The sequence below is a fragment of the Tiliqua scincoides genome, chromosome 3 (assembly GCF_035046505.1).
Source record: "Tiliqua scincoides isolate rTilSci1 chromosome 3, rTilSci1.hap2, whole genome shotgun sequence".
Lineage (NCBI taxonomy): Eukaryota > Metazoa > Chordata > Lepidosauria > Squamata > Scincidae > Tiliqua > Tiliqua scincoides.
This window is the reverse complement of record NC_089823.1, coordinates 93553023-93608287: the sequence shown is the minus strand read 5'-3', so window position 1 is coordinate 93608287 and position 55265 is coordinate 93553023. Positions and strand designations below refer to the sequence as shown.

At 43.1% G+C, this 55265-nt stretch overlaps 1 protein-coding gene and 1 pseudogene across 1 annotated transcript; both read right to left on the bottom strand.

The window, feature by feature from the left end:
- Positions 1-9613: 9613 nt before the first annotated feature.
- LOC136646727 (5S ribosomal RNA) lies at positions 9614-9733 on the bottom strand (annotated as a pseudogene).
- A 6853-nt stretch (positions 9734-16586) lies between these two features.
- On the bottom strand, positions 16587-52935 carry LOC136645086 (pinopsin-like). The gene is made up of 5 exons (XM_066621337.1): positions 52919-52935; positions 50891-51216; positions 41514-41839; positions 17654-17899; positions 16587-16646 (listed from the first exon to the last, which is right to left on the bottom strand). The coding sequence occupies exons 1-5, from the start codon at positions 52933-52935 to the stop codon at positions 16587-16589; spliced, it is 975 nt and encodes a 324-aa protein (XP_066477434.1).
- Between the last annotated feature and the right edge of the window lie 2330 nt (positions 52936-55265).

The window sequence follows — 55265 nt, the reverse complement described above, 5'->3', positions numbered from 1 at the left end:
AAAGGTGCTTCCTGGACTAGGGCCCCAAGTCTCACACCTACAAGACAAGCAACAATACCCTTACTGAATATCCTATGAAGGCCGTTTATTCTGACAAGCAGTGATTCTCCAAGGTCCCACAGCGACACCCTGGGACATGAACTTACCACTGAGCTGCAGATCCAACATATAAAAGCTCCTTGACAGTCAATACTTTCTAGGTCTGTGCAGTCACATTAAGCTATTCACCTGATTTCAAATGGAAGGTCAAGGAAATAGACACCCAAAGCTCTATACTGTACAAGCATGTTTCTTATTGTACATTCCTCAAGGGACCATTATTTTAGAGAAGAGGTTCCCAATCTTCTTGCACCACCTTTTCCTCCATGGTGGGTCATGATGTGGCAATGACTTATCAGAATGGTAAGAAAGTTCTTCTGGGTCATGCTGGATCAGCAACTCATTCTGCTGGCCTCAGAATAGCCCACAGAAGTCTTGGAAAGTCACTTCTGGTTTATGGAAACAAACTCACTCTCCTGGTGAGTAATTTGGCTTCCAGAATGGCTCCAATTTGGAGCCAAACTGGAGCAAGGGGGTGGGAGGGCCCAGGTTGTGACGCACAGTTTCGTAAACCCTGCATTAGAGCTATTCAAGGGGCAGCACCTTCAAAATCAGCAAAATTGTTCTGCTCTTAAGTCATTTCTGCCCAAAGTATATGTACAACAGGGATCAAATTTGTGCACCTATGGGATGGGCAGAAATGAGTTTTAATCAAAGCTTTCCCTCCAGGAAAGAGGCACCAATGCCAGCGTTTTCCTTCCCACGAGCATTGATTAGATAGGCTCATTTTACTCTGATGAATGGTCCCTGTTGCCGTGAAGAATATCTGCAACACTGTAATAAAGAATCTCAGGAGATCGCTTACATTTTAGCATCATTTCAAATATGGCGCTCTTAAGCACTATAAGGACAACAAAGTTTAAGAAGTATGATCATATTATTCACAATGCATTACATGTTTTAATATACACACATTTAACACTAATCTTAAAATCAGGTTTTTCTGACATAATTTTAATGTGCTCCCAGTCAGGGTTATTAAGATGAAGGTCTTGGCTTCTTTTCATGTTCTGATAAATGCCAATGTCTACATTTCGCTTTCAGAGTACATGTAACTGCCTAATTTTGCTACAATATTCTTTTCAGTAAGTACTGTAATACAAAGGTTAATTTGCTTTTGCAGTAGTACTCAAAGTTTTTAAAATGCCACTGATATCACTAATCAGTTTTTGAGACCAGTAGGTTTCTATGAAAGGTCTTCTGTCTAATCTATTCCTTTACCATTAGGCTTATAACTATGCCACAGCTGAAACAAACATTCAAACTTAACTTTATGAATATAGAATGCACTGTTCATTCAACTTTGACCTTCAAGGTATGCAGATGTGCACAGGGAATTCACCAATGAATTTGAGCTTAGTCACCTAATGATTTGATGAAGTTGTGATTCTTTATTCATAAGTTCTAAACTAGTCATTCATGATTGTACAATTTTAAGTCAATGTCAATGCTTAAACAAGAATCAGTGTTAAGGTGTGTTATTTTTTGGCTTTGCATGCTTCCTTCTGAATTCTATTCAGATCTAGATGTAGGCCCCAATCCCATCCAGTTTTCCACTGCTGGTGCAGCTGTGCCATAAGAACATAAGGGGAGCCCCGCTGGATCAGGCCAAAGGCCCATCTAGTCCAGCTTCCTGTATCTCATGGAGCACACAAGACAACAAGACACAACCTGCGTCGTGGTGCCCTCCCCTGTATCTGGCAATCTGAGGTAGCCTACCTCTAAAACCAGGAGCCTGCACATACCTACTATGACTTGTAGCACGTACGTACCAAAGTATGTGCTCTGGGGGCTGGGGATCCCCAGTATCCCCTGGGGGCTGGGGATAAGAATAGGCCCTCAGTTTGGCTGTACTTGTCGTAAGAGGCGACTAAACAGCCACTGGGTAGATGGGACTCGTCAGCCTGGGAAGACAGCTCATCTGAGAGAAGGAAAACTCTGATCCCAAACCTCCACTGCCTTGTGGCTACATCCAGTTATGGAAAAGGCTTCAGGAGTCAACTCGAGGCAAAATCCGGAGCCGGAGTCCCTGAGGCAGTTCATGGCTGAACACAGTCACGTTCTGGCAACTCCTGCGACGCCGCTGGAACCAACCGTATTGGCCTCTGCCTTTCCATTGGACCATTTCAGCGACGTGGAGAGGGGGGATTTGCTGCATGGGTAACAGCCTATCCTCCATACCTACTTTACCCAGGCTTCGCGCACTGGAGAGGACACTGTTCCAGAACCACCATTCAGAGCGTGACACCATAGTCTTCCGAGACTGAAGGATGCCAACAGAACCAAAGTACCAATGTGATATGCCCTGAATCCTTGGTGGTGGGGAGGCAGTCACAGAGGCCTCTTCAAGGTATGGGAACATTTGTCTCCTTATCTCTGGGCCGCATTGCAGCTGCACTGGTGCTGAAAAGTTGGATAGGATTGGGCCCTTAATCTTTATTTAAAACCACACTGGCCTGGCCTTATATGCTTTATCAACTATCTGTCCAGATAGTTGCAAAGTCAGAAGTTTGTTTATTTATTGGATTTTTATCCTACATTTAAGTTGCTATAATTCTGCATCAAGCATTCAACCAACACAGGAATGTAGCAGATCACTGATTGTGCTAGAATAATACAACTACATCATAGATAGCTACGGGTTCGGCACAGTGTAGGTCACACAAGTCAGTTGTGCATCAAGCATTGAAAGTTATCCAGTCCTGTCAATTTGGGGTGGTGCTGACCAGCTCTCTCAAATCAAGTGCAGAAATGTACATGGAAAAAATGTTCCAGTGAAATAAGGATGAAAATGCAGTTTGTCATCAACAACTTGAATAGCAATCTCTTTCCTCCGGTTGGCTGCCAGAAATGGCACAAGATTTAATCAGACAGCACTGATGCTTCATAGTGTAATAACTATTTAAAACTCAAGTTATTCCACTTCTCAGTCCGTGCTAACTATTTTCCAGTGTGAAGATGGAGCAAGGAAAAGCTGTTGGTTTGAAACTGACTTAGGCAAATCAAGTCATTTCACAATTTAGTTTATACAAATTCAAATCCATCATTGTCTTTTCCTATTAAGATCTGAGCATTTGGGGTATTTCATTTTTCTTTGCTTTTTAGTTCCTGGTTGTTCCTGTTTATGATTATACGTGTTTTTTAAAGTTTGTTCTGTGCAGATCTCAACATTTTATGATTATGGCACAATCCTATCCTCAATTTGCACCAGTGGAGCATATGCTCTGTCCATGCTACTTGTCACAAAGATGCATAAAGCACTTTGTGATGGCGTTACAGTTGGGCACATTGGCGGGAGAACTAGAGTCTTCTTGCAAGTGCCATCCAGGAGGATGTCTTCTGGAGCAGGTAAATTCTATGCTGGACAGTCCAGGAATGAGGGGAGGGAGGGCAGCTACGAAGGTGGGCAGATCGCGCCCAAGAGGGGGCAGAATAGGTGTGTGCTGGCACATGCACTATCCTATCCTTCTTTCCCCAGTCTGATTCACCAACATGGGTCAACACGAACTTGCACCAGTGAAATTCAGGACATTCAGTGAAGTACTGAATAAACACAGACAGTAGGCCTTGAAGCCATGTTGACTACCTATGCTGAATAGCCAATACACTAGCTTCCAATACTGTATATGAAGTTAAGGGGAAAGGATTTCTAGGTCCTAAGGTATGAGTTACAGACAGACATTTGCCCCAACACCGGGTTCAACCTATTCTTGAGTCTAATTCTTGATACTAAACTGTAATCAAGAGCCTTCTGAGGCAAGTTTACCTCCCATTTGGAAAGAAGGGAATGCCAGCTGTCTGAAGGAGTGTTTTATTGCAACCAACATTTCCATATAATCAAATCTAACTGCAAAAATGTGCAATAACACAAATGTTTGTATATGCAACAGATGTTACTTCAAACTGATGTTGAAACAAACTGCACATGAATCAAAAGCGTAGTCACTGGCAATGGAAGACCATCCCACCTAAAGTAAAAGTTGCCAGAAAATGCCCAAGACAAATTGTTGGCAGTTTCAAGGACTTCTAAAGGTTGGAATTATATAAATCTTGAAAGTGAACTCTTCACTTACCTTTATTTTCAGCATCGGTAAGTCAGACTCTCTTGGTCAAGTGAAATGAGATTGATTGATAGATATACAGACTGACATACCCATGGGCCAATCTCCAAGTCATCATTTCAACATCTGACTTCAAATGATGACTCATTTGCTAACATTTGATGAACAATTTCAGAATATTGTATTAGCTCTGGTGCTTGAAGGAAAAAATAAGGTTTAAATCTAAAAATCTTTTGTTCTCTCCTTCAGTAGCTGCTGATACTCTCCAAAATGGAATGTTAGAGACTTCAGGGGTCTCCAAACTTTTTGGTCAGAGGGCTGCATCAAATACCTGTCATGATGTAGAGGGCCAGAAAAAAATTTAAATATAAAATTTGTATAAATAAATTAGCAATAGAACTTAGATGAGTGAATAAAAGAATGAATGGGCTCATTCATTCAATCTCTCTGGCCCTTAGAACACCCTCCAGATGCAACCAGAGCACAGCTGCAATCATGTTTGGTCAAGTGGGCCAGAGTCTTTGAGGGGACAAGAGGCTGGCTGCGGGCCAGATAGAGGCTCACTGCGGGCTGCATCTGGCCCCCGGGCTGGGGTTTAGAGACCCCTGGACTAGATGATAATAGGCAAGGACTTCAATCAAGAAGTTTCTTTAAAAAGGAGGGAGAGCTCAGCCCTGCCAACACCTCTCTCTGTTCGGAGTGACAACGGACTGATAATGCCTAACAGCATTTCCACATGTGCTTCTTAGGATCTGATCTGATAGGAGAAGCAGAGATGTATAACCAGTTCAGCCATACCTTATGTGCAGTTGCATAACTATTACCCATAACTGTGTCTTTTATGGCAATTGCAGCACTTCCAGAAAGAGTTCAACATGGGGGATGAATAAAATCACGGGTGCGTGAGAAAAGAGCCATAAAGACTTTAGGCTGTGAAAGCACTTAATTGGGTTATTAAAAGAGTGACTATGGCACAGACAGAGGCACAATACACAAAAGAGGGGGGAAAAACCACATGAAATGCACAACTAAATTACAATGGAAGTTGTCAATGGGAATAGCACTGTATAAACATGAAATGTCAGACTTTTTGTTTGGTCATAATTGTACAGACTATTATAATAATTAATATAATTACACAAACTAAATGTGAAAAATATTAAAACCATCAAATTTACATCCTTAGTAGACATGATTAGACTATTAGAACATTCTGTTACATCCCATTACAAATCATCAGTCATCTCTGTCTAGGCTACATCCAGTGTCGTAAAATACCAAACACATGAACTTTCTGAAAATCAACACAGGGTTCCCTCCCCAGGAGCAAACTGGATTTCTACATTGATTTTTCAGAAAACATCTTGGAAGTAAACACATGTCTTTACTCAGCGCGTGGTCGGTCTGTGGAACTCCTTGCCACAGGATGTGGTGCTGGCGTCTAGCCTAGACGCCTTTAAAAGGGGATTGGACGAGTTTCTGGAGGAAAAATCCATTATGGGGTACAAGCCATGATGTGTATGCGCAACCTCCTGATTTTAGGAATGGGTTAAGTCAGAATGCCAGATGTAGGGGAGAGCACCAGGATGAGGTCTCTTGTTATCTGGTGTGCTCCCTGGGGCATTTGGTGGGCCGCTGTGAGATACAGGAAGCTGGACTAGATGGGCCTATGGCCTGATCCAGTGGGGCTGTTCTTATGTTCTTATGTTCTTAAGGAGCAGAAGATTCACACATTAGTCAATGAACCCATTGCTAGCTTTGGTTCACAGATCTTTCTCTGTAAAAACCTTTTGCGTTTTGGTTCCAATATAAACATGCCCATATATGGTATAGGCAGGAGGTCTGGAGGGCCGAGCAGCCGTTAAGCCCCAAGATTTAACATCTGCAGGATGTTCAGATTTAACATCTGAAGGTCTCCAGTTCAAGATCACTGGAAGCCTCCATGAGTGGTGGGACCTTGAGAGCTGACAAGCCAAGCAGAGCCCTTTTGGGTGGGAGCAGTTGCGTCACTAGGATTCAAGTCACCTGGTGCAGGAGGCTGTGCGTCAGCCCATGCAGTGGGCGGGGCAATGCCCCAGGTGGCCGTGGTGATGTACCATTGCCCCGCCCCCACTGGTTTTTTGGCTGTACCTTTTGTTATAACACAGATATTTCAATGTGGTTTGTTTCATTGCATTCTGCAAGAAATTACACATTGATTGATATATAACATGATGGTATTATTCCTCCAAACTCTGATTTTAGTGATTTTGAAAACTTGTAGAGTCTCACACACACACCCGTGTCAACTTACTAACACCCTATTGCAGCAGTTCTCAAACTTTTAGCACTGGGACCCACTTTTTAAAATGACAATCTGTCCAGGACCCACTGGAAGTGATGTCATGGCCAGAAGTGACATCATCAAGCAAATTAAAATAAATAATTATAAATAATTAAATTAAAATAAAATAATTACATAAGGGGGAGCCAGTCCTGTTCCACCAAGTGAATCTACTCTGCAGTAAGTCCTATTGTGATCAATGGGGCTTACTCTCAGGAAAGTGTGGGTAGAATTGCAGCCTGTGAGCCCAATCCTATGCATGTCTACTCAGAAGTAAGTCCCATAGTGGTCAATGGAGCTTACTCTATAGTCTGCCGGCAATAACCCCCCCCCCCCCAAAAAAAAGAATCAGTGAGATTTCCAGCCCTCCCCAGTACCCAGTTTAAAGTCCTTCTGTTTCAAGCATATCAAGATAAAGACCCACCTGGCTTTGCAAGTGCAAAATCGAAAACCTCCCCTTACCAGTTCAAGCCACTTTTTTGTCCTTTTTGGGAGGGGGGGGGCTGCCTTCTGGAGCATTTGTTGTGCTCCAGCTCCATGGATCGGGACCATTCCAGTGTCCTCACATTCCCCTTTGCCTGGCCTGATCACCAGCCAAGGCACCTCTGCCTACTTGTGAGTAAACGCGACATGAGGCTGCTTCACTTTCCATAGACCTCCATAGACTTGCAGCAGGGAGAGGGGGCCTCCTTGTCCGTGTTTTTGGGGGCTACATTCATTGGATTGGGACCATTATGGTGTCATTGGATTCCTCTCAGCCTGCCCTTTCTGATGGACTATGGCAAGTACACCTACTCATGAGTAAATGCGCACTACGGTTCACTTTCACTTTCCATAGGGCTCCATGCATCTTTTCCTTCTGGTTTTTTGGCCATAACGTTTGAACGAAAGGAGAAGTTTCAATTCTGTTTTTTGCACTGCACTCCACTGGCCATTCCGCATCCAACGTATGGCATGACACGGTAGCTCCTAACACCGCGAAGTTAGCGCATCCTCCCCCAGGGTGCGTCACCCCCCTGGGGTGTCACTTGGTGCAGCCCGCACCCCCTGCACCCCGTTAGCGGCGCCAGTGAGTGGGAGCCAAAAGAAGCTGGCCTGGCTTTAGCACTTTCCATGAAAGGGAAAGTAGCCATCTATTAGCATGGGAGACAGCGTGCGGCCAGAACATTTCACCAGACTATGACTGGACTTTAGTTCACCTGGACTTTAGATTGTTCTTAAAAGGTAGAACTTATTTGTGATTGCAAAAACCCTCTTGGGGGTTCAGAGAAAGCCTGTCTGTGTAAACCGCCTTGAATAAAGCCAAAGGAGTAATCCAATGGCCAGAAAGGCAGTATATAAATATCAGTTGTTGTTGTTGTTGATGTTGTTGTTGTTATTATATTTTCCTTCACTAGAACCATTCCGAAAGCGTCCCAAGAAAAACAGTTGCTAAATCAGAACTGGCCATGAAATGTACCATTGAACAAGTTCCAAACTATTTGGTTATGAACAGAGGTGACCAAGAGAACATTAAAGATCATGGATGTTTAACAACATACAAGGACAGATTGTTTTGAATTTAAAAACACTTGTAACACAATCAGAGCAACTTATACTAATTTAGGTGCAATCCTATCTAGTCCTTACATGGCTGTCACTCTTGCTCTGTCAGTACTAAGGCCTGGGCTGTGCCCAAACCTCCAGAGCCCCCACCAGAGCAAGTAAGTCAGCAGAGGAAGCATTACACAGAGGATCACGGTGGGGATCAGGACTGGCCAAGGGTTTGTTGAGGGTGGGCTGGGGTGGCAGCAGAAGCAGCACTGATATCCTGTGCCCCCAGTCCAGGCTTGACAGACCCCCTTGGACCTGAGTTGGTCCAAGGTGGTTGGGCATAAATCTATGCCAGCCAAAGAGCTGGTGCAGAGCTGAGCAGACCCACTGGGAATAAGGGAGTGGCAGAGTAGGTAAGTGAAAAACCTTTTACTTATCTCTCCACTGCTGCCTGGTCCCTGGCCAGCCCTTAACATGCAGTGGAGGCTGTACCAGAACTGCTGCACTCTAGGCAGTCCCAGGATAGGATTGGGCTGTTAGATTTGTCCCAAGGATGGTTCTGAAACTATCATATTGTACTGAATAATAGTGCTGATGTTTGAAAACACTGGCTTGCAATGCAACTTTCCCAGCTCAATGGTTTTTGAAGTGAGGTCCTTTGCTTCTGAAAATTGTCTTCTGCTTGAAGTTGATCATGAGCTTATCTGTCTGGCATCTATCTGTGTGATTTATACTTCTCTGATTAGGCCGGGAAATTGCTAGTTTCTATATTGGCACGTGGTTGTTGAAACTGACTCAAATCTTGAAAAATCTATCATTTACAAAGCAATAACCAGCTCTTGAGTCTCTCACTTAGATAAGCCAAATTGGTCAGAAATGTCCAAGTTAGAAGCATTCATATATGCTAAAGGGCATGGCATGTAACTGTACCCTTTACCATGGCAACTGTAAATTCTGCTGTTGGAGGCAAGAAACACCTCCAAGTCTGACCATTGGGGAACAAAACTTTGCCTTGTAAATCATGTTTACATGTTAAAATCAGATCATCTCAAATAAATTCATTTATGTAAATTTATTCAAATTTTAAATGTAAATTAATTATTTCCCTCCCCCCAGCCCCCGACACAGTGTCAGAGAGACAATGTGGCCCTCCTGCCAAAATGTTTGGACACCCCTGTTCTAGCTCAGCACTCTTCCCCACTCCACATTTGCTTTTCTTTCCCTCTTGCTTTTCCAGTCCAAGGAGAGGAAAGAAAAAGAGGAATAGCCGCGCAAGCAGACAGAGAGATTGTTGGAATTTGCTGCCTGAGGTTGCTGCCTGGGTTGGCCTTGTGGATAGGTCAGCCCTCTTTATACGCCTGAATCAATTTTTAAAATATAAAACTTGGAAGTCTTGCTTTGCATCAACGTGCCTGGCTGGACAGCCCCTTGGCTGTGAAATAGCAATTCTTCAAATGCTGAATAGGGATTCTTTTTTTTAAAAAAGAAGAAAAAATGGAATGAAAAAATATTTGTACAAAATGTTTGAAGGAAGAACTGAAATTGTGTGTAATTTTTCCCTGGTTGGCAACCTTCAGTCTCGAAAGACTATAGTATAAGCCTACAGCACCCAGTATTCCAAGGCGGTCTCCCATCCAAGTACTAACCAGGCCTGACCCTGCTTAGCTTCCAAGATCAGACGAGATTGGGCATGTGCAGGGTAACAGTTGCTTTTTACCTATGTAAAATTTTCCCTATTTTTTGTAAATTTTTCCCTATGCAGGTAATTTCATTCTTTTCCCCATCGTAACTAATGGGGAAAAGCTTTTTTAATGTTCCCCTTACATATGCCATCCATAGCTTTGATGGCTTGGGTACAGCTCTTAGCAAGTTTCTACCTTTCTATTTTCCTTGCCACACCAAACCAAAAGAAATTCAGGTCAACTAGTACAAGTATGCATGTGGACCATCTGCAAGTACTGTATCTTTAAATAAGCTATTTGGTAACCTTAATGTGTTCTTATAAAAATGCCCTCAACTGCAAATGGTTCTGTCCTTGAGGACACTGCCTAGATCAGCCATTTTCAATCACTGTGCCGTGGCACACTGGTGTGCCACAAGTGGTCCACAGGTGTGCCACAGGAATTTGGGGGAAGGTCATTTATTAACAGGGCCAATGGGAGATGTAAGCCCCCACTGGCAGCATGGTGTGCCTTGTCAATTGTCAAAAACCTGGTGGTGTGCCTTGACAATTTTAGTCCCTTATCAGTGTGCCATGAGATGAAAAATCACTGGCCTAGATGGTCATCTTAAGTGACATGCTGTAGCCTCTCTCATCCTTTCTTCCTGAAGGCACAAAAGATTAATCTGATTGTCTTTGTTTGTAGTCTGCCCACCCATACTCTTGTCTGCATCAGTTGTTCCAGTAGGAATGTCCTTTTTAAACACCAGGTGGCAGTGAGAGCTTTCTTGCTTGCATTCCTTCCAATTACAAGCTGATTTTACAGGGTAATTAGACAGTCTCATCCCAGTAGGTTCTTGTTTCACTGTATGTAAGCAAAACCTTTCAAATCTCTTTACTACACATTTATAGAAACTTACAGTGTTACAGCATCATCAGTCCATCTCAGTCGTGTGCTGCATCCCTCCTACTTTACTTATCTACAGGATTGTTAACCCATCTGCTATCAATCTGGAGTCAGAACAGGACACAATATCAGTAGAGTCATACGCAAGAATGCATGCATAGTTCAATGCTGTGATGGGGACATTCGTTCTGGTATGCATGGAAATGGACACCCATACTAATAGACACAAACAGAAGTTCTGACAGCTGTTTCACATCCATACATGCAACCATTCTCTCTCTCTCTCTCTCTCTCTCTCTCTCTGGAAAGATGATACCCATGATATGAACATATGCCTCTAGGCCAGCGGTTGCCAAACTCGCGACCACTGTGCACTGAAAAAGCAGTCCCTGCACAGACCAGCACTTACCATTCTGGTGCAACACACACAAGATGCCTGCCCATCTACTGCAGCCCAATGCTCTGGGCAGTTGTGTCTGTAGACCACTGCCCCAGCGGGCTTTGCGCCTGGATTTCTGGGCAGACCTGACTGCACAGAGTGTTGCACTGCCACCATCATGTGGGCTTCTTGAGAGTGTCACACCAGACCGGTAAGTGTTGCTCACAATGAGGAGGGCTTCAGCATTGTGCCAGAAGTGGCCCGCGGGACAAAGTTTGGCAAATGCCGCTCTAGGAAAATGCCTCAGTTTGCTTTCTGGTGAGCCAAATGTGTCTTCTCTGCTAAGGTTGTTTTGAAAAAAAATGTTTTGTGGGCAGCCCCTGAACTCTCCTGCAGATCAGATGAGGTGACTACTACTGCTTTAAGAGAAGTGCCAGAGCTCAGCTTGCTCTAGTCCCTCAATTACACCCCTGCATTCATAGCTATATGGAAATATATATTGCTTAGTTCTATATCAGAGGGGGGAAAGAGATGAATTTTGCAACCTGCTGTTATGTTCTTCACTCTACCTTTTCCCTACTAGCTTAACCAGCCTTTTCATTGTCTTCCTTTTGTCTCTGTTGGTGGTAGAAAGTTCTCTCACCTTATTACTGAAAACAATTATGCACACAGGGAAACATGTACCCATTAAATAATAATTAAAATGAGATGAGATCGCAGTAGACATTGTTTTAAATAATACAAGTGTAGAGTAATACACTGCAGTCCTTTATTTTCTGACTCACACCACACAATTTATGCGCAGATTGCAATTCTATTCCCAGCACAGCCTGAAACTCTAGAACAGCAATTTCCAACCTTTTTCATCTCGCAGCACACTGACAAGGCACTAAAATTTTCAGGGCACACCATCTGTTTTTTTGACAATTTGACAAACCACACTGCACTGTTGGTGGGGGGGCTCACATCGCCCAATGTCCCTACTCATCCTCCCACAAACTCTTATGGCTCACCTGTGGACCATTTGCAACACACCAGCTGAAAATTGCTGCTCTACATTCTAGTTTGGAAACGCATTTGTAAGCTACAAAGAAAAAAGAGCAAGCTCTTCATCTCTTTTCATCTAGATTTAGATGACCTGCATTTTAAAAAATCAATGAACGCAGGAAGCTGCCTTATACCAAGTCAGGCCATTCATTCATCTAAATCAATAACGTCTACTCTGACTGGCAGCAACTATCAAGGATTTCAGATAGAGGTCTTTCAGAAAACCTCCCACCATATAATTAATAACCTAGCTCTTTCTCTGCATCTTGTCACTGAATAAGGGCCCAATCCTGAGCTCGACGCGCCGGCTTACCGCCGGCATGCACTGTCGCAAACGTGCAATAAGGCACATTTGTGAGCTCTAACGCTGGGCAAGCGCCCATGCTAGCCGGCACTGGGCTAGCGCTGGGCAGGTGCCCGGCCTGTGCCACTTGCACCCACCGCCCAGCAGCAGAGAGGAAAACAGGGGCGGGGGGGGGAGACGGGGAAGAGGTGTCCAGGGATGGGGGAGGTGTGCCAGGGGAGGCATGCTGGGGGAGGGAGCGGGGAGGGAGGGAGATAGGATTGGTGGAGCTCCCATGGAATACTGTGGTGGGATACTGAACCTCCATGTCAGGCTCAGAGCCGCTGACACAAAGGCTCTTACCTCACTGCCAATCTTCTAGTCAGCGGTGTATCGACTAGCCCCATTAACATAAGAACATAAGAACAGCCCCACTGGATCAGGCCATAGGCCCATCTAGTCCAGCTTCCTGTATCTCACAGCGGCCCACCAAATGCCCCAGGGAGCACACCAGATAACAAGAGACCTCATCCTGGTGCTCTCCCCTACATCTGGCATTCTGACTTAACCCATTCCTAAAATCAGGAGGTTGCGCATACACATCATGGCTTGTACCCCATAATGGATTTTTCCTCCAGAAACTCATCCAATCCACTTTTAAAGGCGTCTAGGCTAGACGCCAGCACCACATCCTGTGGCAAGGAGTTCCACAGACTGACCACGCGCTGAGTAAAGAAATATTTTCTTTTGTCTGTCCTAACCCGCCCAACACTCAATTTTAGTGGATGTCCCCTGGTTCTGGTATTATGTGAGAGTGTAAAGAGCATCTCCCTATCCACTCTGTCCATCCCCTGCATAATTTTGTATGTCTCAATCATGTCCCCCCTCAAGCGTCTCTTTTCTAGGCTGAAGAGGCCCAAACGCCGTAGCCTTTCCTCATAAGGAAGGTGCCCCAGCCCCGTAATCAGCTTAGTCGCTCTCTTTTGCACCTTCTCCATTTCCACTATGTCTTTTTTGAGATGCGGCGACCAGAACTGGACACAATACTCCAGGTGTGGCCTTACCATCGATTTGTACAACGGCATTATAATATTAGCCGTTTTGTTCTCAATACCCTTCCTAATGATCCCAAGCATAGAATTGGCCTTCTTCACTGCCGCCGCACATTGGGTCGACACTTTCATCGACCTGTCCACCACCACCCCAAGATCTCTCTCCTGATCTGTCACAGACAGCTCAGAACCCATCAGCCTATATCTAAAGTTTTGATTTTTTGCCCCAATGTGCATGACTTTACACTTACTGACATTGAAGCGCATCTGCCATTTTGCTGCCCATTCTGCCAGTCTGGAGAGATCCTTCTGGAGCTCCTCACAATCACTTCTGGTCTTTACCACTCGGAAAAGTTTGGTGTCGTCTGCAAACTTAGCCACTTCACTGCTCAACCCTGTCTCCAGGTCATTTATGAAGAGGTTGAAAAGCACTGGTCCCAGGACAGATCCTTGGGGCACACCGCTTTTCACCTCTCTCCATTGTGAAAATTGCCCATTGACACCCACTCTCTGCTTCCTGGCCTCCAACCAGTTCTCAATCCACGAGAGGACCTGTCCTCTAATTCCCTGACTGTGGAGTTTTTTCAGTAGCCTTTGGTGAGGGACCGTGTCAAACGCCTTCTGAAAGTCCAGATATATAATGTCCACGGGTTCTCCCGCATCCACATGCCTGTTGACCTTTTCAAAGAATTCTATAAGGTTTGTGAGGCAAGACTTACCCTTACAGAAGCCATGCTGACTCTCCCTCAGCAAGGCCTGTTCGTCTATGTGTTTTGAGATCCTATCTTTGATGAGGCATTCCACCATCTTACCCGGTATGGATGTTAGGCTGACCGGCCTATAGTTTCCCGGGTCCCCCCTCTTTCCCTTTTTAAAAATAGGCGTGACATTTGCTATCCTCCAATCTTCTGGTACCGTGGCCGTTTTGAGGGACAAGTTGCATACCTTAGTCAAGAGATCTGCAACTTCATTCTTCAATTCCTTAATAACCCTTGGGTGTATGCCATCAGGGCCCGGTGACTTATTGATCTTTAATTTATCAATGAGGTCTGAAACATCTTCTCTTTTAACCTCTATCTGACTTAACTCCTCGGTCAGGAGGGGCCGTTCGGGCAGCGGTATCTGCCCGAGGTCTTCTGCCGTGAAGACAGATGCAAAGAACTCATTTAATTTCTCTGCCATCTCTAAGTCTCCTTTTATCTCCCCTTTCCCTCCCTCACCATCCAGAGGGCCAACCGCTTCTCTGGCGGGTTTCCTGCTTCTAACATATTTGAAGAAGCTTTTATTATTCCCCTTAATGTTGCTGGCCATGCGTTCCTCATAGTCTCGCTTGGCCTCCCCTATCACCTTCTTGGCCTCCCCTATCACCTTATCACCCATTGAGGGGCTACGCCCTTTACCCGAAGGAAGGGGACAAAAGTCCCCTTCTCCCAAGGTGCCGCCTGCAGCTGCCGTGGGTGTGCAGGATGCGGCGGTAGCCATTTTCGGTGCTGCTGCAGCCGCACACCCCGGGAGCTCAGGATTGGGCTCTAAGACTGTAGTGGATATTGCTCCATTATCTTGTTTGTATTAATAATACAACACATGTTGGCTTTGAACATCCTACCAAATCAGGATAGGTAGGAGAAAATTTCTTCTCTAGCTCTCATGAAAATCCAGATCAGAGAAGAATTTGGAACTTATAATATTTGCCTCCTACATCAGAAAGTATGAGCAATGAGAGTTAGCAACTGGAGAATTCAGCAGGGTCTGTTAACAAATAATAGTATTTGTTAACAGACCCTGCTGGATTCTCCAGTTGCTAACTATCTTTAACTGTATCACAGCCACTGACTTTGAACTTGAGCCTCTTCCAGGCTGTTCTCTATGCTATTCTACTTAAATACAAATATTATTCCTTGAAGGAATATAGAAAGCTGTCTTGCAGTAAGTCCATCTAGCTCCGTATTGCCCACTATTACTATCAGTGGTTCTCCAGGGTTTCAAAACAGGTCTTATCTCATGATTCAAACCCCTATGCCAGGGGCTTAACCTGGGATCTACTACATGCAAAATAGCTGCTCTAGCACAGTCATGAGCTGTCAGTCAAATGCCTATGTAGGTTTCCACCACTTGTCCCTTTAAAACACATTCACTTAGAAGCAGGGAAAGGATAGGTCCCTGGTCATATGCATTAGTGGCAAGCAGCAAAACAAAACAAATATGTGTACAGACCTCACATTAGTCCATGTCATGTGTAACTTGGATCTAGGTATCTTAACAAAAAAAAAAAATCCTTAGTGCAGAACAAGTCAGAGTGAGATGGACTTTATACCAGAATACGGCTTCATCAAGAGACTGATGTTTTAAAATTTACCATCAATTAATTCAGTGGTTCACAAACGTTTTAGCACTGGGACCCACTTTTTAGAATGACAATCTGTTGGGTCCCACCGGAAGTATGTTATTAACCTGGAAGTAATGTCACGGCTAGAAGTAACATCATCAGTTTAGGCTTCAAATATAAGCCGCATTCAGCAAAGGTCCCGTTATATAGTGTGCTCGTGCTATTATTTGGCATAGCTCAGAATTCAAACATTCCAGCTCGGTGGTCAAAGCAGAACACAGGCTTGGATCCTTCTCCAACGACACAGCCCTCCCCCCTTTCCAACATCCCATCTTCCCACCTATTCAGGGTAAAGCATCATGCCTCTCTTCCACTGGGAGCACACCCTGCCCAGCAGCTCTGTACCCTGTATTTTCAGCTCTGTATTTTCAATGGTGGCTGAGCTAAGTGCTACATGACCCACCTGAAATTGGCTGTCCTGACTCACAGTTCAAGAAACGCCAAATTAACTGAACAGCTTCCTGTTAATTACCACTAAAACTTATTTACCAACTCAATCTGTGAGGTTATTAATGAATTCTAACCAAAATGTTATAGATTCAGGGCGCAATCCTATCCAATTTTCCAGTGCTGGTGCAGTTGTGCCAGTTTTATGTGCCTTCATACAGTTTTTCTTACATTTTAAATTATTTTGATTTTCACATGACCTTGATTTTGTTTTAATCCTCTTTTGTACAAGGGTGAGCAATGTTAAAAAAAGAAAAAAAGAAAATTGAGCGATGCACAAGTGACCTGAGAAACTATTGACCCAGAGGACTGGATTCTTGTGCTTGGTTTACAATTGTTGCAATGAAGAGTGAAGTCTAGAGGAAGATAATTCCTGCGAATGCATCTGAGGAAAGCAGTGGTAGCTCTGTCAAAGCTTCCCTCGTTTCTCCAGTTCTTTGAGGCTATGATTTTCATGCAGTCTTACAGACTGAAGGAAAGCCAGAGCACGACACAGAAAATGTACATCCACCTCAGTCCTTCCCAAATGCGCTGGGCACTTAACCAACTTCAGGGGCAGCTCAACAAGAAAGTAGAAAATGTTCTTACAGCTGAAGTTTCACATAGCTGCTTTTCATCAAAAGCACTGGATCCAGTACACAGATTCAAGGCCCAATCATGTCCAACTTTCCAGGACTGATGCATCCTACAGTGGAGGGGGGGGCGGTCACAGAGGCCTCCTCAAGGAAAGGGAACATTTGTTCCCTTTGTGGCACTAGCAGTGACCAGCATGAGCCCAGTTTCTGCCTTGCAAGTGTACCCACTTCCGACAGGCCCCTGTGGTTTTGCAAACACCATGGCAGACAACAAACCAACTGGCACCAGTTACTTGGCTGTTTGTTGGATAACTTGCAATGGCACAACAGCTCTGCTCAGACAAAATACTTGGTGGTCCCACCTGTGTGCCCCAGTTTGAAAAGCCCTGGGTTAGGGATTGGCAATTGCTTTCTATCTCATGACTCCTCAGGTATGGTAGTCATATCACTTCCCCATAATCTTCCTCCTCCTTTTCATTGGGGAGGGGGGGTTCTAATACACAAAAGTGGTGTTTATATACCATTTTCAACAAAAGTGGTATATAAATATAAATATAAGTGGTATATAAGTATACAGTTTTTCACAAAGCGGTTCCTAGAGCTGCCAAGACACAAGGCCGAACTAAGAGTGAGTGAACATTAAGCAGCCATTTTTACCTTCCTTTCTCTGTGCTGAACTTGTGCCTATCAAAGTAGGAAAATAATCAAAGGTATACTCTATAATCTCTCTTTAAATAAAACTGTCAAATTTTCAGTTCCAAAGACAACAATGTAGGACCAGACCCAACATTAGGTCGAGTTTGTGAATGCCATTAGGCTTGTGAATACCATTAGGAGGCTGTGGCAGCATAAAAGTCATTTTCAATGTACACAAAACAGTAAGGAATAATTCAACTCTAACTGTAGTTCTCACCTGCTTATTCATAAGGATGTAGATGATTGGATTGCAAACAGTACTGCTCTTTGCCAGGATGGATGGTATGACACTTGCTACCGGAGACACCGAGCCTGGCCTACCAAAGGTTGCAAGCAGTGCTACAACTCCATAGGGCAGCCAACAAATCAGGTAACAGATGACTGTTGTGATCACCATGAACAGTACGTGGAATTCTCGTTTACGGGCAGTCGTTTTCCGCATTTTCCCAACCTGGTAAAAGTTACATAACATCTTAGAATTAATAGGTTACTTGTATGTACTGTTTAAATGGTTTAAATTTAATACAGATTAAATGGTCAAGTAGGTATTACAAGAGAAAAAGCTAAAGGCACAAGATGTAGTTAAGGTGCCTGAAGTTGAAATGAAGTGAAGCTGACCTTGCAAACTGCTTGAATGGAAGAATGACCAGACATGAACTGCTTTTGGTCATGCACAGAAAGTAGCATTCTTCTGGCATTTGTCAATACCCCACAATACGGGATAGCAGCTTAAAGCATAGCTTACTTAAATATATCCTACTGCCTTTTGCTCCAGGACTGGTGGTCTTTTTCTGTGTTATCTGAGACAGTACACCTCCAAACTCAACCAGGCAGCTCTGTCTCATTAATAGATTGTTCATATCAAACCCTAGCTGTTCTTTAAGCTGAATGTTCTGCTAAAAGACACCCAAGCAGGGACAGGATATTCACAAATTTGGAGTGAAGCACATTTGAATAGTTTCTAAATGTAGGCCATATGAGAATTTATGACTGTGAGATAAGATAATTCATCCCTTGTAGCAATCCCCATAATATCTCATCCTCTTGAAAGGTCACCCTGAAAACCAGAACTAAATATGTTCCAAATACCACTTTCATTTCATTTTATTGAACAGCTTTTGCTGATCAGAAGCTATAACTCAAACATAAATGACCTCGGCCACCCTTCACACAAACACCCTGATTTTCTTGACAAGTTTATTCAGTCATAATCTCAAATACAGCCCCCAGCACTTTCACTTTTCTTTTTTCATTCACTTCACACCCTTTCCAGATCATCTGAAATGTCACAAATGCCACGTGAAGAACTACACTAGCCTATTTGTACAGTACCTACAGTATCAATGCCAGTAACAAGTTTTGCTCAGGCTGAAAAAGACAAGTGCGATTTCTGGTGCTGTGGGATGTTTTTGTTTTGCCACTGCTGTTTTTTTTTTGTTTTTTTTTTAAATCTGTCTTTATATGTTGCTGGTTTAACTTTGTATTTTTAACTTTATACTTTTTTCTAAATTACATGCGTTCCTTGATATCAGCAGGGGTTCCATTCCTGAAACAGGGAAACAGGGAAACAGAAACAGGGCTCTTCTGAGTCCTGCAAAGGCCATGTGTGTCCTCCCGTGGCCTCTGCAGCTTTCAGAATGGCCGTTTAGGCTGAAAAAACTGAGGGCTTCCTAAGCCCTCATAATGCCTTTTAAAGGCATAAAAAAAGTCAGTTTTACAAAAAAAACAAAAAACAAAACTGGACGTAGCAGTTTTTCAGCTACTGGAAGTTTTCAGTTTTTCATGTGTAAGTTCTGCTGCTGTAAAATGGCTGACGATGGAGTATGGAGTGCTCCATCGGTGGTCATTTTGTGCACACTGCTACAGGAGACATCATCGTTGGCATCCTTCAGTCTCGGAAGACTCTGGTATCGTGCTCTGAAAAGTGGTTCTGGAACAGCGTCTAGTGTGGCTGAAAAGGCCAATTTGGGAGTGAGAATCCCTTCCACATTGGGAGCAAATGTGGTCTGTCCCTGGACTGTCTCCCTGGCTACGGGCCTTCCTTCTTTGCCTCTTTGCCTCAGTCTGATGGCCAAATGTCTCTTCAAACTGGGAGAGGCCATGCTGCACAGCCCGCCTCCAAGCAGGACGCTCAGTGGTCAAGGTTTCCCACCTGTTGAGGTCCATTCCTAAGGCCTTCAGATCCCTCTTGCAGACATCTTTGTATTGCAGCTGTGGTCTACCTGTAGGGTGCTTTCCCTGCATGAGTTCTCCATAGAGGAGATCCTTTGGGACCCGGCCATCGCCCATGATAGGAGACAGCAGCACCACAATCCCACCACCGGTCCCTACCATGCCTGCTGGAACAGGTAAGGCAGCCAAGGGGGTAGATGGGGAGGAGGCAAAACTGAATGGGGAGGAAGGAGGAATGGGGGTAGGAGCCAGTGGCAATGGTATGCACCGGATCCTATCCCCTCCTTTTTGAGGTTGCCTATCCCTTTCTTCTCCTCGGTCCTGTGCCAGTTCATTCATGGTTGCTCATCACTCACCCATTGGAGGGATAATTTCCATGCCTCCCAATGTGCCCCCCTCCATTGGATATAGTGCATGCTCCCTGGACCACTTCTCAGTCATGGACAGGTGGATGGACTTGATTCGCACAGTGCTGGTGCTTTCTTTCTGGCCCTTTTATCTGTAAGGGCCAGGCATTGCCCACAGTGGCAGCGGCAGTACACACCCTCGGTTAAGCTTTTTGAGTTGATGCACATGATACAAGTCATGAGAGTGTTTGTGTTCTATAATTGCTAAGTCTTCAAAATTCGGTTATAGCAGCTTTATTGCAAAGCCCGATTATTGTGCCACATAGTATTTTTCTGGCTCCAAGGCCAGTGGCTGAAGATTATAGTGACCCCCAAATGTAGAAGTTGGTCATCATTGATTTGAGTCATAGTTAAAAGTAAAAAATAAAAAGGAAAAACAAGGGTCCAATTCATATGTTCATAATGTGCCATGTGACCCTAAGACTGCTCATGACTTTGGCTAGTTCCTGAAGCTGCACTATCCTGAAGTGATAACAGCCTCTAGATGAGAAGAATTCCTAGTTTCACTCTCTGTTCAATCAAGATTCATAAATATGAAACAAAAAGCAATGAGTTTATTTCAAGCTGGATTCATTGAGTTTTGCACTGACTGAAAACAAAACTCTGTATGGGGGATGTCAATAATCCCAATTTACTTACCCCTCCTTCCAGAATTCACATCCAACCAAGTGATTACCTGCAATATTGCCAGTACTGCAGAACAGTTGAGCTTATAAGATATTCATTTTCCCTCTAAGAGCACTGCATTTTCTAATGCAAAAATGCCGAACAGAGAAGTATCCACACTTCTTGGTTGCACTAGGGAGCACAATACTGAAAAAATAGAAGGCTAGCAAAGTTGCTGGTGGTGCTTTTGGTTTCTGAATTGATCTATGATGGACAAAAGCGGTTGCCCCTCCCTTTTGTTCATGTTGGTGAACCCAGGAGGAACCACTATGTGACTCAGCATTGGTCACAACCTCACTATCAGGTATGAATAGATTCTAGCAGAAGCACCACAGGAGACAGAGAGGAAAACAGTCTCCACAACAGGCTTCAGTTCAGCTGCTGAACCATTTGCCAACTTTCAATTGTTAGCAGCAGTCAGGTTAAATCCAGTATCGCTGGTCCCCTTAGATGCACAACTGGTGAGAGAGTTCATTGCTCAGACACAATTCCCTTTAGAACCACCCAGAATGTTTAATTTGCCTTGAAGAACAATAAAAATCCACTTATTTCACAAATAAACTAGATGCAGACGTGCCTGCAGAGAAACGTGTGATGTCCCAATGCTGAGGATTCTGTCAGAACACATTCGTCCGACCATCCTCAAGAACCACTGAAGTTCCTTACAAGTGTCTCTTTCCAGCAAGGATTAATTGCCAAGTGAGATTAGACAAGGCACTTCACATACAAGCACATGCAATTCTTTGGCACTTCTTTGTCTACAAGGAAGCAGTGTTTTCCTCTAAGGTAAGCAAAGACTTTTGCAGATGTACCCAACATATGCTCGGAGTAAGGCAACCCTAGATTCTTTTTGACATATGAAAATATTACAATGAGTGTCAAAGGACTATAAATTGAGCAACATAGAGAGGAGTTCTAAGTCATCAAGGTCCTGTTCAGATAGCTTGAAAAACCTGCAATGGAAGGTACTACTATTATAAAAGTTTCAGACAATGTGAATGAAATTTTTTCAGGCATGATGGCCAACATGAACTGTTAGCTATCAGCTTTGCCTATCTCAAGTAGCATAACTGTCAAGTCACACAAAGAAACTGTGTCCATGTAAAGCAAATATTTTGAATGTTAACCAGCAATTAATATGTTCAAGAACAGGAGTATCAAACTCCTTTTCCACAGCTGACTGAATTGCATTCATGGCACATGCTAAGGGCCAGAAGTGAAGTCATTAAGCAGGAACTGACATTATTAAGCAGATGATGACATTATTAAGCATAAGAACATAAGAACATAAGAACAGCCCCACTGGATCAGGCCATAGGCCCATCTAGTCCAGCTTCCTGTATCTCACAGCGGCCCACCAAATGCCCCAGGGAGCACACCAGATAACAAGAGACCTCATCCTGGTGCTCTCCCCTACATCTGGCATTCTGACTTAACCCATTCCTAAAACCAGGAGGTTGCGCATACACATCATGGCTTGTACCCCATAATGGATTTTTCCTCCAGAAACTCGTCCAATCCCCTTTTAAAGGCGTCTAGGCTAGACGCCAGCACCACATCCTGTGGCAAGGAGTTCCACAGACCGACCACGCGCTGAGTAAAGAAATATTTTCTTTTGTCTGTCCTAACCCGCCCAACACTCAATTTTAGTGGATGTCCCCTGGTTCTGGTATTATGTGAGAGTGTAAAGAGCATCTCCCTATCCACTCTGTCCATCCCCTGCATAATTTTGTATGTCTCAATCATGTCCCCCCTCAAGCGTCTCTTTTCTAGGCTGAAGAGGCCCAAACGCCGTAGCCTTTCCTCATAAGGAAGGTGCCCCAGCCCCGTAATCATCTTAGTCGCTCTCTTTTGCACCTTTTCCATTTCCACTATGTCTTTTTTGAGATGCGGCGACCAGAACTGGACACAATACTCCAGGTGTGGCCTTACCATAGATTTGTACGGCATTATAATACTAACCGTTTTGTTCTCAATACCCTTCCTAATGATCCCAAGCATAGAATTGGCCTTCTTCACTGCCGCCGCACATTGGGTCGACACTTTCATCGACCTGTCCACCACCACCCCAAGATCTCTCTCCTGATCTGTCACAGACAGCTCAGAACCCATCAGCCTATATCTAAAGTTTTGATTTTTTGCCCCAATGTGCATGACTTTACACTTACCGACATTGAAGCGCATCTGCCATTTTGCTGCCCATTCTGCTAGTCTGGAGAGATCCTTCTGGAGCTCCTCACAATCACTTCTGGTCTTTACCACTCAGAAAAGTTTGGTGTCATCTGCAAACTTAGCCACTTCACTGCTCAACCCTGTCTCCAGGTCATTTATGAAGAGGTTGAAAAGCACCGGTCCCAGGACAGATCCTTGGGGCACACCGCTTTTCACCTCTCTCCATTGTGAAAATTGCCCATTGACACCCACTCTCTGCTTCCTGGCCTCCAACCAGTTCTCAATCCACGAGAGGACCTGTCCTCTAATTCCCTGACTGTGGAGTTTTTTCAGTAGCCTTTGGTGAGGGACCGTGTCAAACGCCTTCTGAAAGTCCAGATATATAATGTCCACGGGTTCTCCCGCATCCACATGCCTGTTGACCTTTTCAAAGAATTCTATAAGGTTTGTGAGGCAAGACTTACCCTTACAGAAGCCATGCTGACTCTCCCTCAGCAAGGCCTGTTCGTCTATGTGTTTTGAGATCCTATCTTTGATGAGGCATTCCACCATCTTACCCGGTATAGATGTTAGGCTGACCGGCCTATAGTTTCCCGGGTCCCCCCCAAGCAGATGATGACCAGAAATAAGCACTTGATTCTCACTTAGGAAGGGCCCAATCCTAAAGAGGACATCCACTAAAATTGAGTGTTGGGCGGGTTAGGACAGACAAAAGAAAATATTTCTTTACTCAGCGCGTGGTCAGTCTGTGGAACTCCTTGCCACAGGATGTGGTGCTGGCGTCTAGCCTAGACGCCTTTAAAAGGGGATTGGACAAGTTTCTGGAGGAAAAATCCATTATGGGGTACAAGCCATGATGTGTATGCGCAACCTCCTGATTTTAGGAATGGGTTAAGTCAGAATGCCAGATGTAGGGGAGAGCACCAGGATGAGGTCTCTTGTTATCTGGTGTGCTCCCTGGGGCATTTGGTGGGCCGCTGTGAGATACAGGAAGCTGGACTAGATGGGCCTATGGCCTGATCCAGTGGGGCTGTTCTTATGTTCTTATGCTGGCTTACCACTGGCACACATTGTCGCAAACATGCCATAAGGCACATTTGCAGGCCCTAGCGCCGGTGGAGCACCAGTGCTAGCCCAGCACTGGGCTAGGGAGTTCTGCCGTTCAGCTGTCGTGCAGACTGCTGGACAGCAGAGAGGTCGGTGGGAGCGTGGCGAAGGCAGGGAGGAGGCATTCTGGGGCGGGGGACAGAGGGAGGGCGGGGAGGAAATATGCCAGGGGAGAGAACAGGGCAGGAGGGAGGCAGGACTGCCCAATATGGAGGCTCTAAATTTTACGCCAAGCCTTGGGTCATCGTAGAATCAAGTAGCCCCATTGAGGAGTTACACGCTTTACCTGGGGGAAGGGGACAAAAGTCCCCTTCTCCCGAGGAGGTGGTGGCGGCTGCCTGGGGTGTGCTGGATGCAGCAGCAGCCATTTTGGTGCCACTGGGCTGGAACTCATTAACTGCAAATGACAGAAAATATGCAAAAGTTGATAATCTTTTAAAGATATAGGAAAGTCCAATTATTATGCAGACCACCCTTTCAGCAGTACTACCTGCTGGGAAACTAACAGCATAACCCAATAACTGCTTATTCAGTAAGTCCTGTTGTGTTCAAGGGGACGAACAGCCCAATCCTAAGCCCCAGGGCCACTTTAAAGAACAGCAGCACCAAAATGGCCACTGCTGTATCCTTTTTAAAAATTTATTTATTTATTTATTTTATTTAACACACACACAAACATACAACATACATTTAGGAATGCTAAATACCATTACTAATTAATCATACTATATCTCCTAATCTACTTACTCATCTATTTCTACCTCTTATTGATTTATCCATTTATTTATATATTATACAATAAATTTTCCCTAATGCCCTATACCAGGCATGTCCAACTTCAAACAGGTCATGATCTACTTTTTCCGGCCAAAAGTGCCGGTGATCTACCACCATGAAAATTAAGTTTCAAATTAAATTTTAATCCAATAAAGTTGGAGGATCCCCCCCCATTTTTAATGAACCCTCTGTCATTTACTTGGATGTGATCAGCTGTTAAGCAAATTAAGCAAAAACAAAACAGGGAGACGAAGATCCAGTAAGAACTGCGAGGGGAAATGGAAAGTACATTTTTTCTTAAAGTTTTATTGAGTAATAACTTTTTTTAACTGTCTTAATAACTTCCTTTAACTTTTATTGAGTAATTTGTGTTAAATTTAGGTCGAGTATTGATCCAGGCTGATCTTGCACAATCTTTAATATTTTGCTCTTGCTCTGAGGCGTCTGAGCCTGCATTTCATCCACCAGCTTTTTGAAGTTGGGTGAATATTGCGCGAGGGCCAGTCTCAGGGAATCCTGGAGATGTTCCTCTGCCACGTTGGAACGTTGTGTACTCTTTGTCATTTTCAGATGGGAAAACGCAGATTCACACAAATAAGTTGAACCGAAACAGGAGTGTACAGCTTAACTGCATCTTCTCAAGTTGGGAAATTTGTCTCTAGGCACTAGGTTCCAAAACAATTCTTGCTCAGCACGGGTCTTGAGAAAAATGTCATTTTTAAGGGTTAATATTTCGTTTTCAAGAGATGGCTTGTTCAATGGGTAATTTTTACTGATAGCAGCTACCGTTTCTTTAATGTCCGCATCTACTCTGAATGGGTATGACAAGTACTCCACAACTGTTCCAATTTTTTGGAAGTCACAGAATCTATTTTCGAATTCCTGGATAACAGAACAGATTTCTGTCACATACTTCTTGTTCTGAAAAACAAAATTTGGATATTGTCCCAGATGGTCCTGTGTATTAGGAAAATGATCAAAAGTGTTGTTTGCAAGGTCAGGCATAATTAGCTCAAATTTGTTCTTGCAGAATGAAACTGTACTCATCATCTTGCCAATGCATTTGTTTTTACCTTGTAGTTCAAGGTTCATATCACTTAGTTCGCCTGTAAAGTCAGCGAGAAATGCCAGATCACATAACCACTCCTCATCTTCCAACTGTGCTTGGTCATCTCCCCTTTCCTTCAAAAAACTTCTTATTTCATTCAGCAAATCATGAAATCTTTGCAGAAATTTGTGCCTACTTAGCCACCTTACATCTGTGTGCAAAATGATTTCCGCTGCCCCTTCATCAAGAGTAAGATTGAAAAGCCGTCTTTGAAGTGATCTTCCACAAACTGAATTTACAATTTTGAAAGTGATGTCCATGACAGTCTTTGCATTCAGTCTCTTGCTTGCCAAAGCATGCTGGTGAATGATGCAGTGGTAAGGAAGGAAATCTGGGAAGTCGTCATGCTGTCTACAGAGGGCTATGAAACCGTTAACCTCACCTGTCATTGCTCTTGCTCCATCAGTAGTGATGGAAACAAGTCTATGCAATGGAAGATTACACTTTGTCACAAAAGAATGGAAAGAACTGAATATTTCCAGACCCTTTTAGTTCTCCCTTTTAAAGCAATCATTTCAAGTAGTTCTTCTTTAACACTGAAGTCTTCGAAAACCATCCGGATAAAGACTAGTAACTGGGCTATGTCTCTTATGTCTGCAGACTCATCCAGTTGGAGTGAGAAAGCAACACAATTTGAAACATCCTCCAACAATTGTTCAGTTGTGTCTCCACACATCTTTTCTATTCCCTGCACGATGGTGTTTCTTGACAATTGTACATCTTGAATAGCAGCTATGATCTCTTTCTTATTTTTAAATCCTTCAAAAAGATTGTCAGCTGCTTCCAGAAAACAATCTTTTACAAATTCCCCTTCAGTGAAAGGTTTGCATTTGTTTGTGATCAGGTTGCTGACCTTGAAGGATGCTATGGTTGCATTGACTGCATTATTGCTATGCAGAGCCTTACAATGACATTCCAGATTACCCTTTTTGGGCAAGGATACTGGGGCGTTAGACAACAACACTTGTCTTTCACCATGATGAAGAATGTAGTAAATATACATGCACAGGCACTAAAAGTTTAAGATGTCTTAGCATATTTGGCATCAAGGACAGTCAGGCACGCCTGCGCTGTTGAGCACACTCAACCAACCTTGAAAATATGTTGGGTCACTGAACTCTGTGCCTGTGAGCAGAAGAGGTTGTGAAGGAGAAGTCATATCTAGGAATGTGTTTGCGGTTACGCTAGAACTAGCTAGTAGGCAGCCGGTATGAAAGGTAGCATCCTGGTGGAAATTTCCCAACTACGTAACCTTATATCATGTGTTTTGAGACTGAATAAAAAGCTGGGTCAGGAGCCGGGAGACAGCACTTCAATTCTCCCTTGATTTTCATTCCTGCTCCTGCTTCCAGCACTTTCAACCTCTCTGAAACCTGTGTCTGTTGCCTAATTCTTGCTATGGCTTCTCTGCCACACCAACGCAGCATCTCAGGCTGCTCCTCAAGTAGCACCAAAATGCTACATCTGGCGCCTCGAACAGGGACCTCTAATCCTGGGACAGGGACCTCTAATCCTAGGACAGAGACTCTCTGCAACAATCAGGTGCAGTAGACAGGCTGTCTTGTTTAAGTAACATACAGCAGATTCAAACAGCTTGTCCGCTGGCTACCTCCCACCTATTGCTTTGACTTTCTATTGCTCTAGCCTCACTCTTACAGCCTTGTGTGTTTTCTAAGCGGCCTTGCGTCGCGACCTTTGGATTTCTTTTGTCTCTCTGACTTCTCACTGCATTTGCTTTTACAGGCATCCTGACTTTGAGGTCTATTTGCTTCTCAGCAACTTTGTGGCTATGCTAGGTGCCCAGACGTGGGCCAGCCAAGTATGGCAGACAAACTGCTTTGCTCTCTGCTATATTCAGCAACCTGTTATAGGCTGCTCCCATTCATTGTTTCATCTGAACCTGGGAACAACAGGGACCCTCTGCAACTTCTAGCCCTGGCACAGGAACCCTTGCTTTTTCTTATTTCTAACAGCCTGACTTTCTTTGTTGTTCCCCATTCGCTGCTACATCTAGCACAGCAAATGGGGACCCTTTCTTGCTCTGGCTTCTGCACCACATCAAGCAGTCCTTGACTTCCGGGGTCTCGGGCTGCTTCCCAGGTAGCATTACTGCTACATCTAGCGCAGCAGGCAGAGACTTTCTGCAATGAGCAAGTACAGTAGAGCCAGGTGGCCTTGATCACGCGGCCTGTCCTCTGCCTCCGAACTCATTGCCTTGACTTGCTCCAGTTCTAACTTTTAAACTCTCAGAGTGCTTCTGCCTTAGCACTCTCCCTCAGGCAACAAGGTACAGTCTTGTGTGTCTCCCATCAAGCACCAAGGCCTCAAAAGCCTTGGGTGCTTCCCAGAGCAGCATCTTGTGCTGCTGCATCAGGCGCGCAGCCCGTGGGGCCAAGAAAATTGCTTACTACGCCCGGCAAGGGTTAAAGAGCTCATTCATCTTTCGAGATCCCAATGGTAAGCATAAGTACTCAGGTAAGTATAAAAATAGTACAAGCCTTCAGCTACACACTTTATATAAAGTTGAGCACCTTGTTTCCTTCTAAGAGGTCACAGGTTTAATTTACCATCCAAACTTTCACTCTGCAGGCAGAGTGATTACAGCAGTTAGAGGAAATACAGTAATACATCTGTCCTCTTATCAGAAACTGTGCTTCTTAGCCCAAGCAACAGAGCAAGAGATTTAAAAGCACTCATCTGTGTTCCTCCAGGTGCTCTTTAAAAAACCCTTTTTGTTAGCTTGTATTTTCCCCCCCTCTGTACCAACTTAGTAAGAAAAGAACTCCACAGTAGGCAAGCGTGAGTAACACACAGCAAAGCCAAAACTAGACCTCCACAAGAACAACAAAAACAATGCCCTCGGTATTCCGAGAGAAGCACCTTTAAACGTGGTGCTTTGCAAACAGAACAAAAGAAACTCTTAAGTTATCCACAATTTTGTGTATTCATCTTATCAGAATAAAAACTATAATTTGCCATGTGGCACAACTCCACAGGCAATGTCCTGCCACTTACCTGGCTACCAGGTAGCCCAGATTAGGTGAAGCAATAGCCTCTGTCTAAAGAAAAATTGGAGGCATTGCAACCATTAATTTAAGAACAATTATAAGTCAAACATATTGTTCTTTTCATCAGTCCATAGAATATACCAATATTTGTCATAAGAAAAGAAATTTAGAAAATGGAGACTCTTATGATCTCCATGAAGTAAACAAATGAATCCAACCCATGGAACCACGTTAATTTGGCCTCCCAAATCCAAATTTAAATTTTATGATGTAAAATAACCCCATCTTGTGTTAATACTAGGTAAATCAAGCCTTGCAGCCATTTAATTATGAAGCAAGCCCTCAATTTTAAATCAAATAGCACAAACAAATATTCCCAAAAATTATAAGCTTGTCCTAATAATATAGGCAAGTCTTTAAAAAATAGCAAACTCCTTTTCATTCTGTGCCACAAAAAAGTATAGAAAGCACTTAAACATTCTGGCATCATTAATAGATGCCAAAAATTCACAAAGTATAGTAAATAAGCAGCCACCCTGCCAAAAAAGTCAAATGTAGTATACCAATGCTCCTAACTTTGCTAGGACAGACATCACTCCAATAGTTCAAACAGCAAGAACAACCCCCCACCATAAACAGCTTTTTTATATGCTGTTAGGTGAAGAAACATTTAACACAGCAAAACCACAAGCTTATTATCCTAACCATCAAACATACGTTTTATTTAAAACGTGATGCCACATTTTTAGCAGTCAGAAGCTCCTAAAGCGCATAGTTTTAACTACTGCACAAAATGCAGTATGGCTCCATAAGCATCAACCACCTTAAAGGAAGGACCAAAAGAATTATTAGCAAGGTTTTTTTTTTAAAATAAGTCTTAACAGCCCAACTTTGTTTTAGCCTCCTCTTTTTTGTGTACTAGGTCATCAGAACAAAAAACCATGATTTGCCCTGTGGTACAATGCCACAGGCAAGTCCTCAAAAAAAAAATCAATTCCCCTTGATTCTGTGCCTTTTAGAGGTACAGATTGCATTTAAAGTTTTTGGCATCACTAGTATATGCCAAAGACTTGTAAAATATAGTAAACCAGCTATCACCTTAAGAAAAATCTTATAATAAGAAGCCCTTAAGGCTAACCCCTAAGTTTTAATTCCTGCACCAAATGCAGGAGAGCCCTGTGAGTGCCAGTCACTTTAAGACCCCCAAAAAGCTGCAACAATAGCAACAGCACTGGCCTTTTAGTTTTGTCCAGTGCCTTTAAAAAACAGTCCCATTTTCCCATTAAAAATGTGAAAAGCACCAACAACCAATGATGAGCTATAAAACATGTTAAACAAACCATAGTCATTGTTTTTCAGGTTTTTTTTTATTCCACACCCTTTAAGACAGCAACCACCAGCCATTTTAAGTTTAGTAAGTTTCCATAAAAAAATTTCCCAAACTTTTTTCCCCATAAGTTGAAGCTACTATGATAGTTTTTAAACTTTCATAGTATCTCTCATTCCACATTTTTTAAAATTGTAGTTATTAACCATTTTATTTATTAGTAGCAGTCATTATAGCATTTAAAGTCATAAGTTATTAAGTTTTATGTTTTTAAATATTAAAAGCAAACCGAAAGTCACCAGCAGTTTGTTTAATTTAGCTGTAAACCAGTGTTCCCAAACATAGATAAGAAATTGTAAACAACCGTGAAAGTCTTGTTGTGTTTACAATCACAGAAGAAAAGAAAAAAAAATGCTCTGACAGTTTAAATTTTTCGGTTTGCAAACCTGTTAAGAATACATCTAAAGAAAACCATATCAGATCCCCCAGATCTGGTATAGAAAGATACCAGTCAATTTAGTTTTTTTATAGTTTAATGTATATGTATAAATAATTAGCAAATAGTAATATTTTAAGTTAATTGTAGTGGTTTAATTATATCAAAAAGTTCAAAGTTTAAGATTTCACCAAGAAAGCAAAAGCATGTAAGTTTTAGCAATAGTTATGTTGCCTGTTAAAGGTCAAAAGTAGGTTGTGTGATGGTTGTGAGAAATGAAGTCATGTGAGCAAAAGTGAAAGTGTAATTTCACTGTTGAAAGTATGTGATGTATAAAATTAAACAGAATTGTTTCCAATGAGAAATATATGTATTTCAAAGATAGCACCCCATATAAGAAAAATTAGTTTTTTTTTCCCCACTAAGACATACAAAGTGTATCTTTCAATTTTTTTTAAAAAGAATTAAAATGAGGGATATGACAATGATGTGTTTGTTTGTTTAATATTAGATGCAGAAAAGAAAAGCACCCCCCACAAAAAGGCACAGTATTGCCTTTTAGCCAAAAAATTAAGTAACTAACCCATATGTTTAGACAATTGTGAGACCCAAAAAAGGGACAAGCCCAAACCCCCATTAAGAATTTAGGGTAGGCTGTGTTGTTATTGTGTTTAATTCCACAGAAATGTTTTAGAGCCAACACAGTGTGTTCCATCAGCCAGGAGAACCAAGGCCTGAAAAGGAAAGAATCCAATTTCCAATTTCCAAATTTCCAGCTATAAAAACAAAACTCAAAACCAAACAACCCAGCAACAAGGCCTCAAGCCTTGATTACCTCCCATAACAGCAAGAGACAAGGGGGAGGCCTAAGCAAAGGGCCCATCCCACTTTGAGCATCATGGAAAGATTTAAAAAACATTGACATTTAAAAGTTTAAAAGCAATTGCTTGTTTTGATGACAAAAAGAACAAAAAATCTCTTCCAGACGTACAACCCGTGTGTTTTGCAAAAACATTTTTCCTGCATAACCAAATGGACAAAAACACCTTGGTACAGTCACATTTTCCAGCAGCAAAAGCCATAACAACTCTGTATACCCATGAAAACCAGTTTAATAATGTGTTATTATTTTCTGAAAAGTTTTGATATGTAAAAGTGAAACCTCCAATTGTATTTTAGCCAATTTAAGCAATGAAGCAAAATGTTGTGTTAGTTAACATGTAATGATGTTCCCCATTTAACCAACTGATTGAGTTTTAATGTATTCCTTTGTTGTGTCAAGTCATGCAATTTGTAATCCCATAGCGCAATTTAGAAAGAAAAAAAGGGTGAGATGTAGTAAATATACATGCACAGGCACTAAAGGTTTAAGATGTCTTAGCATATTTGGCATCAAGGACAGTCAGGCACGCCTGCGCAGTTGAGCACACTCAACCAACCTTGAAAATATGTTGGGTCATTGAACTCTGTGCCTGTGAGCAGAAGATGTTGTGAAGGAGAAGTCATATCTAGGAATGTGTTTGCGGTTACGCTAGAACTAGCTAGTAGGCAGTCGGTATGAAAGGTAGCATCCTGGTGGAAATTTCCCAACTACGTAACCTTATATCATGTGTTTTGAGACTGAATAAAAAGCTGGGTCAGGAGCCGGGAGACAGCACTTCACTTCTCCCTTGATTTTCATTCCTGCTCCTGCTTCCAGCCTCTCTCAACCTGTGTCTGTTGTCTAATTCTTGCTATGGCTTCTCTGCCACACCAATGCAGCATCTCAGGCTGCTCCTCAAGTAGCACCAAAATGCTACAAAGAAGTAGTCCATTTCCCATTCATCATGAAAGTGGTAGGTTTTGCTCTTCTTTGGAACACTCATCTTCGTTATACTGGGGTGGCTGGATGTAAGAAGGCCAAATCTGCTAAGTTAGTATAACACTGGCTGAATCTGGTCCAAAACTGTCACTGTCCCAAAGTATTAAAGATCAACAGGAACTGAAGACCTCTGGATGATGTGCAATACAAGGACTGGAGATGCCAAAACCACACATACAGTTCTAAAAGTAAAAATAAGAATTCATCATACTGGCACCAATATTCAAATACCACCAAACAATCATCAAAAAAACTCAAACACCTATCCAGCAAACCAGATAAAATCAAATACTGCCAAACAAGTTCAAATACCACCACACGCGATTTAATAAATTCTGCACACAGTGTAGAATCAACTCAAAGGCAAGGCAAAATAAAATTGCAGTGTAGACTCAAAGCAAAGGCTAGGCAAAATAAAATGGTTTGAACCAATTCGAAGGCAAGGCATAGGCAAGTTAGAACAAAATTGGAAAAGCCTGCCAAAATCACCAAATTCTTGACACTTTGTTGTGTCTGCCCGAAAACGTTTAATGAAAGCAAACTATAAAGCGACCAACGACCAGCACACGACACAACTAATACAGTAAGTGTATTCAGTTAAAGCCCAGGCAAATGGATATCGCCCAATATATAACACACTTCTAAGGGGTGTTGGGGCGGGGGCAGGAATGGGTGATTCTGAGAGGCAGGAGACCAGGTATGATGCCAGGCCTGTGGTGTCTTGTCGTGGGGCGTGGGCAGCGGCCCCCTGGATTACCCACAAACTATTGGCATGAAATCAACAAGCACCCCCAATACACCTGCAGGCAAGATTCCTGCAGGCAGGGAAAAAAGACAGGCAAAGGATCAGCAGCAGCGGCAAGCCCTCGGCAGACGACCTGCTGGCATGAGCTCTCTCCTAGCGATGGGGCAAGCTGCTGGAGAGATGGAGCCAAGTGGGGCTGGCAATCTACCTCTGACCCCTCCACGATCTACAGGTAGATCGCGATCTACCTGTTGGACGTGCCTACCCTATACTATATTTTCTAAATATTCACTTTTTACCAAGCGTAAACTAACTTCAATTGCTCATTAATATTAAAACAAAATAATCTAATTACCAAAATTATCCCTCAGCTATTTCAACTCCAATCTAATTCTCCAATCTAATTACACATTTTTCTTTGACATAATAACCACATATAAAACAATTCTTCCACACATTTACATTTCCAGCTATATATTTTTTAATACATTCTAATTCATAGTTATCAATTTCATACGTATTTTTTTTTCTTCAAATAAATTTGGGGTAAAGAAAATCCTCCAATTTTCTTTACCCCTCAGATTACGCCTCAGGGTTCTTTTTCTTTCTTACTTTCCATTTTTAACTCCTGTAATATCTGTAATAATTTATCTCTATAACAGAATCTGATAAATCCACACTTTCTTATATAGGGTGTGTTCATTCTTCCAGTTAACTGGGATATATTTTCTCCTTCTTGTTCCAACAAATTTTGTGATTTGTGCACTCCTGTTACTCTGTCCATCTTAATCTCCATGAGTGCCTCTTCTTTGTCCTGTTGATCATCCTGTTGATTTTCCTCCTTGTTTATCTTCTGCTTGTTTCTTCACATCTTCCAATTGTTTCTTACAGACATCTATCTGTTGGGAAAGAGTCTCCAGGCTGGCTTGAATCTGCAAGGACCAATTCAGCTGTTGTCGTTCGATAACAAACAATCTCTCTGTATTAATCAAGATTTTCTGTATCCACATTTCTGGAACAGAGTCCATTTTTCAATTTCTCTCTAGTCCACTAGATATCCACAACATATTATTCTCCTCACTTCCACCACGTCATTACTACTCTGCCATCTGCATTCCTTACATACCTCTTGCATATAACAGTCCATTGCGGTTAACGGAGAGAAAAACAAAATGAAAGAAAATAGTCTCACCGTCTTTGGTGCAGAGAAAACAAAGCTCTTTCAAATCTAATGAGAATTATATTTATATCCAATTATGCCCAAGAATAATTCTGGATTTTAGTTCACATCCAAGTTATAGTTGTAATTATAATCCACCACCAATTTATTCCACGACAGAGAAAAAGAGCACTTTCAACCTTCTTAAAAAGTCTCTCATTAATTCCTCCAATATATCCAGAGCTTTTAGCCAAATCAGTCAATCAGAGCCGGAGACAATATTAACACTTGCTTACCTTAAATTTCCAGCTTAAACTTTACACTTCATGCTTTTTTTCTCTCCTCCATACGGCATCTCAGCACGAAGTCAGCAGCTTAATTACAGATCACTGCACCTCCCCTAATACTGTCACAAACGGTTAGATTCCTCTGAGAAGAAAGTCCCCCTCCCCCCAGTCCCAGTTCAGTTTCAGTTTCCCAGATGCCTGCACCGATGAAGAACTTGTCTCTCCTAACAAAGATCTTCAGGTCCTCTTCAGACCTGCAGTATTTGGGGGAAAACAAACTGTCTCCCAGGAGCTCCTGGGGACATGTCTGTTTATCCACTGTTGGCTCCTCCTCCTCCCACCACTGCTGTAGCCTATGGGACTAGGGAAGCCCCAGAAGCCTCTTCAGGATAAAGGAACGAAGAGGCATTTAGTCTTTTCTAAAATGTAGTCTTTATGATTGCAAGTGGTAATCATCAGCTCTGAATTCTTTCTCATATAAAAGATGCCACATGATTCTGCTGAACTTATAGATCCATTACCTATCAATAAATGCAAAGTGTAAGCAATGATAGAATATATTTCAAGCTAGCAAAAGCATCTAAACCATACATTCTAATATTGCTACCACTGAGAATAAAGTCCAAGCAAATGTGCTTCCTTGTTCTTCTTTGGGTAGTTTCCTTTAACAGCATCTTTCTATTCCCTAAAATTCAGCAACCTTTATTAGCTCCCCAAGCAAACATTGTCTGCAACTGTATTGGAACCGTGGAAGATCTGGCAAGGAGGTAGAATGTGGTGTCTGCAGTGGCCCCTTTAAGAGTTAAGGCCTGGCCTTTCAGCAAAGGGTGTGCTGCACAGCTGCAGCCACTAGAGGCAATGAGATCCCTAATGATATAAGCAGCACCTGAGGCAGGAAGGGTTTGTGGGTTGTAGAAGGAGTGCAGGTTGGAGAGGAGGCTGACTTGGCTTATTGATGTTGGACTTGGATACTCTGACTGATTTACCTGGAATCTGACCTTGGCTTATTGACTTTGGCCTGGATACTCTGACTGACTTTGTGGCTAATGCCTTGTGTCAGCTCTGCCTTGTGGACTGACCTTCTGGTTAATTGATTATCTGGCTCACTAACGGACTACTTGAACAGGCTGTGGGGAGCTGAGGTGTGCTGCTATACCTGGAAGGACTGCTGCCTTAGGAACTGGGTCCCTGCAGTTTAAACAGGCAAGCTACCCTGGTGGTGGAGTCTAGCAGTACTGCTGTAGAGAACTGGGGCAACTGTTGGGGAACGAAAGGGGAGCTAATTAGCTCAGAGTGGGCATAAGTCCCCTACGTGAGGTTTAGATTGGGAATCTGGCAGAACAGCAACAGATCACTAGCAGCATTTCATTTGAGTCAGTGCAACATTTTGCACAGAAAGAAAACTAAGTCACAGGAGAAATATTATTTTGGCATTTCATAATACATCAAACACTAATGAAATATTGTCCATCTGTGGTAAAGACTGGAACCAGATAACTATTTCTGGTTACTATACTAGCCGATAATCCCCGAAGAAAACAACTTCTTCTTGTATGTATCAAGATACAGAATAAGAAATGAGATTTTGGAGCACTGTTGTACATTCCTGGTCTGGATGAATTTTTTAAGGCCATAGTTTTGATGAATTCTACATGAGCCATTTAATAAAAGTATAACAAATCAATTCTATAGAGGACTGTACTTTTTTTAATGGCAGAATATTAAATGCTTGATCTCAAAAACTCTTGGGATGCTGTTTGTAAGATGCTACATAACTAGGTGTGGATACAAGTACAAAATACATGTATCAACTGCAAGAGGCACACACATTTCAGCTGCAACTTTAAACAGCTGCTGTAAACAGCCTTCCAAAAGCATGCTGAGTCACATACTTCTGGAATGTCACTGCAGAGGGCAGAGTGTCCCTGCATGCATTAGTGGAAAACAGAGTGCACAGTGACAAAGGTAGGTTGGCAGGGAGGGTGGAACAGGGTGGGGCAGGCAGAAAGGTGGAGGACTAAGGACATGATGGAGGTGGCAGGGGGTGGCACCAAGCACAGGCGACTTGTGCTAGATACTATTCCCTGTGGCAGCAGCTGGCATATCCCCTTTCTTTCCTCAGACTTCTGCCAGCTAAATAGTTGGTGCATGTGGGTCTCAGAAGACCCATTTGTGGCTTATGTGCAAATAAGGGAAAATATTTTCCCTTACTTCTCCCAAACTGCCCCCTCAACATAGCATGCAGTACAACCTCTTTTGGTGCGGTTGCATGTTATGGTGGGGGAAAGGATAGGATTGAGCTGTTAAGTAAAATTATTCTGATAAAATGTAGTAGTGGTTCTCTGTTGTTGCAAAATATATTGCACATTACAATCACTATCCCATTAAGTTTAATGGTTATGGAGGGATGCAACCCACTACTTTGACATTATGAAATCTTGCAAATCATATCTCAGGTCCTGCAGACACTTATGACATAGATAAAGTGAGACACATGTTGGAATACTCAGGGTTATTTGTCTTTCATAGGATGTTTTAATTTGGTTCAAAGTTTTGCTATCAGCTTGAATATAATAGATGTTACACATGTTATCAGTGGAGAAACCTAGACTTTTTTCACCCATTATCTTCAATTTTCGAAAGCTGATTTAACTAGATAATGCTAAAAGCTTTTCTGAATTGGACTGAATTATTTGGCCCTTCATTCTCTTGACCTGTTCTGTCTTATGTCATTTTCCTGTATCATATAAATAGGTGGTCCTATTTTCCCAGGTACCAAGTAGAAAAAACTAATGTGCTTTTTTTTCTATAATACCCAAGACAACAGTGACCAACCTGAATCTATTACTAATTGAACTAAATGGTAAATGCCATTTCCAAAAGCAAGCCCCAGTTACAGTGGGGACTTTGCCATAAACACCCAAAAAGCATACTGGCACAATGTCAGATTTTGAAAAAGACTGGTAGAAGTCAGGTTTCTATCCTACAAATTTACATCCAGAAGAAAGACTAGATGGTATAAAACATTTTACTAACTTATTTTATACCAGTACTTCTCTGGGGCTTACATTTTAAAAATGACAATCTATCATGACCCACTAGACAAAAAAGTGTTCTAGAAAGAAATATTTATTAATCATAATTAATAAATTATTAAGTAATAAAAATTGGGGTCCTGTGCTTCTGAGGCTGTTAGAGATCTTATATATAGTATGTGTGTGTAGGCATTTGCTTGACTCTCCCTAGAAATTGAGTTCAAGCACAGTTCCCCCAAATCTTTCCAGTCATTCCAGGTAACCCAGAAGGCTGAACTTGAGAGTAAGGTGTACAGTTAGGGACTTCCAGGCCAGACAAAAGACTGAAACTGGGTTCACATGTGATCTACAGCATGCCAATTACTAGAGAAAATTGGAAAATGTGACATTTTAATTTGAAGGTATGAGGATTACCTCATACCAGCTAATGATTTTCTTCTGCAAAGTGAGCAAGGGTGTTTGCAAAGTTCTTTTTTTTCTTTTTCTTTTAATGTTTCAAAAACTGCAAGCACCCACCAAAAATTGGCTCATGACTCACTGGTAGGTCCCGATCCACAGTTTGGGCAACACTGTTTTATACTCTTCAGACAGCCTCAAGACTAATAGGCACAATCCTGGATACATACTCAAATATGAGCTGAGCCTAGGACCACAGGAAAGCTGCCATGTTATTTTACACCATCCATCCAAAGCCTGATTTATTTTTAATTGCAGAGACTAATAAGGCAGCCAGTATGCTTGCCAGATCTGGGTGTTGAACTTAGACCATAAGACCTGGCTTCAAATCCGTGCTTAGCTATGAAGTTTGCTGTAGCTGGTCACTATCTCTGGGCCTAACTACCCCCACAGGGGTGATGAGAGGAGTCCCATGCTGCTTAGAGGAAGGGTAGTGTATAAATGTGAGAAATAGTTTCAGTGGTTTCTTCCACCACTGGTGTCACTCTTCTGCTGGCCACCACTTTTATTTATCAGAAGTTCCCTAGGAACATCACTATCAAGCCAAAAATAAGGTCCCCATAATGTGCTCCAGATTAATGTCTCACCCCTTTAAAATAGTCAAAATGCTCTAGCCAGCTGATACAAATGCAATGGCAAAATTCAGAGTTATTTTAGAGTTACAAGTCAAGGCTTTTTCAGTTGTAAAAGGAAGGATAAAAAAGCACAGGTTTTTTTTTTTCTTCACTCAGGTTCCCCCTTGCCAGCAAAAAAGCTCCAGCCTTACTTTTGTGAAGGCACATTTGCTCAATTTTGGTGAATTCCTTTCTCTCCCTGCAGCCCCCACAGGCCATGTCACATGCTATCCTATTTCACATGCCTATTTCACATTTCCTATTTCAACTTGCAGAAGTGCAGGGAGTGCAAACAGCTGCAGATAAGAAAGGCATGATAAAATCCCCTTCCACAAGCTTCCTTTTGCTTGTTTGTCCCTAATTCCAAGCCACACCTGTGGATTTGCAGGTTGCTTCACAGATAGAAACAAAACTGCAGGGAATACAGAGCTGCTCCATTTACCCTAGCACAGATGTTCCCAAACTCTCTTGTGGAGTTTGGGTCGCTGTAAGTGTGTGCAGGGGAGGGGTGATGATTGTGCTGGCGCTGGGGACAAAAGGGGTTTTTAGACTCACCTGGTGGGCACTATGGCTCTCCTAAGGTCCGGGAAGCATGTGCCCTGCTCTGAAGGGCTCCCCATGCCTCAGAACTGCAAAAAAATGTGATCATGATCCACTTTTGTTTTTGTAATCACATTTTTTAGCAGTTCTGAGGTGCAGGGAGCCCTGCAGAGGGGGCCACGGGCTTCCCAGACGCTCCAGAGAGCCATAGTGAACCCCAGGTGAGTCTTTTAAGACCCTTTTGTCTCTGGTGGTGATGTGGTCATGGCAATTGCATTGCCACCATAGTTCCACCCCTTAAGGGAGCAGTGACAGGGCTTCCCTGGCTGAGGTGTCACAATACCCCAGTTTGGGAACCTCTGCCCTACCTAGCACATCAACTCAGATTTTCACTGAGTATGGTTGCAAGAGGATTGGCAAATGGTACTCTACCTCTTGCCTAATGAACACACAGAAAAAGCAGATTAGGAAGGCTCAATTTTTAAAAATTGGATATTTCCTTCTTATTAACTGCCCAAATCTTAAGGCTACAATCTTATATGCACTTACTTGAGAATAAATACCATTTAATAACTTACTTGAGTAGACATGCATAAGATTGTTCTGTGAATCTACATCTATAGATATTGATACTACCTAGTATACTTACTTGAAACCAGTATACTTACAGACATTTAAGATAATCAGTTTCCTTGAAACAAATTGATAAATCTCTCCTATGAGGAATCTGAACACCATTTGAGCACAGAAGCTATAATCTCCTAGAACCATTTAGATAAATGCTTTTGGCTTTGTGGATTTTTTTTTTAAATCTAAAAGGACATCTGCAAGAAGCAAGCTACGTGAACACAAGAACTTCATGTCCTGCAGTCTCATCTTGGAAAGGTTATGTTTTATGAATGTTTTATGAATAATTCAAGTCCCTTCTGGGCAAGTGTTTAATCCTTGAAGACATTCAGATAATAGCTTTTGCTCCAAAAGGAATCCCCCAGGGTTAGTTCTTGGAGCCTATATCATCTTCTGGCATTTAACATTCTCATTCAGGGCCAATCCTATCTGGTCAAACACCTTGCTCAGATTGGGCTCTTAGGCTTTAGCTGACAAAAAGCATTAACCTGGGAATTTCTGACTCATTGAAATGTACATAAAAATTGAAAGCTTATCTAGTCAATCAATGAATCAATGTCCCAGTCACATTTTATCATTTGTGCCATAGTCCCCAGATTCCAGTTCAAAAACACCAACATACAATATCCAGTTCAGTCCAGTCCAGTTGCATTCTAGCACTGTAGACTTAGAGCCGCCATTTTGGTACAGCATAAGTGCCTTCTGTTTAATCCTTGCCTTCTGCTGTCATTAGAGGCTATGTGACACCCAATCCTGCATACAATTTGGCAGCACAAGTGATAATGGTCTTTTCAACTGAGCATGATGTTAATGTAAGATGTAAGCATAGAGAATGGTTTGGAGGACACGATGTAGTTCTGTTGCTAGAGCCAAGTAGATCTGGCCTGTGAATTGTCTGGATAAGAGACTACCAAGGAACCACATGGAATCAGCCTTGGTTTCTTTAGGTCAGGTAGGATATAAAAAAAATAAACTTAAAGGACACTTGTATAGTTTAAAGAACTATATAAGTGGTACAGCATATCCATTTATGTAATCCAGATATGCTGACACAGTTCAGAACCAACTGCTAACCATTTTCGTATGCAGTAGAAATGCCCCCAAACTCAGTCTTTTTAGAAGAAAGTTCTAAGATTCTTCAGTGATAGAATCCAGGATCAATCCTTTACCATTGACTTCACTGAGGCCCTTTTTGGTCTACTCAGAAGATCTGATGTGTCTAAATCAACATAAATTGTTAATTGCTTGTGGCAGCCAGCATAGAAACTCTCAGCAAATGAAGAAAAGCAGAATATCTACTCTTACAGGACTAGTTGAAAAGGACATGGACCAGCTGGTAATTGGCAAAATTGATTATTTATGTCAATGAAAACTCAGGGCAGCTTACAAAAATGTTTAAAAATACACCTTGAAATCAACAACAGAGGCAAAACAGAGACTTGTTGAGAGAGCAAATTATAGAAAACCTGGGAAAACTGATGAAAAAGCCAAGCCACTAAAAAAGCCTTTTCATAAGTGTCTCTCTCTCAGGCAGAATACAATTGGCCTATGACACACTTACCTGCTTGACAGCATAAAAGAGGCGGGCGTAGCAGTATATCATGACCATTACCGGGATAGCTAAGCAGAATACAAACAGACAGATGATGTAGGACATTGACTGTGGTGTTGCAGAGGTCCATCTGACTGAACAGCTTGTGCCTGCCCCTTCAATTCCATAACTGCTCCAGCCAAGGAGAGGTGGTACAGTCCAAATCAGAGAATAGACCCATGAGCTACCAACTCCGAGCAGGGCCTTCTGGTAGTCAGAGCCACGTTTGTTTGCGAGGGTGAGTGTGCTGTAACGTTCATAAGACAGGATGGCCAGAGATACCAGGGATACAATGCCTGCAACAAGCAAAACAAAAACAAACACAGGATAAATAAGCAGAGACTATCTGTGTTCTTTCACACAGAGCAGGGGTGCCCAAACCCCAGCCCAGGAGCCACTTGAGGCCCTCAGGGACTCCCAATCCAGCCCACAGGGAGCCCCTAGTCTCCAATGAGACTCTAGCCCTCTGGAGATTTATGTTGGGCCAACGCAGACTATAGTAACTACTCTCAGCATGAGGGCGACTATTCATGCATGAGGGCATGAGCTATGGGACAAGGGCTATTTGCTTGCTGTTTCACATCTGTGATGCAGCAGTGGCAGTGAAGGAAAGGCTGGTCTTGCTTTGTGCAAGGCCTTTTATAGGCCTTGAGCTACTACAAGACCATCATTCATTCATATAAGTTCCATCTCCAATATATTCATTTATGTAAATTTATTCAAATTTGAAATGTAAATTAATGCTTTTTTCTTCCAACACAGTGTCAGAGAGATGATGTGGACCACTTGCCAAAAAGTTTGGACACCCCTGACATAGAGTAAAACTTAAAGCATTGATGAGTCCCATCTTGCTTGCAGAATCCTGCAAGCAAGAGAAAGCAAGACATCGTTTTGCACATGACAAGGCCATCAAACAAAACTGAGCCAGCCAGGCTGCGGAATCTCAAACACTTCAAAGTAATTTGTTTTGTATTGACACTGTAGGAACCAAAGGTGAACGATTTTCTCATGCAGTCCCACATGGCTGGGCAGGAGAGCACATGTACTGGTCTTGAATCCACAGAATTTAACATACATAACATGCAGACCAAGCATAGTAACTCTTGTCAAAGAAAGCTCTCAAAATTGCACAGAGGCTGAATGCAAAAGAGCAAATGGTGACCAATATATGTTCCATGACAACTGCGAATTCTTTCATTAAGATGAATTTCTTAAAATTTTCAACATGCTAATAAAAATTTATTTTTCACATTTTCATATTGCCCTTCCTCCGGGAGATATACACAGGGAGCTCAGGGAGGTATACACAATTCCTTCCTTCCTTTTGTCCTCACAACAACCCTGTGAGGTGGGCAAGGCTGAAAGATAGTGGCTGGCCCAAAGTCACCCAAGAAGCTTCATGACTGAATGGGGATTTAAACCTGCCAAGCCTAGCTTACAATGTTTTCATATGACATTTATATTACTTTTGAGCCTCACTTGGGTCATGTGTGTCATTTACGCTCTCATCGTCCCCTGTTCAAGTAGAAAGTAGTTTCATTCACAGATGGGAAGTTTTTCTTGGCCAATTCTCCTAAGAGTAGTCCAGTGAACCTTAATGGATGCCATTTCAGAAATCTCCCTTAGAGCAAGAAGAAGGCTCTGCGGGCTATGTGTCCGGATCCTAGTTCATGACGGCCATTTCAAGAATCATGTAGGAAAATGCTCACCGAATTGCTTTGAAAAAATTATAGTATGTTTTAAGTGTTTAGTTGGAATAAGGCAGGACATATGGCTAGCTGAAATGTAAGACTAAATATGCTGTAGCATTAATGAACCAGATTTATTAAGGAAACTGCCATCACTTGAACACTTATAAGTATAGTACCCCATCACTTCTCTGGCTAAATGCTCAGTTTAGAACACAAGGGATAGTGCTTTTATTTTGAATGTAAGAAATAATCGTGTTTTCAACGGTAGATAAATGTTTACCATTAGTTACTCAAAAAGCAGGGCCGAGACAGAGTATTTAGTAGAACATGAAATAGCACAAAAGAAATAGGTGAAGCAAGTCAAAGATATGTAAAGTTCACCGATATGGCTTGTTATGAATTCCTGAGCAAGATACATGACCAGATCTGGCAATCTCTTTGGAAAAATCAGAGCAAAAGCCTGGTTCTACTCAAACAGATGCACTGTTGTTCAAGAAGCTGTTCCTGAAATTAGCTAGAATTCTTCTAGCTAATTCTACTTTCAGCATGAAGCTGCTAAGTTAGCCTGATTTTGCAATTTCTTGGCTAAACTTTGGTTGACTAGTCTCTTGCTTAAAATCCTATGTTCTTTGGAAAAAATAGCATATGGCTACAAGTATTTGCTCCACAAGGTTAGTTACCAGAGGTGGTCAAATAATCACTCCATGTTTCTCCACTAGCAAATGCCATCTAAAACAAAAGTATGAATTCATGCACGAATTTAGCTATAAACCACCAATGAATCAAATAATTTGAGAGCCTTTCATTCATTCTTATCCACCATCAAATCACTTTGATTCATCCTCCGAATATGCATATAAATTTGGTAAATCTGATTTAATATGAAGTCTGTGGAGGGTGCCAATAATGCTCACTCAGTGCTATGAATATTCAGGGGATGAATCAAACTTCTCTGCCCTGACACTGGATACAAAGAGTTTAAGGGGAATTTTTCCCATGCATCCACCTTCCTTTGTCATTTTGGCATATCCTTATTTCCATAAAATTGCCCACAGAGCAACCCTACCACAGCCAAGGAGTCAATCCAGGGCTACGCCAGCTGTGCAACAGACAGTTTAATGGTTGCAGCTTTCATTTTATTATTGCTAAACAATCACGTTCTTTATATTTATATAGAAAGGAGAAGTAAAAATATCAGAAACAAACTATGCTTTATACCTAGCTTACAGCCCAATCCTGAGCTGTCCGGGGTGCGTGGCTGCAGCAGCACCGAAAATGGCTGCCACCACATCCTGCGCATCCAAGGCACCCGCCTGCGGCACTTTGGGAGAAGGGGACTTTTGTCCCCTTCCCCATGGTAAGCGCAGTAGCCCCGCAATAGGGCTACTCAATTCACAGCCAACCCAAAGGTGGGCAGTGAATCAAGAACCTCCGTGTAAGGTGGTGAGCCCTACACGGAGGCTTTGGATCCGGTGGAGCAAAGTCCTGCCTCCCTCCCTCCCCCCGGAACACCTCCACTGCCCTCTCCCCTCTTCCCTGACACGCCTCATCCCCCCCTCCACCCACCCTCCACTCACCTCCCCCCTTTCCAGAACGCTTCCTCCCTGACTCCTCCCACACCCCTGCTTACCTCTCTGCTGCTCAGCGGTCCACGTGACCGCCTAGTGGCAGAGGTCGGGTGCCTACCTGGCGCCAGCCAGCACTGGGCTACCACCGGCACTCACCCAGCGGTAAGACCCGCAAATGTGCCTTACAACACATTTGTGACAATGCGCGCCAGTGGTGAGCCAGCGTGCCAAGTCCAGAATTAGGCTCTTCGCTGGGCTAGTTGCATGCCACCATGGCCTTTGATTGTGTTTTAAAACTGGAGCAACCAAATGATATGTCCCACATGTAATGAATGGCTTTCTAAAGGAGGAAAAATGATTTGTTCACTTTCAAGCAATTATTTGTAGACATGCCACTTTCATGATAATTTAAACTCTTTATAGCATAATTTCTGTTAAAGGACAGTTATCCAACAATATAAGTCAGCTCATATTGTGTATTGTGCACATGTGAGTAGACTCAAACCACTCCCAGACTTTTTACACTAAGAAATTTTTTACACCTTTTACACTAAGAAACAAAATGCATAAGCAAGGAGATTACAACAATGGCCAGGACTGCTTCAATACCCCCCCCCCCAAAAAAATTCATTGGAACCATCCTCATGTTCTTAAAGATGGCCCAAATCACAACCTAATGGTAAAAGTTCAATAGACTGCATTCTTTTGTATTGTATAGTACTTCATAGTAAAACAGAATCCAACTAATGAAGCTAGTGGGATACATCTATAGTTTTGTCACAGGCAGGGTCAAGCGTGCCATGGCAGCAATTTGAAACAGTTGCATGGAGTGACACTATCACAACACCAATATGACCCCACTCATTTGTCCTACAGGGAAGTACCAAAATCCTGCCAGACCAACTGAGGGGCCAGTCATGGGTTGGCTTCAAAAGACCCAAACCAGCTAACAGCCCCATCTTAACCAACTTTCCACTGCCAATGTAACCACAATGCAGCCCCAAAGTAAGGGAACAAATGTTCCCTTTCCAGCATCGTCCAGGAGCCTCCTGGCATGCAGGCCCGGGCAACGCAAACACATCACTCCCTTGCATCACCATGTGCTTCTGGAATGGCTACATTTTAGAGCCAAACGAATTCTAGGTTGGACAGGTGGGTGGGCCCAACTTTGCAGCACTTGCCACTTTCAGCAACAAAACTGCAGCCCCTGCAGAGAGCCTGGGAAACACCTGGAGAGTTGCGGATGGGGGGGCACACAGCCCCAGTTGCCCCCATGTGCCACTGCTCTCTTGGACATCCCCCTGCAGCCTGCCATCCAGGCCCTCGCCAGCCACCTGCTTCATCCACCACTGTCCCTTACCTTGAGGAGTCCTCTGTGATTGCCTTCCCACCACAGAACACAGTGCATGCCGCAAAGGCACTTCTGCACCAGTATTGGAAACTTGGTTAGGACTGGGTTGTAAGTTAGCCCAAAGGTAGTCTGCCACCACCAACTAGTTACTGCTAATCCTTAAACCCAGAGAAGTTAAAAGGCCTTTAGGCATCCCAGCTATTTAGAGGAACAGAAGCACTCAAGTGTCAGAACTCCTCCTCCTCCTGAGCCCTGGCGACAAGATTTAGTAGAGCAGCATTGGGATCAGTACCAGATTTAATAAACCAGGATTCCCCCACCAAAAATCACATACAGGTCGTGCCTCGTTATCCACAGGGATTCCATTCCGGAACACCCAGTGAATAAAAAAAAAATCAGTGGATACCAAATGAGTGGAAAAATAGTTTTAAAGACCCACTTCCAGGTTTCTTGCCCCTTTATTGCCACCACAGAATCCATAGACACTGTACCACATTCAGCCACTAGATGGGGTGAATAACAAAATCAAAGGGAATGAGATTAACAGCGCAAAGGTAGGAAATTGGATTTCGATGCTTTTTTTCCCTTGTTACATTTAAAGATGGACCTTGGTAGTCCAATCAGTGGTGAGTCAAATCAGTGGGCACCAAGGTCCCACCTGTACTACTGTAAAGATTAAGAATTTGTTAAAATAAGACATAAAACATTAAGACTCTCATAATCCTGATATGGGAATTATACAGAAACAGAACAGACAACAATAAAGCTAAACTCCTAACACAGGTTAACCTCACCATAGCTCCTGAGCATGTGAAGAAAGCTTAACTACTAACCCACCCCCAGCATGGCTGGCTGCTCCGCTGCATTCAATAATGGAAGACAACTAAGCACACTACAGAAATGGTCTTTTATACCTGTGAAGTGCCTTTGGAGAAAACCTAACCAATTAAAAAAGGTAGGATCATGTAATATCTCCAGGCAGATTGCATCAGATACATGTCAAGAGGCTTTAACCAGCCTTAGACCACAGAACATTCTAGATCAGTGTTTCTCAAACTGTGGGTCGGGGCCCACTAGGTGGGTCGCGAGCCAATTTCAGGTGGGTCCCCATTCATTTCAATATTTTGTTTTAATATATTAGACTTGATGCTACCATGGTAGGTGACTGCATCTGGGGAAATGTTACAGCTCTGTACTTTTAACAGGCTAATACGTATATGCTTTTAACAATTATAGTAAATGGGACTTACTCCTGGGTAAGTGTGGGTAGGATTGCAGCCTAGATTGTTAAAAATTTTCCTGCTTGATGATGTCACTTCCAGTCGTAAGATCACTTCCGGTGGTTCCTGACAGATTTTCATTCTAAAAAAGTGGGTCCCGGTACTAAACATCTGGGAACCACTGTTCTAGATGACTGTGTCAAAAGGACTATTCAGTAGTGATTTGCCTGCTCCATTCCTGAAACAAGGTTGCCAGTTTGTAATTAGCAGTCCCAGCTACTTGGCCTTGGGAGTCTCACAGCCTAGATAACACAGGTATCTCTTCTTGAGAATCTTTCCAATTTCTTCTTTGCATCTAAAAGTATATAGTTGAAAATGGACAGAAATCATGACAATAATAAAACAAATGCTGTTGTGCCTTACACACAACTATTAGACAGCAGGTTCCTTGGTGTTTCTATTTCAACTTTTGTAGCCACAGTTTATACATTTGGGTACAATGACTTTTAGTTCTTACGTGACAGACTGAGTTGTGTATAAGCAGGACTGGTTTAGAAACTGAACAAATAGGGCATATCTATGTGCAGCAAACTGAAGGCAGCAGTGATATAGTTAAAGAGTAGTCCTAACAGGGGCTCATCATTACTAACAGGACTCTTTTCTTCTCTCCAGAAAAAGATACTGTACTCAGAAAGAAAAGAGTCAAAATGATATAGTTCAGGGGTTCCAAATGGAGCCCCCAGAAGCCATTTATCCAGCCTCTGTAATAACCGAGTCTTCCAGCTTGAAAATTGGTCTCTCTCATATCATATCTTCTGTCATTTGTAGTGAATCATTTTTTTAGATTGGGAGCCCTTTTGGGACAGGGGGCCATTAATTGTTTGATTCTCTTTGTAAACCGCTTTGTGAACTTTTCATTGAAAAGTGGTATATAAATAATGGAAAAATCCATTACGGGTTACAAGCCATGATGTGTATGTGCAACCTCCTTATTTTAGAAATGGGCTATGTCAGATGCAAGGAAGGGCAGCTCAGGCCAGGGTGAACAGGTCTCTTGTTATCTGGTGTGCTCCCTGGGGCATTTGGTGGGCCACTGTGAGATACAGGAAGCTGGACTAGATGGGCCTATGGCCTGATCCAGCAGGGCTGTTCTTATGTAAATACTGTTAATAATTATTAACCAGTTTCTATGCAAGAACAAAATGCTTATTTCCAGCTGTCATCTGCGTAATGATGTCACTTTCTGCCTAATGATATCATGTGTTACCCTTAAGAGGCACTGACATCTGTATGAAACGAGTTTGACATCCCTGATATAGGGCCCGATCCTGATGGGCTTGCGCCAGCCCACTGCCAGCACACATTGTCACAAACATGCTGTAAGGTACGCCTGTGACAGTTAGCGCCAGTCCAGCACAGGAGCTGGCTCAGTGCAAGCCTGCGCTGGGCCAGCCAGACACTGCCCAGCACCTTGGGCCAGCACCAGGTGGTGGAACGGTAAGTCAGGACAGGGAAGGGGGTGTTCCAGGGTGGGGAGAGGATGGGGAAGGTGTGGCTGGGGAGGGAGCTGGGTGGAGATGGCTGCAGGCCCTGCTGCCATATCCTATCCCTCCTCCTGGCCCAACTTACCCAAAACAGGTCTCTTCAAACCTGTGCCTATTGAGCGGGCACAGATCCAAGGAGATCCAACAGGGCTGCCTGGTCACTACATGGCATAAGGGAGCATAAACTCTCTTATGCTGACTAACCCTGGTTGTGCTTCCCAGTCCCTTGGGATGCAGTAGCCATTTTGGTGCCACTGCACTCCAGGCGGTGGAAAGCTTAGGATTGGGCTGATAGTTAGTTGCCATGATATAGTTAGTTCAGGTAGAAAAATATACACAGTACCACTTAATTTGGAAAAACATGCAGTTGAGATTTTTTCAAATTATATGCCCACACTTGAAATAAAATTGAGGTGCGTGCGTGCGTGCGTGTGAGAGAGAAAGAACCCTATTTATTTTGATAGAGAAAGGAAGAAGTATTGCAAAGCTTTTCCTATTTTCTCCTTGCTGAGTGGAAGTGGGTAAACAAAATACTGGCATTTTTATGAAGTGCATAAACAAAATACTAGCTGGCATTTTTAGTTAGCAAACACAAATTAATATCAAGCTGATCTATGCAAATCTTTCTCCTTGATGGATGTGGATTGTCACAAAGTACAAGGACTGCTGAAGTTGTAGAGAAGTCATCAGTTGGCTTCACTGTATCACTGAACAATCACTATTCAGCCCAAAACAAGTTGAAAAGTTCACCTTGGGTGATGGGCTGGGAGAGTTGGCAAGCGCTCAGAGGAGGCCCCATACTCCACCAGCTCCCCCAGCCCACCTCTTTATGCAGACTTCTGCTCTCAGCACTCCCTGTGCTGGCTGCTGGAAGAAGCAGTGACAGCACAGGATGTCACAGAAACAGGTAACTGGTGGGGTAGGGGAATGGGCAAAAAAATGGAGCAGTGGGCTCAGGTGACAGTTTAACAGGAGCAGTACATACTATCATGGGCTGGCTAACCATCAGCTAGCTGCTTTGCCATAGTTTGAGTAGTCACTGTGGATTTAGTGTTGTCAGGAGTGCCAGCAGTACAACAACCCACATACATAAAGGCCAAGCAGGTGGAAAGTTGTGGTAGAAGGGAAATGGCATATTCAGAAGGACAGTGCTTAATCCTTAATCTGCAACCTATTGCTCTTTTCCACTTTTTTTTTCCTGTAGCATGGAAATCATGTCCTTAGAACTACAGCAGGGCAGCAACATTTGGCAGATTCAGACCTGTTATAGAACATCTAATCTATTCCTAAACCGATGGGCAGGAGGTATGGTCCAGAGACCAGAGACTGAGGACCCAATCCTTTCCAATTTTCCACCACCAATGCAGCTGCAATGGAGCCTGACAGTAAAGGAACAAAAGTTTCTCTGTGACTGCCATCCCACCAAAGGATGCAGTGCACGCCCCATTGGCACTGCTGCACCAGCCCTGGAAAATTGGATAGGAGTGGGGCCTGAGCTGCCTGAAGCCTGCTTGAAGCTAAGCAGGAGCAATGTGATTTGAGTCTGGAAGGGAGGTGACCAGAAGAATGATAACAACTGGAGATCCCCTGCTTGGCATGATTTGTGGTTGTCTGCAGAAGTTCAAGGCATGTGATATAGCTAAGAGAGATTATTATACCATGGAAGGAAAACATCTGAAGGGTTCTATATACAGAGCAATACTGTAAAGATCCTTATCAGGGCATCCTGCCTATGTAAACTGCCTTAAGTAATATCCAATGAAAAAGGTGGTATATAAATAAATAAGAATATGTTCAGAATACATATGCTCATTAAACATTTGATTTAAAGCTTGGAAAAAAAGAATAAATGGTCACATCAAACATCAAGATAACCTACAAGGGAAGAGTACAATATTCATTATGTTCCAAAATGCTTCTTTTAATACAAGTTATTACCAAAGCGGAGAAGTTTCAAAATTTTGAACTCTTACCAAAACAAGAATTGACAAAGCCATACCATCTGCAGCCATGGTCTCCTCCAATCCATCTACCATAGATGCTGGATGCAAAACTAAACGTAGTCCCAGAGATACAGACCAGCATGTCACTGGCACTGATGTTCAAAAGCAGCATGTTCACAGGGTTGCGCAATGTTTTAAACTTACAGAAGAGAATGAGGACTATCAAGTTATTTAAGAAACCAAAAATTAATATGAAGCCAAGAAAAACTGCCACTATTGTGTGCCCAGTTCTAGAAAGGCCAATTCTTTGTTCATCTGTTGACATGCTCAGGTTGAATGTCAAGTTGGCATTAATTCTGGACATCACAATAAGTGATATAATATTGAAGAGCCTTATTTCCAGATCTGCCCCCTGCTGAAGGTAGTCACTTTTCCATTACCAAATTATTGCCCTTGTTTTAAAGGTAAGTCAGTTACGACATACCATTAACTTGTATTGTGCTGCACAATCCAAAAACACATTTGCTTTGCTTTTTGTGCAATTTATGGTCTGTGTAGAACAAAGATTCTGTCACTCTGAAGTGCAATCACAAAAAGAATAATTTCAGCATGCCCTTGTTAGATTGAAGACGATGCTTTTCAAAGCCGCACAGAAATAGTTGCTTTTTTTAAACTTCCAATTCCAAAAGGTATTTTTCCTAATAACGTACTGCTGCCATCCAAGGTTCACTCTCTCATCCTAGTTCTTTCATCCTGCATATAAGAAAAAGAAAACAATCATTACAGTCAAGCAAGACATTATCTCCCCGCTGTTTTGCTACATATTTCAGAAATCTAGTAATCCATTTTTATTTGGAACTGGAATTTAATCTCTTCTGTTGTTACACCTCCTGGACACAAACAGTTTCACTGAAGATGCTCATTTTATGTATTAGTCTGAAATATTTCTTTTCATTCATTTACACAGCACAAGCCTTGCTGTACTATCAGAACAGGTAACAATTGTTTTAATGGAGGAAAATGGTAAAAGATACTTAAACAATTTCTGCCTAGTGTTGCATATATGCAACAGAAGATAAAATGTGTACACCTGTGGGCTGGGCAGAAATGGGTTAAATTTAACCAACTTGAAAATAAAGGCTGCAATACTACACACATTTACTTGTGAGTAACTTCCACTGGAACTTACTTCTGAATGCACAGGATTGTGCTTAAAGGTATTCATCCTAAATCTGGCCACTAAATTCCAGTCCAAATTAAAAGGGTCAAAAACTTCCAGAATATATGCTAATCATTAGTAAAACAAGGATAACAGTTTTAAAACTGTAGAACAACCCATGAATACACTAATTTACGTTCTCATCATCTGAACTTGACAAACGGGTGGCAATAATTTGTCCTCACAGCAACAAGTGGACAGATCTGTTTTTTAGATGTAATGTTCCCAGGCTATCATATAGGACTTGATACGTCAACACCAAATCTCTACACTGAACCCAGGAGGCTATTTACAATATTTACAGACTGCTTTTCTACTAAAAGAAATATCCAACACACTTTATAATTGTCAGGTCAAATGAAACACAGGCACCTTAATCAAATACCCTGTAAAAATCAATTCGACAAAAGGAACAGAATCAAGGATTACCAGCTAAAAACCTTCAAAAATTAAAAAAGAGGCATTAACCTGTTGTCTAGAATCACACCACCAACTTCAGCAGGTACGAAGGTATGTCATCAGCTTCAAGGTGGACCACATGTTGAGTGTGTGTGTGTGCATGTGCAAACATAAGGCTTACTACCCTTTCCCTTAACACTTAAGGCTTACTACTCACAAGAAAAGAAAGGTGGTGTAAAGTGGAATCAAGCAGGAACCCTGTGGCTGCCTCTCACTCCTCCTGCCCGATGTTAGCACCAGAAGCTGGATCTGGGGCGGCTTTAGGTTGCCATCCTAGCCACACTTACCTGGGAGTAAGCTCCATTGACTATAATGAGACTTACTTTTGAGTAGACATGCCATAGGCTTGGGCTCTCGGCTGCCATCCTATCCACACTTACCTGGGAGTAAACTCCATCGGCTATGATAAGACTTCCTTCTGAGCAGACATGCACAGGCTTGGGCTCTCAGCTGCTATCCTAGCCACACTTCCCAGAGAGTAAGCCCTATGGACGTGACTTACTTCTGAGTAGACATGCGTAGGGTCGGGCCCTTAGCTTCTTCCCAAGGCGTCACCCTGGCGCAGAGCGGCTCCGGCTGTCGCTTGTGGAGGGCGAAGCCCAGCGTTGTCCCTCTCCAGAGTTCTGCTGTCCAGCCAAGCAGAGCGGGGGAGTTCACCTCTTTCTCCCCGGCACTTGGCTGAGGCAAGAGAGCCACCCCTCCTTGTGAAGGACCCCCCCCCAGGTCGCGCCTGCCCCCTGTCCAGCTCACCCGCTGCACACTGACCCTTGACTGACACACTGAAGCGCGATGGCGCGCTTGGAGAAGAGGCTGCTGGAGCAAGGGGGGCCCCGGGGACAGAGAGCTCTGCGCCTCCCCCGATACACACCGAAGAAAACCCGGGGGTCCCTCCCGACCGGCGAGGCAGCAGCGCGCTGCAGACTTGCCCGCTTCTTCTGCGGAGCCGGGGGCGCTCCCTGGGCAGCCGCCGCGCCAGCCCGCCACAACTTCCTCAAGCGCCACCCTTGAAGGGGAGGCGCGCCTGAAAGAGGCGGGGTCGCCTGCCTGGGCAAGGAGCGGGCGTGCTGGGGGGTCCTTTGCGCGCCTTCGGTCCCCGCACTGGGGGAGGGGGAACTCAACCCGGGTGCGAACAAGGACTTGTGGTGTGTGCGCGCAGCGTGACCAGGCACAGAGGAAGACAGAGTGCCTAGACCTTAAACCCAGTGGGTCTTACACATTTAGCACCAGGACCCACCTTTTAGAATGCGAATTTGGCAGGACCCACTGGGAGTGATGTCATGACCAGAAGTGACATCATCAAGCAGGAAAGCCTTTTACAATCCTAACCATACTTACCCAGGAGTAAGTCCCATTGACTATCATTGTTCAAGAACATACATAGTAACCTGTTCAAAGTACAGGTCTGTAACATTTCCCCCAATGCAGTCACATACCATGGTAGCATCAAGTCTAATATATGAAAAATAAAATATTGAAGTGAATGGGGACCCATCTGAAATTGGTTCACAACCCACAATTTGGGAAACACTACCTTTAACCAATGTATACATGATGCAGGTGCAGTTTAACACGGAAGGGTTTAAAAAGCTGCACCTGTCCACATTCCCTCTTCTATACAAAGGTTAAAGGTAGAGGCACTTGGTCTGGTCACGCTGGTGTATGGCTGCTTACTATGTCTCTTAACTGTGTGGCAATTGGTTTCCCCTCACACATCTGGGATTATGGGGCAGGGGGTTGCTGGGAGGTTATGCTAATTCATTTAAAATCGTGGGAAGACCCTGCCAGTCCCTGAGGGATGGCCTGTATTAGTTGTGCACGTGTTGCCAGCATAGATTTCCCTGGGCTCCCGCTTCCTCACTTCACCTGATCTCTCCCTCTTCAGACTTCAGCTCTCGCCTCATGAACCATCTGTGGCACCTTGGAGAACAACTGGCTTACCCAGCACACAGTAGCACACTGAACTTCAACAAGTGGATTGTCATGCATGCCCAACCCAAAATCACATCTCTATTTTCTTTTCTTTTTTAATGTTCAGGATTATTTTTTAATAAGTTTTTTTAAAAAAATTTCTCATTGTCCACTTTGTTTTTGACTGTAGCAACAGCAGCACCTTTAGACCTGGTCTGAGAATACAAGATCAGTTATGCAGACATAGAGTTCCCCTAGATTAATTTCAAAATAACCCTAGCCTAGAAACACACATATGTGCTCTGCCTCTATAGTAGGGTAGCGAGAGGAGGTGCTAAGCACTAAGTTTGTATGGTGGCTCACTGCGCAAGTGCAAGTGGCCTCTCCCCATCCTCTTCACAGCCATTCTGAGTTGCTAAATGCCTCCATTTTGCTAGATGCCTCCATTTTGCTCTAGTGTCCCAAAATGACTCTGAAGGGGAGGGGGAGAGGCTGCTTACATGCCACAGTGAGGCACCCTGCAAAACTTTGTGCTTTGCACCCCCTCTAGCTACGTGACTACCTCTAGACCTCATGCATACATTCCTCATCTCTGACTTACTCATCAGGAGTGGCATTTCAAGTTTCTGGAAGGGCATGAACCAAAAACTTTGGAGTGGAGCAAGGCTAGTAAGAAATGCAGGGAAGCTCGAACGGGAAGCTCGAACATGTATTTTTGGATATCTGAGGGATTAAATTATGAAGTACATTTTGGTAGGACTGGTGGTTACATCTTCTGTGCCATAACAATAGGTGGTTTTGAGGAATGTTTCTGAAGTA

Bases quoted from the DNA above. Each gene is read 5' to 3' on its own strand.
- LOC136645086 (XM_066621337.1), bottom strand. The intron at 17,900-41,513 runs GTAAGTGTGTCA...AACTTTTACCAG, and splicing joins TCTTTTATGCTGTCAAGCAG to GTTGGGAAAATGCGGAAAAC. The intron at 16,647-17,653 runs GTTAGAGTTGAA...GCTTTCCTTCAG, and splicing joins ATAAGCAGGTGAGAACTACA to TCTGTAAGACTGCATGAAAA.